This window comes from Manis javanica, chromosome 3, assembly GCF_040802235.1.
Source record: "Manis javanica isolate MJ-LG chromosome 3, MJ_LKY, whole genome shotgun sequence".
NCBI lineage: Eukaryota > Metazoa > Chordata > Mammalia > Pholidota > Manidae > Manis > Manis javanica.
The window spans coordinates 150538137-150604502 of NC_133158.1; the positions used below are offsets into that span (position 1 = coordinate 150538137).

Consider the following 66366-nt stretch of genomic DNA (forward strand, 5'->3'; position numbering starts at 1 on the left):
ATACAAAAGTTGGGGGTGGGGTGGGGGGAGGAGAATGATACGATATTTCATAAGCTTTTGAGCACTCTCTAATTCTCTGGGAATATGTGTGTCATAACTAGCATAAAGTAATCAAATGGAATAAAAGGAAGTAGAATTGCAGTAGACAGAATCCCTTAAGTACTATAAAAGGAAGTATTATGTTGTGAAATTTTCAGTTACATGTATGTGTGTGTGTGTGTGTGTGAGTGAAAAGTAAAATGCATTTCTTATGTGGGCTATGGTTGTTTTAAAGCCCATATGTTATGGACAACCTATCAAACTTAGTACAGTTGGATAGAAAGAGGTTGTAGCCTGATTTCATGCTCTTTCCCAGTGGTCTATAAAACAGACTAAGTAAAAATTCACAAAAATATGCAGAGATCCAAGATTACATACAAAAGATCTGTATAGTATTTATATTACAGTTTGCATGAGATGTGTGTCCTGGCTTCCAGAATGAGCAGCTATATTTCATAGGGTTTGGGTGGCCCTTTGAACTCTGAGGTATGGGCAAAACTGGCTGGAAAATAATCCTTATAAAATGTTCTTTTGCCAGCCAGGATTGCATGGATGTAAAAGATCAAGGATGGAGCAAGTACATTCTAAACCCAATGATTAGTAGGAATAAGTCCCACCAGGGTCCAGGGGATGATAGGACCAACTCACCCAGGGACAGGGGCAGAGAAAACCTTGGAGGAAGAACTAGTAGAAGGGGTCAGTCAGAAGTGTCTTTTCTTGTTTGCGGAATGCGGAGCAGTGATACGGGGATATTTCTCATACCTCTTATTTATGCAATCACACAGAATGAAAGGATGTGAAAAGTGATTTTTGAAGAACATGTTTTATAATGTGCATCAATACACAAGTATTTCATGTCATGTTCTTGGTTTATGGTTGGACGCAGATGTAGTTAACATCTGGTTGATGCTCACCATTTGCAGGCCCTCTACTAGTAACTATAATCTCATTTCTCATCTCTACAACCTCATGTAATAAACAGCTTAATTTCCCTTTTATAAACAGGGCAAATAAGCCACAGAGCGGCTAAATAACTATCAAATTTATACATTTTGGAAGGTGGGGAGTTGAGTGCAGACCTAGATTCATCTGACTTTAAGGTTAACTCTTCTAAGAACCACCTGATTCTTAGTAAGAAACTAAGTCCAGTTGGAAGGTTTTCTGGCACTCTAGTTGCCCATGTTTGAATACTTCCTTTAGCTAAAGATGCGGCAAACTTCCCTGAAATTTTTGTGTTTCTATTATTAAAAGAAGAATATCTTAAAATTTCCCCTTATGTGAATCAATGCCATTTCTTAAGTTGTGGCTTCCAATATTCAAGTGATTATTTCTTGGGTATTACCAATGACAAGTCAAGTCAAAAAGTTCCGTGAAAGGCACCGTCCCCCAGTAGAATCACTCTCCACATTGTGTTAAAGGATTGATTTTGAGAAGAACTTAATGCAGGGTTTTAAGATTTTCAGAAGATGGATATTTTGAAAACATTTGATTTAAAACGAAAAAGACATGTCAAACTACGACATTCCATTTGGCTCCTGCCTTGGGGTTAGTATTTCTATTCAAAGTGATAATTTTTCTGGTTTCATTTAACAGAAAAATCTCCCCTACTTGCCTCAAAACGCTAGTAGAGATCCTCTTGATCCTGGGAGACCCCCCTTCCCCCACAAGGGGGATGCTGTGATCTTAGTTCAGATGTGAAGGGAAATCAAGTGAATGAAAATAACCTTTATGTCTTCTTTGGAACGTGAGAATGATATGTCCTTTAACTCAGTTTTTTCAAAGGTCTCTTTCACTAACAGCATACTCTTTTTAACTAGAAAGTTTTTCTCCACATTTTATGATTTTATCAAATCTTGGCTAATATAGCTAATATTTATTGACTATTTACTCTGTGCCAGATGCTGTTTGGAATGAAGTTTATAATTAAACTCTAACACAAAATCTTTAAGAAAGATAGTCTTATTGTTCCTTTTTTTTAGATAAGGAAACTAAAGCATGACAAGATTAAATGATTAAGAAGCTGTAAACCTGGGTTTGTACCCAGGAAGTCTTATTTTAGCACCAAAGCTTTGAAGCAAGCAACTTAGCAGTGTTTCTTGAACTGAGTACTGGGGAATGTTAGTTCTGCAGGATATTAACAGTTATTTTTCAAAATCAGATTCCAAGGTCTGAAAAGTTTTCCAACGCACTAAAATGTATTGGGTAATTTTGCAGAATTTTAATGTAGTAATAGGCATTGTGAATCTTCAAGAAAGGATATTATATATGCAGTTTTTCTCAGATATATTTTCATATTTGTGTGCACATGCAAACACATGACCTGAGTGCATATATGCATTATCTTATTTATATTATTATTATTGTAGGTTATAATTACATATCTATATATCTCTTTTACGGTACACTTCATAAGGAAACACAAATATATATTCATCAAAGGTTCACATCAGTCAGACCTGATATTGATATTGACCTTTGCACACCCGGTCATTTGTATTCCTGTGCTCTAAATGTAACACAACTCAACAATGAATAGTAAGTTCCTAATTTTGTAGGGCATAGCATTAAAAAGAGAGCATTTTGGTACTCCCTTAAATGTTGCATAAGAGTGATAGCAAGCTCCTAAATACTTCAGAGTACAGCAGACAAAGAAAGCATTTTGATACTGCCAAATTTGCAACCCTCCCACAGGGTGTAATACTCAAGGGGTTAACAAACACTGACCAAGAATAGTTACCTATTTGAAGCATTAAAATTACAATAGCCCTTAACACATCTGGTCAGTTGTATAGAAATTTTCAAGATACACTGTTGATTTTTCAGAAATTTCCAGCAATAAAAGTATGTAGGTTCCATTTTTAAACCCTTTCCTGAATTATACTGACCTAGACACATAAAAGTGGCTCTTAGTTGTAAAAACAATTCCCTGCCTTTTCCACCCCAGTTTTGTTTGAAACCCTGCCTTTAGAATTGGGGTGGTTACCCTTAGTTCTCTCAAAAAAGTAAACTTTATAAGGGTAACATTACTAATGCTCTGTTTGAGCACAGCACTAGTAAATGCACTTTATGATAATCAGAGTAACTATTGTATCAAATTATATGATCTACACAGCAAAACCTCAATGTTTGTACACACAGGCATACACGATACATGCATGCACAACAGAGGCATGCACTTACCCTTCCAGTTTTCTTTGATATTTTCACTTTATGACTGACCTAGGAAAATGTACAATAGTCCACTAAAAGCCACAGGAGCCTCCTTTAACTTAGGGTCATGCCACCATGCACTAAGAACACTGAGGATTTAGGAGACCTAGATTATAGTTTGACTCTAAAAACTATTGGTCATTTGTCTTGTCTACCAAGTGGCTTTTGAATATCTTATAAGAATAACTGAGTGTTTAACTTTCTATATAGGGCTGCCAATCAAATATGCAAATGTAAAGATGAACAGTAAAGTAAAGATTTAAAAAAAAAAGTAAAGATGAACTGTTCCTTGTACACAGGGGGAAAAAAACCTATGATATGTAACTAAGAGTGCAAAATGCAGTCCTTAGGAAGTGATTTTCTACTGTCTTCTGTAAGACATAAGCATTTACTGAGATAAGGACAGGCTCCTACAAGTAGAGGAGCCTTGGACGAGCACAAACCAGAGGTCATCAAAAGAAATAAAGTCACTGTGACTTCCTTATCTCTTCATATCTTCTCTTTTAAAATAGTATTGGACCCCTTCCCCTAAAACAGGAACCAGCTAGAATTAAGGCTGATGTCAGCCACCAGGTGGCATCGGTGCCTCAGTAACATTCCTTGAACAGTAAGGGCCCAGTGTGCCCTGCTTTCTCCACCTGCCATCTCCAGCTTCAGAAGCATTACTTTTCCATACTTAAACTATTGCTAGTAAAATCATGAACTTCATTTATAATTTCACTAATTTCTGTCCTTCCCTCCTGAGAGGAAAACATAACCCCCATTTAATTAACTAACTTATCTTAGGCTCTGTATGCTGTCTTTACTTTCTAAGGTTTGTCTTCACAATTTCACTTTTGTTCCTCCTTTATTTCATTTTCAGCTCCTTTCTTTCCTGTGTCTTCTCTGGTATCTGAAAGCATGCTCAGAAATATTCCTAGAGTTCCACGCAGCTAGGCATTAAGATCAATCTTGGCTTTTCTTCCTTCTCTCAACCTTTCTCCTGCACCACAGGAAGACTTTTGTAAGAAGAGCAGGATGAAATATTTACTTACAGTTCTGCAAAAGCATGTCTATTGTCTCACAGGAGAAGAAAAAGAAAGCAAAATTACTGAGCATGAATCTCTAGTGACTTTGTCTTTTCCCAACAGACATTTCTTCAATTTGCCTCTAAGGATGTTACATTCTGAGAATTTGTTCATCTTATTCCTTCATTTTCTTTCTTCAGCTGGGGGTAAATGAAGGCCACACCCAAAGACACTTCTATGAGATGTTATTGCCAACATCAACTTCAAATATAAAGTGACTCAGTTAAAGCCTCTGTGCCTCTATAGATAACTGAGCATAAAAACAGAAATAAAGCTAAAAGTTAACTGGGAAATTATTTTGACCAAGCACCTGAAACCTTTTTCGAGAAGGATCCACTTATATGTTCTCCAGCCTGCAAGTTAACAGGGAAGGCTTCGGTAGGGCTTTAGTGAAATCAGTCTGACACAGAGTTGAGGAAAAGCCATAACTGGTGATTACGTTTCCTCACCAGCAGGGAACCTGCATGAGACATCCATGCTGGGTTATGGAGGAGAGCATTGTGTGTAACGGCACTAAATGCTGGGGAATATCTTAGACATTTTCAGTTTCATGAGAGGAGACTATATCTTTGGTTGGGTACTCATGACCCAAAGGCTCATTTATCTAAAAAGTTGGTCCTTGAATGGTTACATGTGTTTCCCAAGGTCACATGTCCAGTCTGGGAGGAGAACTCAGATTTCTGGGACACAGATCGCCTGTCTGTATAATGGCACTATTAAATGTTCATCTTAAGTAGCAGTGTGGTGAGTAATAAATAACACGCAATCATCCTGAGGAATATGTGACAGTGAGTAGGAAAATCAATACTATAACTCCCCTTCCCGAAGTGGTAAATAGCAAACGGTTCTAAGTGTAAGCTTCGAATAAGAAGGGTCCGTGTTAAAATTTTGCTTCCTCCACTTTGCAGCTTTATGTTTATACCTGTTTAGGTTTAATTTTCTTCTCAGTAAAATGAAAATATACCAGCACTTGACTTACAGGGAGGATCCTTTTTAGGATATATTAAATGCTCAATGAATTGAATCTGTTAGTATTATTATGGATATTTTGAAGTAAAATTGATGAAACATCTAAACAACTGAAAAGGGAGAATTAAGCTGGGCATTAGAACTGATCATTAAGCTGGGCATACAAATAACTGATTATTAAAAGCTCTCGGACACGTCATTAATACACTAATTTCTTCTCTAGAAGGAATTTCTCTCTAGAAATAAATACAATAATAATAAGAGAATAAATACAGTAATTTTCTCTTGGCAAAAGGAAAGGTAGTTAAAAGATTAGGTGATAAAGGTAACTTGACTTAATAGAATTATTTAATATCCATTCTGTACGTCTTTTTACTCTATTACTATTTTTAAATGTGCTTAATTCCAGTCAAGAACTTGATTGTTTAAAAATTCATTAATAACTAAGGACATTTATAACTAAGGACATTTTTTTCCTTAATTAGAAAAGAATTTCAAAGTAAGGGCTAAGTTTGATTTTTTTTATGCTTTAGAACTTAATGGATATATTAATAGATATATATATATACTTAAAAATGACTGAGTTTTGCAGTAATAAAGAAGGCATTCAATTAGCAAAATAGTGCCAGAGTAGGATTGCCAAATATCCATCTGTCAGGCTGTAGCTTAAATACTTTGGTTATACAGATAATTTCCCTACAGTAATGACAAATTAAGCAATAAAAGTTAATTGGAGACAGAAGTGGCCAGGTATTGCCAATACATCCAATCTTGAAAAATTCAAAGAATATAATTTTCTCATTTAGAAAAAAACCCATTAAAATGGCATTGAACTTAAAGCATAATGTATTTGTGCACATCTGCTAATGAAATTTATTTTTTCATGATTTTTTTAATGTTTAGAACTCATTTAAAATTCATTTCATTATTGTCATCCCTTCTAGAGAAATCAGAAATAAAATTTTGTCCTTAGCTGCTCATGGTGGTGAATCACTCTAGAAATAAAAACTCACTTCAATCACAGTACCTCAAAATATAATCCTGTGAATCAAATTCTTATTGAACAGCTGTATATAGTTTAAAATAGGGAAATTAATATATATGTTTATGACATTAGTTTGGTTGTAGGGGAAAAGTGTAAATTATTTGCCATTTCTTTGCTAAGCTCCTCACAAGTTCTACATTTAAAATGATGTATAAAATGTTAAAGAACAAAGAACATGTTTGAACATAAAACACGTACTACATTTTATGAGGAAGCTTATTTATTGTGCATACATACCTTGGCCTTTAAAGGTAAAAACTCTAAAAGTTTGAATCTGTTCTTGCTCTCTCTCTTTGTTTCTATAAAGGAAGTTTGAAAACTCTAAGTATAGCACAATGAAAATAGAACAGCAAGTCAGAACATAGCTATCTTATTCATAAAAACATACTAGATATGGATAAGAAGTTGCTTATAATGGTAGGCATATTTTTGGCTTCACAAAAAAATAATCAGGGAGGGAAGTGCAATATTTGGAGATGTTTAAGTGAGTAATAGTATGCTATCACCACATTCTATCTTTCACATTATTATTCTTAGCAAGCTCATCATTCCTTTCTCTGGGCAAAAATATGAGCACTATAAAGCCCCAAATATCAGATCAGATTGTTCTAGATCTATCCCATTAAGCATTTTCTATAATGAAAAGTTAAAAAGCCATTATATGGAAGATGTATTAAAAACAGTACATAAAAATAATTTCCTAAATAGGGGTTTCTAGAACTAATCAAAGTATGTTACTGGTGCTTCTGTTTCCTTTTAAGGAGATGGTATCAGTTTAATTTCATGATTTTATAGCTCAATCTTTTCAAAAGAGGGAACAGGAGACCAATAGAAGTAAATGAAAATTACGGATAAAGTTGAAAACTAACATAGTGATCACAGTGTAACTTCAGAATTCACTCTATCCCAAACCATGGGTTATGTCTCATGTCTCTTCTTTCTCAAATCTCTTTTAAGTTTCCCATTCACTGGTGTCTCTATCTTTTACCTCCATTTCCTGATGATTAAAGCAATAAAGATATTCTGCTGATCATTTTGGATGTTTGATGTGGAAAGGAAAATGTCTTGCTGACTTTACTTAACAACTCCTATGACCAGCCCTTTGAGATCTTACTATGTGCTGGGGACATAGTTCTGGGGAAAACATAATAAAAATCAACGTTCCCACACAACTGGAGCTTTAGATCCTGCTAGGGGCAGAGAGATAATAAACAAATAATATATGCAAGGTGATAATTAAAGGGTATCAAGAAAAATAAAGCAGGGAAATGTAACAAGTGATGGAAGGACAGAAGATCTTATTTTAAATTGTATATTCAAGGAAGACCTCGCTAATAAGGTGACGTGAACGAGAACAGAGGGAATTTAGGGAGAGGACTGAGTGGCTGTATCTGAGGAAAAAATTCCAGGCCCAGGATACAATATTTGCAAAGTCCTTGAGACCAGAGCATGCCTGGTCGCTTGTGAGTGGCAGGAGCTAGTGAGAGGTGGGCGATGGGTAGATGACGTCTGAGGGGTAGCCAGGGGCAGTGAGGGGGCACTTGGGTTTGCAATCCAGTAAGGTAAGGGAGGAAGGGGCTCATGTTCTGACGTATTTTAAAAGGGAGAATGATTAGTCTTTAAATTTTTTCTGTCTCAACAGGCAGCAATCAGAGCAGCTAAAGAATCAGCCTTAGTTCTGGCCTCTTCACACGAGCTCTGCCTCTTCATCTGAGCAGGTGTAGAGGGAAGCTCCACGGCACTGCGCAGGCTCTGGGAGTCCTCACCCTTACTTGGTTGTAGAGGAGGCAGGCTGTGTCGTTCCATTTGCTTTAAATCTATTTTATGACATTTTCCACTAGTTTTATGACTGGTGTGTTTCTTTGCATTCCAAGACTCAAACCTGACCAAATAAGACCATTCAATGATGCCTAATAAAGTTTTAAAGTTACAGGTCCTTTTTCATCAAAATAAACAGGATCATATGACTCCTTTTGGGATGGATTTTTGAAGAAGCAATCAGCAATAAACATAAATGAAATCTTTGTTATAACAAAAAGAACCAAAATATTATTACCAGTAATTCCTTGTTTTGTTGGTCAGTTCCTTGAAAGAATCTTCTGTTTCACTGATGGCAAAAGTCAGCAGGACACTGTTAAGTTTTAACACAAAGAGTGATTTAGGGACATGAAGAAAGAGTTTTTTAAATTGTAGAAGGTTCTCTAAAAATGGAGTGAAAAGAATTTTAAATCTATTTCTATCCCTCAAAACAGTGAAATGAGTGTTTCTATAGGTGAGTCTATAAAATGTATGTCCATTGTGCCATTATCCTAAAAACACTTGCACATGTGTTAATTGAATAGAAAGTCAGGAGGGAAATAATCTATCAGTGTTTCTGAGAGCATATTTAGGTAACTGAATTTATGAATTGCTCCTTTCTTAAACTTATTCCAATGATAAGATTTTATAAAGAATGAATTTAGAACTAAAATGTAGTCACATTTACCATGCTTTGTTAACTCATAATATAAATTCACTGGTTCCTATAACTGTAGCTATTATTTTTTAAACTAAAACATGGGATGGTAGAAGGAGACTGTGACAGAAATGTGTTGGAGAGATTTGAGAATGACTCTCTCATTTGCAGCTTAATAATCCTATGATCCTGAATAAATTTCTAATCAATTTTGAACCTCTGCTTCTTCTTCCAAAGTACATGAACAATAATATATATGTATTTCAGTGGTGTTATGAGAATTAAGTGAATTACATCCTACCATTTTATCATTAATTAATATAAGTAGTTGTAACTCTGGGGGGAAAATAACCTTTAAAGCCAAAATCAGACAGAGGGAGAAACAAAGTGGGAGAAACCTGTTGGTTGCTCACAAGCAGTCATCCATTTCTGCCCACCCTTGTCTCTTGTGACCTGGCTGAAAAAAGGGGCCCCACCAGACCTCTCCAGTCTAGATATGCCCTTGCTCCCCCAACCCTTGTTACCTATTGATATGGAAATGTTCTAAGGCCAGGCGAGAGATTCTGGAAATACTGCAATTTTAAGGGGACTGGTGAAACAGGAACAGAATGAAGGAGAGAGAAGTTGGAGATAAGATAAGAGAGACTTAATTTAATAGCAGGGAAGAAGACCCATTTATTCCATAATGAGTAAAAGTATTTTCTTTAAACTTTTACTTGCTCAGAACTCCATATGGGAAAAACATTAAACTCTCAACATGTGGCACACCATGGCTAGCCTGCCTAACCCTCCCCTAGCCTCTCTCACCATCATCATTTTCTGCCTAGCTGTTTTCTGGAATTTCTATCTCCAAGAGGTAGTGATGAAAGAGGAATAAATGAACAAATGAGATAGGATTTGGGGACTTAGGTGGAAGCAGCATTATGATTTACTCAAAGAGAATCATCCATGCAGTACAAAGCTAACTGCTCAGTTTTCAGGTAGTTCCAGTCATTGCATTTATGAATGGGGGCAAGTAGAGACAGATATTTTTTTCAAGCTACTGTCCTATGATGAGGCTGACTCTGGTAGCTGTGTAGCACATGTCACCAGGAGCATATTTCAATAGACTCACTCAACATTGTTATCAGTGAACAGTTATTTTCTATTAGAATTATCCAATCAACTGACTGTGTATGCATGCATGTGCATATACATATATTCCTTTATTCACTGACATCCTTAGTATTTTAGGTGGGCATTAGAAAAGGCAGTACCAGAATATACTAATAAGCTACCATTTAAATCCAAAAGTGAAATGAGCTTTTTAGATTTTTTTAGGTGTACTTCAAAAGCTCAGAAAATGTATACATATACTAACACGGCCTGAGACACTGAAAAAGGTAGCAGTGTAAGAAGGTTGGATATCCACATGAAAATTATATTTTATTTGGTAGACTCAAATCCTCCTCAATAGAAGAATGGGAAGAAAAACCATAATGAGTTGGAAATGACAGCAAAAGTAGTTACGTAATGAGCTCAGCTACTATAGTTAAACATGTTGGGAAAAAGAAAGAAGGGGCATATAACTTAGAATAAATAGAGAAGACAGCCACAGACATGCAAAGTGGGCCAGAGAAAGTTTAGGCTTAAGAAGAACATGGAAAATACATAACATGGATATGATTGGTTGTGTCCAGATGAACAACCAAAGCAGTTTGCTTGGAGGTAAGAAAGTATAATGCGAATGGCTTTTCATTATTTTTGTTAAATAAAGCACTCTTAGACTAGAAATCCAGGAAGAAAGAAACATTAATAAGAAGAAGCTGAAAGTCAAAACAGATTGAAAACATCTTCAGAGAACACCTATCAACTTGTAACTAGATCAAGCCTCCTGTCCTAAATTCATGACATCCCAGGGGCTGAGGGAACTTGCAGAGGAAATTGCTGAGCAGCTGCCTGTAACCGTGAAGCAAGACCAAGTTACTGAATAAACAAGTAAAATCCAAGCAATTCTCATTCTAGGTTTTAAAGAAGTAGAAAACATAAGCCACGAAATATAACCAGTGAGTCTAAGAACAAATCTAGGGAAATTTTTAGAGTGAATTATTTACTTAGCAAAGGAAATGACTACCAATGAAGTCACCATGGATTCTATAAGAACAAATTATTCCCGACTATACTCTTCTGAAAGAATTACTGGGGTAGTGTTTCAGTAAGAGGTAACTTCTTGCCAAAATTGAGGTTAGAAGGGTCATGTTCTTGTAAAAAAAGAAAACAGGAGATTAATGAAAATAATAAAAATGTCATTTATATGTGTACTTATTTAATCAAATAATGTATTTATATATATATGGACATATATATATATTTTAATGATCTCCCCTTCCAGAAAAAAATCATGTAATTGTTACAATCCTGTACTGAATTCTTGAATTCTGTCCTCTTCAATTGTCCAGGAAAAACAAATTCTGGAATTATTCTCTGCAGAGATAGATCCTCTCAGAATATTTATGACTTACGTTTTTCTCTTGCTTCATTTTTGCAGGTTATATCAAATTTAACTGAAAAACCATGAAAGGATTCAGTAAGATGGCTAAAGTACAAATAAATGCATAAATTCAATAGCATTTGTTAAGCAAAACAACTGCCATTTAGAATATTATGGATAACACACAGAGCAACAAATCATATAAAACACTTAGGAATGAATGTGACTAGAAATGTGTGAAAGTTACATGACAATGAATCTCTATCAAAGGACTATATGCAATACCTGAATATATGGACACATAGCCAAGGTCTAGAAAGAGAAGATAATATTGTGCTCATGTTAATCATCCCCAAATTTATATACTACATATCAGTTTACTTTTGATCAGGACCTTCTTTTTGGTATAAGTGGTTCTGAAGTTCACCTGGAAGAAAAAATGTAAAAATACCCAGGCAAATTTAGTTAAAACTAATAAGTTGCATTACCAGAAAATCAGTTGTATTTTTAAGATATAATAGTAAAAAAAAATGAGGTATAGGCGTTAGAGCAGATAAATGAATGGAACAAATAAAAGTTTAATAGATTTTTTCTTTGCATTGTAATAATCATCTTCATTATCATCACTTACATTCGTTGAGTATCTACTATTGGCCAGCCGCCATTCTGAGTTCTTTCATTAACTTACTTAATTCTCATGATATCCTGAATTATAGCCTTAACTTTGTTTTCATTCTCCAATGTCTGTTAAGGTTATTTAAGTATAGAAAAATGCCAGTGTGACTTTAATGAAAGAAATAAAGGAAGGTTGATACTAAAGTGTTCAATCAAAGAGAATAAAAAGACTTGGACTGGGTTGCAAGAATGGAGGATATTACTCAAGCTGGGGGTTGGGGAAACCATAGACCCCCTTCACTTCAGCCCTGCCAGAATACCAAAGGATTTCTGGTGATTCACATAGGAAAATGGGTACAATCAGGGTTCTTCCTCAAAACAGGTTCACTGCTGACCACTTGGTACCATGCCAAGGATGCTCAGAGTAAGGCAACAGAGACATCAGTGGGGAGTCTTGATATGTGGGGTAGACACATCCAGATGGTGCAGGGCACCCAGCTGTGTGAAGCATCTCAGTTTAGAAGCAAAGTCAGCAAAGTGCTAAGCAATATAAGGAAAAATAACCCTAATCAGTGTCCAGAGGTCTCTTCCAGATAGATGTCTTAAAAGTTTCTCAATTTGCAGGAATAGGATCTTTGACATTCACAGTTAGGAAGTCACAAATTCTGGAATACAAATATCTTTCTTCTGTTTTGATACTAGTGATGAAAGAATTTCCTCTATCCTGTCTTTTGGGTGATCATAACTTAGGACCACTCACTAGTCATCATATGACAGTGTCCACCCAGACTCAGCACTCTGCTGGAATGTGTGGACCCAATGGCTAGAGCAAGGTGGGACAGTCAAGGCCAGGACTCAGAGAAAGAATCATATAGTTCGTGAATAGGGAGTCTGGTTTGCCATGAATGGGTTTTTAATTTTTTCCAGTTTCCCACTACTACAGATAGTCAATGTGGTAGGAGAAACTAGAGGAGCCATTCAAAGTGGAATAATAGACAACAACCAGGAGAGGGCATGCATTCCCCAGAAATGCCAAGAAATGCAGAGCTAAAGAAGCACGTGCAGACAGTTAAGAGAACAGTTATCTCAGGAAGCCAGAAAACCTCATGATGCTGGATATATATAAGACTGTGTGTGCATGTGTATTCCTCTGGGGAAAATAGGTTTTGAAATGCATCTCATAGTGACTGAATTAGGTATTGCTGTCCTTTTTTTTCTTTTTAGTATACATATACATTTTATGGTGTAATGAATATAATAAGGAGATATCTTTAGACTAAAAAGAACTTAAGTCTATTCATATAAACTTATATTAATAATATCACTATATGTCCCATACTTCTGGAACTTATGTGAATAGAATATTCTAGCAAAGGCATTCTTGCTTGACCAGTCCCTACCTTCCTTCCACCTTGAGAGCCACCATCCTCCCTAGGAAGTGGCCACCTGTCTGTGTTCACTTAAATCAAGGCGCAGACATCTCCCCTCATCTCTGCCTCAATCCCCAGCCCAGTGTTTCTGAGAAGGACTTGGTTTTCTGGTGGGGCTGAAGCAGACATCAACAGAGAGCAGGTGCTTGGCAGAACCCATTGGGTCATCATCTCCCTGGTTCCTCAAGCATACCTTAGTTTCTACTTTCCTGCCTATGAAATAGGCACCTTTCCTAAACTCTTGATGGATGATGTTGAAACATTCCTTCTCAAAAACATAGTAGTGCCACACAAAGATGAGTACATGAATGTTCACAGTAGCATGATTCATAAAAAAGCCAAAAACTAGAAGCCATCCAAATATACATCAACTGGTAAATATACAGTTTCTTTAAGGTGGTATATCCATACAGTGGAATATTAGTAAATAATAAAAAGTAAAAGTACTGATACATACCCCAAAATGAACCTCAAAAGCATTATGCTGAGTGAAAGACAACAGATGAAGACTACATGTTTTATCACTCCATTTATATGAAATGTCCAAACAAAAAAAATCTAGAGACAGAAGGCAGATCAGTGGCCACCCAGGACCAGGTTGGGAGCAAGGACTGACTGAAAGGGCACAAGAGGACATTTCTGTAGTAATGGAAATGTTCTAAGAGTGGATTATAATGATGATTATACATAAATTTACTAGAATCATTGAATTGTATAATTACAGTGGGCAAATTGTGTTATGTAAATTATACCTCAGTGAAACTACTAAAACTACAAAAGCGTGGCAGAGATCTTCTAGATTCACCACAGAATAGGATCTCCTGCCTTACAGTTCAAGCATAATCCCCAGGCCACCCGACGACCTGAACATTAAGGCAATATAGGGAATGTCTAATGGTGGGGCGTGGGGTGTCATTTCGTGTTCAATCAGGAACTGTTAGCCATGCCTGAGAAGTCCTTGGGCATAGCAAGCACAAATTTCAGCCCACAGATTTTTTTATGCAAGAATGATCATAACTCTTTTGTTTATAACTCAAATCAACTTCTATTTTCAACCTTCATCCTGCCTGACTGGAGAAATAATTATCCTTGCTGCTTATTAGAATCTCCACTTTGTGCTCACACTCTTGAGTTGGTGAAAGTGCCCTCCTGCCCTTGGTCATCCATTTGCCTACTACCCAGACCCCTGTCTGCAGGACGGTTCAGACAGCAGCACTCTGCTGTTCCCACACCACTCTCGGGGACAGGAACGTTTGCTCTGATGTCCTGCAGTCCTGCTGAGACTACAGATTGCAAGTCGGTAGCATGAAGGCTACATCTGGCCTACAGATGTATTTTGTTTGGCCTATGCTATGTTTTAGAAACATTTAGCCAACTTTTAAAAGTCAGGAGAGTTCACCAACAAAATTGAAATTTCTGGCTTTTCTGGAAAAATCATAAAATCTAGCAATAATGGGCCACCTTTCCACGTGGCAACAATCACAGGAGCTGAGAAGGTGCTGCACTTTCAACTCTTTTGCCAACCTCACTTACTTCTCCAACCTTAAGGCAGGGTGCCAGTTGACATTTTTATAAAATTTGCAAGATTTTATTTTACTTTTTACACCAGACCCTTTGCAAGCATTATTTAACCTTCCTGTGTCATAGCAGGTGCTTGAGATCTGTGCCAGCTGCACCAGGCAGGCACCCCCTCTGCCACCCAGGCTCGCCTAGTAGACTGGACGGAGTTTCCTGCTTTGCTCTCCCCGGCTGGTGGTCATCTCTTGGTAGTCTGTGAAAGAGCCTTCTCTCTGCATTTTTTTGAAAACCATTTTACTCTGGCCAACAAACTCATTTTTAGCGTTCTGGTTTTATCCTTTTAAACACCCAAACCAGGAAATGCCTTTTTCTCAAGCAGCATGGGCTGTGACCCCTCCATAGACCTCTCTTGGGATGATGGGAGAAGATTCAAAAACTCCCACTTAAAAAGAAAAGAGAGAAGAAAACATACGGAGAGAGGGAGTGTAGGTTAATATCTCAAAATATTAGGCCACCAGAGTTACTTTGTTTTCAGGTATCTTACTGAAGGACTATAAGTAGAGTCAAATAATCCATGAAGTTATCACAAACACATTCCATCTTTAATTTAGAATCAAAATACAATCTGCTCACTGAGTTAATACTCCCTGGACTTAGAGTAGTAACATTGCCTGCTGGACTATGAATGTGAGAAGAATGTGCAATTATGTAGCTAAATGCCAAGGCCTCCCTCAAATGGGGAAAGGGTGAGTCCACTGTGCCCTTGGTCTGGAACTAGCTTCTCTACCAAAACAAGCTAAATTGCTGGGTGTCCCTTCCTATCTCCAGCAAACCCAGCACAGAGCAGAAGGCCGAGGAGGCCAGGAACCCAGGCGGGGAAAGGGCTGTGCCCCGTGAATGCTCAGGTCAGAGACGACTGCAGGAGGCCAAGGAAAGAAACTCCATTACTGGCGGGAACAATAAGAAAGCAGACGGCCAGTGGGCATTTAGCCAAGCATACTGGAGGGGAGCAAGAGACTCTGTAGACTGCACTTGGAGCGAACTTTGAGCATTTACAGATGGAAAGGCTGAGGGGAGGGCTCTGTGTAAACAGTCCTGAGAGTGCACAACATGGGAACTGAGAAGCTGTGTCCAGGACAGCATGTCATCAAGTCACGGGAAAGGAGCCCGCTGGCCTGACACAGTGTAAAACAAAGTTCCAGAATGGAATGGACTTAACCACTGACCAGGCTTATTACCAGATCCTGGGATGCCGGGCCCTGGAAGTTATTATCTAAAGCTCATTAAACAATGCTAATAGTTCTTACGCCAGAGTTCAGCTTCAGTGATTCTCCTAAAAGCCCTTTTGTAAATTTTATATGAATGGATGAAGAAAGAAAGAAAACACCTTTCTGCAGCTACTGATCATGAGACGTCTGGGCTCCCTGAGGATGATACCCCCATTCCGATTCTGAAGGGAAACGCAGTCTCCTGGTGAATCCTGCCACAGCAAGGCCCGGGTCAGTCTGGGGGCTCCACCAGTCATCCGCACACAGCTCCAGAGAGCAGAGTGCCAACCTTCACGGAGATTAGTCAAATCACTTTTCTGCATACTAGCTTCTTCCCTAGGAAAATCTGGACAATAACTAGAAGTCACTCAAATATTAACCATTCAATGATCAAACTCCAGCTGAGAGACAAATATCATTATTCTCATTTGAATGTGATTGACACAGAAGCAAACCAAGAAGACTTAAAAACAACTTCCAGTCCCTGGGAAAGAAAAGAAATTGTGTCAAAGACAAAAGTGGGAAAGTAATAGAGGGAAAAGCCATGACAGGACTTCAGGGCTGACACCTCCATGGGAATGTCAAATTAGCAAATTTATAGGTCGTTAAAATATTGGGGTATTTTTGTGCTGACTAAGAATAGTGTAAGAGCAATGGTATTGAAAAGCAGTGTGAATGAAACGATTAACAAATAGATATAGTGTGCCCATTGTGATCCCAAGGCAGTGTTTTCCTTTGGGCACTAAAGCTGAGGTTGAGGGAAGTGGCCAGACAGAAATCTCCTGTTGTTTATTTCAAAAGCTGGTGGGTGTGGGGTAGGTGGCACAGCTAAATTGAGGAAGTGCAATTCTTTCAACCCATGAAGAGATGCCTCACTGCCCAAGAGGTATCACATGCCCCTTCCAGCTCACACATTAGCCGGGAAGGCAGCCAGCAGCCAAAGACATAAACAGATGATTGGATGGGATATATTCCCACACCAATGTGTTAATGTGCCCTCAGGTCGGTTGGGGGAGCTCTGTTTGATTGGACAATATAATTCCTAGAGGACACAAAAATCTCTAGGTAAGGGGTGGTCTGCAGGTATATATGGCCCAGAGACTTTGGTTAAAATCCAGAAGCGCACACTCTCCAGCAAGTGACACCTAAGTCCGCTTCTGACCCACGTCATGATTGGTGCCTGGGCAGAGAAGCCTCGTGTGAAGCGGCCACCCCTCCCTCTGCCTGCCTGATCCGCTGCTTGCCAGGGACAAATGAGCCTCAGGGATGGCCCTGGCTGAGCTCTTGTCCTTCCTAGTCCACTTTCTTGCTTTGAATTTTTCCTTTGTTGTCTCCCTTTTATTCTTTCCCACCTGTGCCTTTTCCCATGTACTAACTGGACTCAACCTAACGGTGTCCGTGCTTTTGTGTAGAGTGAACTCTGGTCTTAGCCAGGTACTGGTTCTGATAATCTAGCCCACCTCATCCCCTGTCCTAGTTCATAGTGCCCTTCCCTATCTTGTCCTCTGGTGCAAGCACCAGCTGCTGGCATGTGAACAGCATCTGGGCGATACAGTAAGTTTCATTGTTACTGAAACATGATAAGAGGGTCACTGGGAGGCCAGGAGGACAGTGGGGAAAACAAAGCTGAGGTGAGGGCAGCAGGTGAATTTAGGTGTCTGGCAGGATCCCCAGTAATTAATGACCATAAATCCAATGAAGAAACCACTGGAGGAGTTGTAGCCAAAACATGGCTCAGACAGAAGTACCATGTTGTTAGCCAAAGGCATATCAGAGTTGGACATTATTAGAATAATCTGATCAATGACTTTGGCTGCAACTTGTATCACTTGCTATGTAGTACTAAAATATGTGTAATTTAGACTTGGGTTGTTCAATACAGCAGTCCAATGTGACTATTTAATTAAAATTAAATTTATTTATTTATTTTAAATTATTTAAATTAAAATTAATTACCATAAAAAATTCAGTCCCTCAGTTGCACTACTCACATTTTAAATGTTCAATAGCTACTGGTCACCATACTGGACAGCACAGACCTAGAACATAGAAAATCAAAAAGTTCTGTGTATTTTCATATACCATGTTACCTTTCCCTCCACACCCATTGAACAAGTATATTGTGTACTGCTTGTAGCTCTGACCATTGTGAAAGTTTTCCTTGACAACCATGGAAGTAACTGACATGGTAGTCTGGGCCATGTATTTATGCAGTCTACTTGTGATTTTTGTTTCTGATTTGCAAATGCCATATGTATTATTTCCATCATACCATAGATGGGTGATACCCTGTCCCACCTTTGAATCTCTGGGTTTGATATTATTTTATTTAGGATAAGCAACTAAAGTTTCATTGCCACTTTTACCACTGGGATCAGACTTTGAAACTCAATCAAGGTCCACTGATTTTCAAGGAGCTGTTTTTGAAGTGGAGATTAGCTCTAGAATCCTAGAGGTCTGTCTGAATTGCCACTCTCCTACCAGAGCTTGCTGAAGACTCCACATATTTTCCATCTCTAGCTCTAGCATCACCAGATCTGCAGGACTACACTGCCAAGTAGCTGGAGAAATTGTACCATAGCCTGGATTGCTGCAGAGTCATCTCTCATCTGAGCCATAATTAAATTTTAATATTTTCCTATAATCTGATAAATGAATTGGAGGCTATTCTCCCAAGTATGGCATAAACTGAAATTTTAAAGATATAAATAATAAATAATAATAATAATTTTTTAAATGCATAAAAAATAAAGTAAAGTAGGCCCAATCAAATACCATTCCTCTCTCTTAATGAAGGTCAGTGATGCAAAACCATATTCTTAGAAGAGAATTTTCTGGCATGTCCCAGATCAGTGGATATCTAAAAAATTTTTAAATGTTTCAAGACTTCTGGTATATATGTATGTATCTAGGATATCTTGGGTAATTGCTCCTTCCTGCTAGCCAAGTCCACATAGCATAATGTTAGCAAAATAGAGGACCAATATGATATTTCAAGGAAAGTAAAAACAATCAAGATTCCTCAAAACTCTAACAAAGAAGAGAGTTGGCATAAAAATCTTGATTCAAAACAGCTAATGTATACTGACCTGCTATGTGAAATGAATTCTCTTGCATGTTTCCATACTCAAGGGATGGAAAAGAAAGCATTGTCTAATAGCAGCCAGAGGCTATGTTATATTTGCTCCAGCAAAAGATACCATTTCTGGCAAAGCAGCTGCAATTAGTTCGCCATCTGATTACATTTGTCCATCTCTCCTGTAACAGATCTTTTTTCTAACAGACCAGGAAATGAATGTAAGAGTTGATACCTGACTATACACTCCAATTATACATTATGGAACTGGGGAAATAAGGACCAGTTGAGCCTACAAACCCATTGAAACTCCTGTGAATTTGACTTGTGCGTGCTCTCCACTTACTGCCAGGCATCTGGAAGTCCTCACTCTAATCAGAGGTCCATGATAACAGTGTCAGCCCGTATCTAATGCTTGTGAAACAGGGATTTTCCTCTTTCTGGAGTGTGCTCTCACCCTGCAAAGACCAAGGGAACAGCACAAACTGCTGTGAGCAGGGCACGTGCAGTTTCAGACATGTCAGCGCAAAACTCTTTGTATTCTGTGGATTTATGTATCTATTTTTCTGAAAATACCATGGTGTCTTCACTGCTGTAATTTTACTAAAATTTTGTCATCTGTTAGAGCAGTTTTCTCTTTTACAAATGTCCTGAACTTTCCTGACTTTTTGCTCTTTAGGTTTCAACATCAGCTTGAAAACTCCATGAAAATCTCTCTTGTGATTCAGAATGGATTTGCCTTTGAGAGAATCATCATTTATGTATGAGACAGCAGTTTGGGATTATTGGTAGCTACAGAATAGAGACTGTCATTGGAGTAGGAATGAAATCAAAGAGACTCGCAAGATGCTGTTCTCACAACAGGTATTTATCCCTACAAAGTTTTTGCTGTTGTATAATGTTTTAAGTTCTTGTATATACAGATCTCTTGAGAAGACAGGTGATAAAAGTTAGGAATAAGAAGGAAATATAACTTGAAAATAAAGCTTGAAGTTTGAAAGAGTATGTTTTGGTTTTCTCTGCTCTTGAGCTAGGAAAATTTGAAAGTATAGATAAAGGAAAGAAGCTACCAAAAAGGTGGAGCGTAAAGATTTAAGAAGAAAGAACAGGATTGAGGTGGCAACAGCCCAGAGAATGCAGGGTGAATAATTAATGTACTTTTCTTAAAGCATAAGCAGTAAGTTTAAAATAACTTAAAATAACTGTGTGTAGCTCTCTTTCCACCCACCTCTACCCATGTGTGTGTGTGTTGTGTGTATGTGCACATGTGTGAGCATGCAGCACCCAATACATTATGCTCAGAATTTCAAGAGTTCACACTATTAAAGAGGACAAAATTCCAACAAAAATCATCCCCAAAGAATGCCATTATGTATGATTGCTCTAATAGAATGGAAGAAAATCATTGGATTTGAAGAGATAAAAAAATGACAGAACGAAGAACTGTTGTAGGGGTTTTTTAAATAAGGAAAATGATATGTGTGACTTGACAAGTAGATTTGACTGTGAAGAGCTTCCTGGGTTAATATTCTCAGCCAGTTTTATGACCTTTTATGTAATTCCTTAAGATCTTCTTAAATTTCTCTGAATAACTATAATTTTACTCATCTTATTTAGGAGGAAAATTTCTCTACTCCATCATTCAAGTAGAAAATTTTCATAAGTTAGAGCTTGGGTTTCCTTTTAAAAAAATATTAAGAATTGAACAGAAAAAAAATTAACATTAAATCACTTTCTCTTCAAATGCACACATATTTTTTTGGAACTTTAAAAATATATTATAATGAAAGAAAACTCTACAATTAAATGATGTCAAGGAAATACAATAAGGAGAGCATACTAAAAAGGAAATGGTCCTTTTAGATTTCTTGCCAGAGGAATTTCAGTTTTACAGTAAGCATATTTGAGAAGTTTGTGATCTACACCCAGTTGTTTTAAAGTTACTGCTTATGCTTTAATCTAATATTTATGAGCTTTTTCTGAGAAAGTGTGTGTCTATGATTCTATAGCTTATAAATTTTTTTAACAATATAAACTGAAAATAAGAAGAGAATGTGTTTTCTTATACATTACTCAAAAAATTTCCTATAAAGTTGGTATGAGTATTAATTTTATTAGTGTTATACATGATTGCAGAAATATCAGTCCCTTATGCTATCTCTTCAGTCATCTTTGTCTTTAAATGGCCACATAGGGTCTTGCTTTTATGTTGTTTCATTTTGGTATTTATTTTGGGGAGTGATTTTACCCTCCCACTTACCACATATATTTTTAATTATTTTGTAGCTCTTTGAACAATTTATAAGTAAACTATAAATAACTATTAAATTAGAAGATAGTTAATTCCTCACTGTATCTCAGATAGATGGAATAATTTTTCTGAAAGCCATTAATTCTGTGCTTAGAAATTATGGTTCCAAAACTAAGGATCACAGGAGGGAGTAACAAACTGTAACACATATAGCATCTTGCTCACTCAATCAGATCTAATACAGTAGTTGACCAACTTTCACAAATGTGTGAAAAAGGAAAATGGATGCTGATTTTATTATTTAATATGTAAATGGGGAGTTTGAGATCCAGTAAGTCTGATGTCACTCAGTTTCAAACTTTCAGAGCTGAAATTAGTGTCACCAGTTCGCAACCTGATACACTCTAATGCAATAGCTGTATTTGTCTGCATGAAAATAGAATCATAAATATAACTCCATAATGGTAGCATGAGGATCCTCTTCCCAGCAGAACAACCACAAATGATAAAAATTACTTAAAAAACAATTACTTGAATTCTTTGAAAATTGTCCTGAGAAATAGAGAAGATGGCAAAATGTTTATTCAAGAAAATAGACTAAATCTTTTTTTAGAACAGCCAGAGTCTATGGAGATTGGGCCATAATCCCCTGGTCCCTCAGCTTAACATTACAGAAACTCTATTCCTGGTGGATGCTATCAAGAACACAGAGCTCCTCTACACCCTACCCCCATCTATGGCAATGGTATCTTCCCAGGAGGAGCAACACCAGCCATACTGATCGTCCCAGATCCTTGTTTTAGAATCTATTCGAGGAAAGGGCATTTGAGGGATCTGCGGCTCCCTTCCTCCATCCAGCTCCCATCTGTAAGGTATAAACAATACACCTGCCATTGCAGGCCAAGAATACTGAGCACTAATCACTCTTGCCCCTACTTGCTCATAGGGTGAGGTTTCATGCTGAAACTGATGAGGAGACTAGAATTCATTGCACAGCAGGGCTGTCACTCAGAGAGAAACTTGGCACTGTCCCCATTTCAATTTCCTAATAGTAGCACAGAGGTCTTGCACAAGAGTAGGGAGGCAGGCCAAAAGAACAGATAGCTCCATAGCTCTCCCCAAAGGAACTGACTTTATTTAGAATAGATCTGAGGAAATTTAAGCCCATGGACATTGTTGAACAACGGGGATTTTGGTGATCAGAAATTAAGAGGAGGCTACTAGCTCCTTTAGAGCAGCTAGGAATTTAACAGAACCAGGAAAAAAGAAAACTAAAGAGTCCTCCTGGGGTCAGAACAAACCTTAGTTTAATTCAATCAAATCCAATATCCAGGAGCGTGAATTTAATTAAACCAAACTATGGAACAATTTATACCCAATAGCATTGTTGAAAACAATAGAGCAATAGCTGGCAATTAGTGTTGTATCAAGTGGGGTACACAACAGAGGCCAAAAACTTAACTGAAAGACCAGGGAAATAAATAAAGAAAGACCTGATAAGACCACTGACAGCCTGAGTGATTGTGTGTATACCCCAGACTGAGCCCTGTAAGGAACTGCATCAGAGGATATACACTGTGGGGAAATAGATTGCATGAAAATTACATATTTCAACAAACATTATGAGACATGAAAAGAAACAGGAAAGTATGACCTACTTACAGCAAAAAAAAAAAAAGGCAAAATTGCCTTTGAGAGGGCTCAATAATCAAACTTAGCAGACAGACTTCAAAGAATGTTATAAATATATTCAAAGAACTGAACGAAACCATCACATGAAGAAGTAAAGACAGATATGATGACAATGCCTCATCAAATTGAGAATGTCTAAAAGGAGATGCAACTATAAAAGAAAACTAATTAAAAATTCTGGAGTTGAAGAGTAAAATAATTGAAATAAGAAATTCACAAGAGGGATTCAATGGTAGATTTAAACAGACCAAAGACAGATTCAGTGAACTTGAAGATGATTTATATAGATTATGCAATTGGAATACACAAAGGAAAAAAAGAATGAAAATATAAATAAACAGAGCCTCAAAGAACAAGCACACCAAAACATGGAATGCAGGTAAAGCAGTGGTTAGAGAGAAATTTATAGCACAAATACTTTAAAAGAAAAAAATATCTTAAACCAATTATCTGACCTTTCAACTTAAACACTAGAGAAAGAAGAGCACACTAACCTAAAAGCAAACAAAAGAAAGAGAGTAATAGAAATCTGAATGGAAATTAATGAACTAGAGAATAGGAAAACAATAGAGAAAGTCAATAGAAAAAAAATGATGAAATGATCAACAAAAATTGACAAATCTTTAGCTATCCTATTGGGGAAAATAGAGAAAAGACTCAAATGAATAAAAGAAGTAACATCACTACATCACTGCTGACCTTATAGAATAAAAATTATTTTAAAGGAATAGTTAAAGCAACCATATGTAAAGAAATTAGATAATTTAGATGAAATGAACAAATTTCTAGAAAGAAAGACACTGCCAAAACTGACAAAAGCAGAAATAGATGTGAATAGACCTATAATAAGTAAAAAGAATTGATTAGTTAATTAGACACAACCCACAAAGGAGATTCCAGGACCAAATGGATTCACTGATGAATTCTACAAAAATTTTAAAGAATAATAAACACCAATTCTTCAAAGACTCTTTTTAAAAAATGGAAGAGGAGAGAATACACTTGATGAATGTGAAGATAGGGGTACCAAAACCCCACACAGTTGAAAATCCACATATAACTTTTAACTCTCCCCAAATTTAACCACTAATAGCCTATTGTTGACTGGAAGCTTTATATCAATAGCAAACAATTGACTAACACCTATTTTGTATGTTATATGTACTGTATATTATAATCTTACAATAGAGAAAGCTAGAGAAAATAAAATGTTTTTTTTTCAAATTGTCACAAATCTCCAAACATTTTTCCAGTATATTCATTGAAAAAAATATATGTAAAAGTGGACAGCACAGTTCAAACCCATATTGTTCAAGGTCAAGTATAATTCTTAACCCATTGTATAAAACTACTGTTAACCTTATATCAAAATAAGACAAAACCATTATAAGAAAAGAATAGATTAATATCTTTTCTGAACACAGATGAAAAAATCTTCAGTAAGATAACAAACTGAATTCAGCAATATATATATCATGACCAAGTGGAATTTATTTCAGGAATGCAAGGTTGGTTTAACATATAAAAACCATTTAAGATAATATACCAAAAAATTTTTAAAGGTTGTAAACTATATGATTATCTCAGATTAAGAAAAAGCATCTTCATGATAAAAACACACAATAAATCAGGAATAGAAAGGAATCTCCTCAACCTGAAATATAACCTCAGTGAAAAAACTGATAGCTAATGTCATCCTTTACTTTCAAGTCATAGTCTTACTTTTTTTCAAGTCATAGTCTTACTTTCCTCATTGATCGTTTTACTTCAAATCTCTCCATTTGTATAATGTGAGAGGAGAAAGCAAAGAGAAGAAAGTGATAATTACTTTTCTAGTAAACTCTAACTAGGTATATTTGCCTAAATCTTGAGAAAAACTAGGAAAACTCTAGCTCAGAATGTTACCAGGCTTGAAATGAAAGCCTAAGCATATAACCTACTTATTATACAAATCAAAATTACTTACGTGATCACTGTTTAATGGTTCCATAAGATTTACTGAAAATGTATGTAGAAATATACTTATTAAAATTTCTCAGATTTTAAAAATCAACTATTATACTTATTGGTTCCCCAAAGGAGAAAATTGTACTTTATTTCTTAGAGCTGCATAAGATAAGTCTTAGATAATTAAGATATACCTTACAAAATAGTGCCTCCAAATGGTAAATGAACTCTGGCTTTGAAATTATTATTTTAAAAAACTACTCCACTTGGAGTGTGAATTGTGTAGTATTTAAGGAGAGTTCAAACTTAAACTATCCATTAAATTCTTTTACCAAGATTACTAATATTCCCTAAAGTACTATTTGTCTTCTAACTTGTTATTTTCCTTGCTTAATACACTATTGGGAATACTTTATCATGGGCCATGTCTAGACATACAGATGGTTTTGATAAATTCATTTTGAAAAGAGGGTGAGTTTGGGAAAATGGTCAATTACTTTTTTCTAAGCATATTTTCTTCTAAGAAATTCCACAAAATCATCTTGACTGAATTATTCCCTTTTCAACTGGTTATTTTGGCACAGGTATTTAGGAAACTTCAGTTCTATAATGAGAGTTTAGTATTTAGCACAGAGATACAGTATTCCCCTCTTACCTGGGTTTTCACTTTGCCAAGCATTATACATGGTCAACTATGGTCTGGAAGCAGATGATCCACCTTCCAAGATATAATCAGAAGCTCAATAGTAGCCTAATGCTACATCACAACACCTGTATCATTCATGTCACTTCATCTCATCATGTAGGCATTTTGCCATTTCCAGAAGAAGAGGGAGTAGAGTACAATAGAATATTTTGAGAGAGACATTTGCATAACTTTTATTATAGCATAATTGTTGATTTGTTATTATTGTTGCTAATCCTTTATTATTTATAACAAATATGTACCTAATTTATAAGTTAAACTTCATCATAGGTGTATATGTATAGGAAGAAACAGTGTGTATGCACATATATATATATATATGTATGTATGTGTGTGTGTGTGTGTGTGTGTGTATATATATATATATATATATATATATATATATATGGGATTTGATTATATCTGTGGGTTCAGGTATCCACTGGGGGTCTTGAAACATATCACCCTGCAGATAAAGGGGGACTTAAAGGGGGACTACTGCACTTACTTAACAGAGACATGCCCTTACATGGGAAGCAGGAAGGGCGCAAGGGTCACGGAAAGAGGCTTGCTTTTAATGATTACTAGATTAAATAAACAAATTATTAATTTATTATAATTAAAAAATTACTTGCCAAATAAATATGTCCCTCGTTTTCACAAACAAAATCATATCCAAATTCTAAACAACATTTTATTTCTAAGAGAAATAGATGTTGTTGAGGAGGCTATCAAAGACTTACTCCTTGAACTATACACTGAAACACATCTTTAAGTCAGATAAGTAATAGACACGATGACCAAAGCTGCAGCTTTCTCTTGTATCAGAAAGTAATGTTTTATTTGCTACAACCAAAAGATAAAGGTCAGAACATGACAAGACTCACTGCTCATCTCTTGGCAGATATGGAAATTATTTCCTCCTGTTTGTCAGATGTATTGCTGCTTTCTAAATTGAAGAAGGGTGTGCACTGCTCATTCATTATGATTCTAGGACTGAAGGTTGTGATTCTTCCTTTAGTCATTCATTTATTCAACAAATGTGGGCATAAATGTTTGTTGAGCATCTACCAGGTGACATTTCTAAATTAGGTGGACAATATATATATAAGCGTTATGCAATTCTCAGAGAAATTCTGTGATGGAGGAAAATGGAGCCCAAGAAAATTTGTAATTTACCCATATTATCTGCTAAGTGTAAGAGCCAGAATGGGAGCAGTTCCCTCAGATTGTAAGGATTTTGGCTTTCTACTCTGCTTATTTATTTCTTTAAAGACATTGTTTTTTTTAATTACAACATATTTTATATATTAAAAAAAGAATACAAATAGCTTGGCATCCAACAACCAGATTTAAAGAATCAATACTTGACTGAGTTTTCTTCAGATTTTTTATAAGAAATTAAGTATTACAGATCTAGTTCTAACTGTAATACCATTCTTTATCCTTCTTGATTTCCTGGAAATGTCCATTTTCCTGAAAATGCTTTATATTATTCCCATATATACTTTGATAGCTAGTGCCTATATATTTATATATAGTAATGGTGTTTTAAGTGTTTAAATTTACATTAATGCTATCATTTTATGACTCTGCAACTTCCTTTTCCTTTAATATTATACCTACCTGATATCCATTTTGATATATGAATACTTTACTTTTTCTTTTTTAACCAATAAACTATATTAATGTGCCTTTCAAAATTTCCAAATGCCTGTGTCTTTGCAATTGATTTCTAATTTTATTTCTATTTACTTCTAATTTTTTGAGAGCTTCTTTAAAAATATGTCCATTTTTAAAAGGATTTCAGGTGCTTGAAAAAGAATGTATTTGTAACTGTTTAATGCACACTCCATGTGTAGCTATTTTAACAATATACAAAGGTATTGAAAATTGGCAAAATTCGATGTTGTGAAGAAAATTGATAAATACAGGATATGGAGACATAGATATCATCTATGCTATGCATGCAGTCATATAAATATACATATATTTGTATGTGTATTATGTGTGTGTGTGCATATATATATATATATATGAGAGAGAGAGAGATGAACATATCCATCACTCTCTTGCATGTACATAGAAAAGCAAGTATCTTTCAACTTGAAATAGGAAATTTCCAGAGATAATTAATAACATTGGCATAAAGAATAAAAATCATCAGATTACCAAAATATAACTAGATGCAAATAGATCATATGAGCCTGGCAGAGAGAACATTAAGTGCAGAAACAAACCCAATTTAACTTGTGTTATGGGACTGAATGCTTGTGTCTTTCCAAAATTCATGTGTTGAAATCCTAATCCTCAATGTGACGGCATTGGGAGCTGGGGCCTTTACGATGTAGTTATACCTAGATGAGGTCCTGAAGATGGAGCCCCGTGATGCGATTAGTGTGCCCCCGTCAGGAGAGGCCAGAGAGTGGGCACATTCTCCCTCTGCCCCAGGTGGATACAGCGAGAAAATGGCAGTCTGAAAGCAGGAGGAGAGCTCTCAGCAAGAAACAAATCTGCAGATATCTTGATCTTGGATTTCCAGCCTCCCAGAACCGTGAGAAATAAATGTTGTTGCTTAAGGCATCCAGTCTAAGGTAATTTGTTAGAGCCACCTGGGCACACTAAGACAACTAAATAGGGAGCCAAATCAGAAATGAAGTGAAATATTTTGATCATAGATGACACAGAATCAAGGTTTGGATGGCAGTGTCCCTTTTCCTAAGTAATCCAGACATCCAGCCTAGACGAGCCAGTCCACCAGCCCCCATTTATATTTGCCAAAATGTTTTAAACCTGGAGAGGAAAAATTATATACTATGATCTATAAAAATAGTAAGTTTTTAAACCCAGATGTCTTTCAGACAGGGAAAGCTCACGACACTCTGAACAAATGCTCTAAATACATTTTGATCACTCACAAATCAAGTGAGAATCACTCATTTGGTTTCTCTAATCAAGGATGGGATCTCGCCTGCCCATTACTTTAGTCTAATAAAATTTTCTCTTGTCATTTCTTAAATATGTCTCCCATTCATCAGGGAACAGGCAAGAAATTTTGAAATATTTGCCAAATTCTGACCCTAAAATATTACACAAGTCAGAGTAATTAACACTAACTGCCAAAACAAGAAATTCAACATCTCAAGGATGTGTAGTAAAGATTTATTGCTCTCTTATGAAATATCGCAATAAAATTGGTCAAATGAATTTTTTAGTTTTCCAGTACATATAAAAGTTATGTTTATGCTATGCTGTCTAAGTGTGCAATAGCACTGTTTCTAAAAAAAATACATACCCTAATTAGTTGTTAAAAAATGCTGACCATGATCTGAGCTTTTGGCAAGTCACATTCTCTTTGCAGGTGGAAGGTCTTGCCTCAGTGTTGATGGCTGTTGACAGGATGGTGGTTGCTGAAGGCTGGGGTGACTGTGGCAATTTCTTAAAATAAGACAACAATGAAGTTTTCCATATTGACTGACTTTTGTTTCCATGAACAACTTCTCTGTAGCATGAAATGTCATTTGATAAATATTTTGCACACAGTAGAACTTCTTTCAAAATTGGAGGCAATGCTTTCAAATCCTGCCACTGCTTTATCAACTAAGTTTATGTATTATTCTAAATCCTTTGTTGTCATTTTAACAGTCTTCACAGCATCTTCACCAGGAGTAGTTTCCATCTCAATAGACCACTTTCTTTACTCACCCGTAAGAAGCAAGTCCTCATCCATTAATGTTTCATCATGAAACTGCAGCAGTTCAGTCTCATCTTCAGGCTCCACTTCCAATTTCAGTTCTATTGCTATTTCCACCATATCTGCATTTATTTCCTCCACTGAACCTCCATGCTGAACCTCCAACTTGTAAAAAATGGAGTATCTGCAAAGCACAATAAAAGGAAGTCCAATAAAATGAAGTATTAGATGTAATTATAAATTACATAAAATATATAATTATATGTTATATTATATTATATGGCCTTATTATACCAAAGTGCCTGTGACAGGGGAGGATAAAAATGTTGGAACTATACCAACTCTTAATTTGCTTTGTCTGGAAGAGCACATATCACTTCTTATGATTCATTCTTTAAAGAACTAGTCACATGGATCCACCCCAACTGAAAGAATGGGTGGGAGATATGAAATAATGGGTATTTGGTGAACACTGATCATCTCTCCTACATATATACTCCTGGTTTAAAAGATAAAACAAAGCATTTTAATGCTTTTCCAGTTTGTTATATATCAGAAAAGTTTCCACAGGAGTCATTGTTGACTTATATGAAGAAAATGGCTGTCTTTTGTGAGCATTCCTCTCATCAGCATTTAAACATACTCAAGTTTCTACCTTCAAAAAAATATTAAAATCTCTCTCTCCAACCACATATTCTTCAGTTATTGCCCCACGTAAGCCACTGGGGTATAATTAGCTAAGACTAATTAAAGCAACTGTCTAATTATGTTATAGTCTAAGAGTAACTCTTAGCAACTAAGGAGAAGGCTATTATGTGAGCTATCAATTGTTTATACTTTAAACAAATGTTTTTATATACATTTTATAAATAAACCAACACATATAAGATTGATCAATAGCCCAATTTGGGTTATAGAACCAACACATGGTCTTTGGACTCTGAATCCTAGTCTTTTGTCATCAACTTAACATAATAGGTAAATGAGCTATCTCCTTAGGCTCTTAACATTGCCCTCAGATTTTCCTCTTTCACTTGGGATCCCATGGGAGTTCAGTGCCAGAGAGGAAAGGGCCTCACCCTGGGTACTTCCTCCCACACTTGCCCTACCCTGAAGTGCCCCACCATCAAGATTACCTTTATTTTCTGCCTACTAATCAGGATTTTTCTGTCCCATGTTCCTCTTGCAAGGAACGCTGAGGTCAACAAGATACAACAAACACACGAACAAAAGAATAATATAGCCCGTCATCTTAAAGAGTAACTTACTTTATCTAGGGAAACAATGGCTTGACAGTCTTGCACAGTAGAATTTGGCAATATGACAGTGTAATAATTTGAGCAACCTACAAATCTTACCAATGCTGTCTCTGTAGAGGGCATGGCCTGAATATTAATGATTATCATATCCTCATTAAATCATTATGATTAATGATGATTACCTAATGTTAATATTATGGTAATTCACCTTAAATTACACAGTATGTATTAGTTTTAACTAAACACTTTATTATATTTTCCAAGAGAAAGTTAAATTCATGAAACATTTAAATACATGAACAAAAATTAATTACAAAGCTACTATCAAATATTTAGATTTTATTTAATGGAAAACTCAAAGAAATTAACGTAACATGTAGATTTTTCTGGCATAATATAAAAGCCTGGCTGAAGTCACAAAAAATAATTTTCTCATGTATTACTATGCTTCTGTTAAAATAGAAGTAGCATCATGAAAAATTTCATCAGAATTATTTTTGATGTTAGGTATCAATGAGGCATAAAGTTTTGCCAAATCTTGTAACTATATAACAATGCATCACTGATATTAATAGATGTTTCCATATTTTATCACTGCCAATCATTTTAATATTAAGTTGATACTGTTTTTATATAGTCCAATGTGCTATATAAATTGATGTTTATTAAAATAACCTGCAGTTAGCATTGCTACCATTAGGTGGCAGTGTTTGTTTCCCTGTAATTCACAGAAGGATCTAAGCTTAACATTTTTAAGTGTGTACCTCAGTTCACTTCAAAAGTTCTACTCTATCAATGGCAGCCTACAGAAAGTGAAACAAAGGTATTAAATAATTGATCCAAAATAAGACCAACCAGATTAGGGTTTTTAGAAGCCCCAAATCACTGAAAACATTGTGGTACACTTGATTTTCTTTCCTTGTATAATACAAAATGAATACAGTTAAGTAAAATGGATATGTACACAGAGTTTAAGACTTTTTCTAGATTTTATGCTCTTAAAATTCTGGATAAAGTCGTTGAAGTACATCAATCTCAATCTTTCCATCTCTTTCCTCAACTTCCCTTATTTATTTATTTATTTATTTGTTTGTTTGGGTAAATTTAGTGCCCCGGTATTCATGCTCAATTGGGCAACTGGGTAACCCTGTTCCAGCCCAAAGACACACACTACATAAAGACCATCCAAGTTTATAATGAAAGGCTTGCTAGTTTTCAATTCCTTAATGATTAATACTAATTTTTCATCAAATAGGTTATTCTTTCCCAAACCAAAGTGCATGCATGCACACACACACATATAGCTTCATACTCCTTTTTTAAATCGTAAAACTTCACATAAAAATTTTATGGTATTCCATTATAATTAGAAGAAATGTATTAAAATTCACTGTGACTGTATCCCAAACACATTTATTATTCAATATGAAACAGTATTACTAGTATTACTAATTAATATTAATAATATTAATAACATATATAAGTACTTTATTTGATGTAAAAAAATATTTATTATCTCAGACTCTGGTGGAAATTTGAGCTCTTATTCTGGAGGGTAGAGACCACGTCTATCTTGTTACCTGTTGTATCTCTTGTGGCTAGCATACTGCCTGGCCCATAGCAGGCCTCATAAATATTTGTGGAAAAGTTAAATGAGAAATTATCAAGCTCCCAGTTTTCATAGCAATGTATAATATAGAGAATAGAGTTTACAAACTCAAATGGAGCTAGATTTAAAATTCTAGCTCTGAGACCTACTAGCTGTGGGTATTGAGCAATAAATTGACATAAACTTTTACCATTTTAATATTTATTCATGATTAACATTAATTGAGGTTTGATTTTCTCATAAGAAATATTGGAAAAATAATGTGTGTAGAGCTCCTGATACAAAGATGTTTAACTGGTAACTACTATTTCTTACTCACAGTTACTATAATTTGTTATTCTCAATCCTGATAAAAGAATTTATACAGGGGGTGGAGCCAAGATGGTGGTGTGAGTAGAGCAGCAGAACTCTCCTAACAAAACCACATATATCTATGAAAATATAATAAAGAAAACTCTCCCTAGAATAGAGACCAGAGGACACAGGACAACATCCAGACCACATCCACACCTGCAAGAACCCAGCGCCTCATGAAGTGTGTAAGATACAAGCCCTGGCCTGGTGGGACCCAAGAGCACCTTCCCCCAGCTCCCTGTGGGGGGAGAGGAGTCGGAGCGGGGAGGAGGAGGGAGCCCAGGACTGCTGAACACCCAGCCCCAGCCATCCGGACCAGAGTGCAGACACAGTGCAGGCGTGGGGTCCTGGATACTAGGGAAACAGGGCAGCAAGACCGGTGAGCGGGTGCCTATGGCCGGTGCCGGAGAACAAAGAAACGCAAGCGGACATTTTTTTTTCTCTCTTTTTTTGATGAGTCGTTTTGGAAGACTTAAAGGGACAGGGACCCCAATACAAGGGAAACAGGGCAGCAAGACCGGTGAGCAGGTGCCTGAGGCCGGCACCTGAGGACAAAGAAAAGCGAGTGTTTTGTTTTTTTTTTAATTACTTATTTAATTTTTTTTGTTTGTTTCTTTTTGTTTTTATTGTTGTTTTGTTTTGGTGAGTGCTTTTTGGAAGTCTTAAAGGGGCAGGGCGGGACACTTAGTCCAGAGGTAAGGAATCTGGGGATCACTGGGCACTCTAACCCCGAGCAGCAGGGAGCTCAGAGACCCCTTACACGGATAAATAGCCTCCCGGCCGCTCCCCCTTCAATGGAGCTCCACCATTTTGGAGTAGCAGCATGAGCAAGGCCATGCCCACAGCAACAGCGGCGATAAACTCCATAGCAGCCGGGCAGGAAGCAGAAGCCCTGTCTGCACGCAGCTGCCCAGCAAAAGCCACTAGAGGTCGCTCTTCTCCCAGGAGAGGAAGGCCACAAACCAACAAGAAGGGAAGTTTTTCCAGCCGTCACTCATTCCAGCTCTGCAAACTATTTCTATCACCATGAAAGGGCAAAATTACAGGCAAACAAGATCACAGAGACAACACCAGAGAAGGAGACAGACCTAACCAGTTGTCCTGAAAAAGAATTCAAAATAAAAATCATATACATGCTGACGGATATACAGAGAAAAACGAAAGAGCAATGGGATGAAGTCCGGAGGGAGATCACAAATGTGAGGAAGGAGATTACAGAAGTGAAGCAAACCCTGGAAGGATTTATAAGCAGAATGGATAAGATGCAAGAGGCCATTGAAGGAATAGAAATCAGAGAACAGAAACACATAGAAGCTGACATAGAGAGAGATAAAAGGATCTCCAGGAATGAAACAATATTAAGAGAACTGTGTGACCAATCCAAAAGGAACAATATCCGTATTATAGGGGTACCAGAAGAAGAGAGAGGAAAAGGGATAGAAAGTCTCTTTGAAGAAATAATTGCTGAAAACTTCCCCAAACTGGGGGAGGAAATAATCGAACAGACCATGGAAATACACAGAACCCCCAACAGAAAGGAACCAAGGAGGACAATACCAAGACACATAATAATTAAAATGGCAAAGATCAAGGACAATGAAAGAGTTTTAAAGGCAGTTAGAGAGAAAAAGGTCACCTATAAAGGAAAACCCATCAGGCTAACATCAGACTTCTCAACAGAAACCCTACAGGCCTGAAGAGAATGGCATGATATATTTAATGCAAAGAAATAGAAGGGCCTTGAACCAAGGATACTGTATCCAGCACGACTATCATTTAAATATGATGGAGGATTAAACAATTCCCAGATAAGCAAAAGCTGAGGGAATATGCTTCCCAAAAACCACCTCTACAGGGCATCTTACACAGACTGCTCTAGATGGGAGCACTCCTAAAAAGAGGACAGAACAAAACACCCAACATATGAAGAATGCAGGAGGAGGAATAAGAAGGGGGAGAAGAAAAGAATCTCCAGACAGTGTATATAACAGCTCAATAAGCGAGCTAAGTTAGGCAGTAAGATACTAAAGAGACTAACCTTGAACCTTTGGTAACCACGAATTTAAAGCCTGCAATGGCAATAAGTACATATCTCTCAATAGTCCCCCTAAATGTAAATGGACTTAATGCACCAATCAAAAGACACAGAGTAATAGAATGGATAAAAAAGCAAGACCCATGTATATGCTGCTTACAAGAAACTCACCTCAAACCCAAAGACATGCAACAGACTAAAAGTCAAGGGATGGAAAAACATATTTCAGGCCAACAACAGTGAGAAGAAAGCAGGGGTTGCAGTACTAATATCAGACAAAATAGACTTCAAAACAAAGAAAGTAACAAGAGATAAAGAAGGACGTTACATAATGATAAAGGGCTCAGTCCAACAAGAGGATATAACCATTCTAAATATTTATGCACCCAACACAGGAGCACCAGCATATGTGAAACAAATACTAACAGAACTAAAGGGGGAAATAGACTGCAATGCATTCATTTTAGGAGACTTCAACACACCACTCACCCTAAAGGATAGATCCACCGGGCAGAAAATAAGTAAGGACACAGAGGCACTGAACAACACAGTAGAACAGATGGACCTAGTAGACATCTTAGAACTCTACATCCAAAAGCAACAGGATATACATTCTTCTCAAGTGCACATGGAACATTCTCCAGAATAGACCACATACTAGCCCACAAAAAGAGCCTCAGTAAATTCCAAAATACTGAAATTCTACCAACCAATTTTTCAGACCACAAAGGTATAAAACTAGAAATAAATTCTACAAAGAAAACAAAAAGGCTCACAAACACATGGAGGCTTAACAACATGCTCCGAAATAATCAATGGATCAACGAACAAATCAAAATAGAGATCAAGGAATATATAGAAACAAATGACAACAACAACACAAAGCCCCAACTTCTGTGGGACGCAGAGAAAGCAGTCTTAAGAGGAAAGTATATAGCGATCCAGGCACACTTGAAGAAGGAAGAACTATCCCAAATGAATAGTCTAACATCACAATGATCGAAACTGGAAAAAGAAGAACAAATGAGAAGAATAAAGTCAGCAGAAGGAGGGACATAATAAAGATCAGAGAAGAAATAAACAAAATTGAGAAGAATAAAACAATAGCAAAAAACAATGAAACCAAGATCTGGTTCTTTGAGAAAATAAACAAAATAGATAAGCCTCTAGCCAAACTTATTAAGAGAAAAAGAGAATCAACAGAAACCAACAGAATCAGAAATGAGAATGGAAAAATCACAACAGACTCCACAGAAATACAAAGAATTATTAAAGACTACTATGAAAACCTATATGCCAACAAGCTGGAAAACCTAGAAGAAATGGACAACTTCCTAGAAAAATGCAACCTTCCAAGACTGACCCAGAAAGAAACAGAAAATCTAAAGAAACCAATTACCAGCAATAAAATTGAAGCAGTAATCAAAAAACTACCAAAGAACAAAACCCCTGGGCCAGATGGATGCACCTCGGAGTTTTATCAGACATACAGGGAAGACATAATACCCATTCTCCTTAAAGTTTTCCAAAAAATAGAAGAGGAGGGAATACTCCAAAACTCATTCTACGAAGCCAACATCACCCTAATACCAAAACCAGGCAAAGACCCCACCAAAAAAGAAAACTACAGACCAATATCCCTGATGAACGTAGATGCAAAAATACTCAACAAAATATTAGCAAACCGAATTCAGAAGTATATCAAAAGGATCATACACCATGACCAAGTGGGATTCATCCCAGGGATGCAAGGATGGTACAACATTCGAAAATCCATCAACATCATCCACCACATCAACAAAAGAAAGACAAAAACCATATGATCATCTCCATAGATGCTGAAAAATTCAACATCCATTCATGATAAAAACTCTCAGCAAGTACCTCAACATAATAAGGGCCATTTATGATAAATCCACAGCCGACATTATACTGAACAGTGAGAAGCTGAAAGCTTTTCCTCTGAGATCGGGAACTAGACTGGGATGCCCACTCTCCCCGCTGTTATTTAACATAGTACTCGAGGCCCTAGCCATGGCAATCAGACAAAACAAAGAAATACAAGGAATCCAGATTGGTAAAGAAGTTAAACTGTCACTATTTGCAGATGACATGATATTGTACATAACAAACACTAAAGACTCCACCCCAAAACTACTAGAACTGATATCGGAATACAGCAAAGTTGCAGGATACAAAATTAACACACAGAAATCTGTGTCTTTCCTATACACTAACAATGAACCAACAGAAAGAGAAATCAGGAAAACAACTCCATTCTCAATTGCATCAAAAAGAATAAAATACCTAGGAATAAACCTAACCAAAGAAGTGAAAGACTTATACTCTAAAACTACAAGTCACTCATAAGAGAAATTAAAGGGGACACTAACAAATGGAAACTCATCCCATGCTCATGGCTAGGAAGAATTAATATCATCAAAATGGCCATCCTGCCCAAAGCAATATACAGATTTGATGCAATTCCTATCAAATTACCTGCAATATTCTTCAATGAACTGGAACAAATAATTCAAAAATTCATATGGAAACACCAAAGACCCTGAATAGCCAAAGCAATCCTGAGAAAGAAGAATAAAGTAGGGGGGATCTCACTCCCCAACTTCAAGCTCTACTACAAAGCCATAGTAATCAAGACAATTTGATACTGGCAAAAGAACAGAGCCACAGACCAGTGGAACAGATTAGAGACTCCAGACATTAACCCAAACATATAGGGTCAATTAATATTTGAAAAAGGAGCCATGGACATACAATGGCAAAATGACAGTCTCTTCAACAGATGGTGCTGGAAAAACTGGACAGCTACATATAGGAGAATGAAACTGGACCATTGTCTAACCCCATACACAAAAGTAAATTTAAAATGGATCAAAGACCTGAATGCAAGTCGTGAAACCATTAAACTCTTAGAAAAACACATAGGCAAAAACCTTTTAGACATAAACGTGGGTGACCTCTTCTTGAACATATCTCCCTGGGCAAGGAAAACAACAGCAAAAATGAACAAGTGGGACTATATTAAGCTGATAAGCTTCTGTATAGCAAAAGACACCATCAATAGAACAAAAAGGAACCCTACAGTATGGGAGAATATATTTGAAAATGACAGATCCGATAAAGGCTTGACGTCCAAAATATATAAAGAGCTCACCCACCTCAACAAACAAAAACAAACAATCCACTTAAAAAATGGGCAGAGGAACTGAACAGACAGTTCTCCAAAAAAAGAAATACAGATGGCCAACAGACACATGAAAAGATGTTCCACATCGCTAATTATCAGAGAAATGCAAATTAAAACTACAATGAGATATCACCTCACACCAGTAAGGTTGGCTACCATCCAAAAGACAAACAACAACTAATGTTGGCGAGGCTGTGGAGAAAGGGGAACCCTCCTACACTGCTGGTGGGAATGTAAGTTAGTTCAACCATTGTGGAAAGCAGTATGGAGGTTCCTCAAAATGCTCAAAATAAACTTACCATTTGACCCAGGAATTCCACTCCTAGGAATTTACCCTAAGAACGCAGCACTCAAGTTTGAAAAAGACAGATGCACCCCTATGTTTATCGCAGCACTATTTACAATAGCCAAGAATTGGAAGCAACCTAAGTGTCCATCAGTAGATGATTGGATAAAGAAGATGTGGTACATAAACACAATGGAATATTACTCAGCCATAAGAAGAAAACAAATCTTACCATTTGCAACAGCACGGATGGAGCTAGAGGGTATTATGCTCAGTGAAATAAACCAAGTGGAGAAAGAGAAATACCAAATGATTTCACTCATCTGTGGAGCATAAGAACAAAGGAAAAACTGAAGGAACAAAACAGCTGCAGAATCACAGAACCCAAGAATGGATTAACAGGTACCAAAGGGAAAGGGACTGGGGAGGATGGGTGGGTAGGAAGGGATAAGGAGGTGGTAAGATGAAGGGGGTATTAAGATTAGCATGCATAAGGGGGGGGAGAAAGGGGAGGGCTGTACAACACAGAGAAGACAAGTAGTGATTCTACAGCATTTTGCTATGCTGATGGACAGTGACTGTAAAGGGGTTTATAGGGGGGACCTGGTTTATAGGGTAGAGCCTAGCAAACATAATATTCTGCATGTAATTGTAGATTAATGATAACAAAAAAAAAAGAGAGGGGGATTACTCCCTGATAGGATAAAACTAACTGTAAATCAATGACTAATGCATGCTTTAAATATCCTTAATTTTGATCCTTTAAAGGGTGTCAGATGATCAGCTATGGAAGTACATTTTTCTGATAATATTCCCTTCTCTTAAAAAAAAAAAAGCAGTTCCTGTGTGGTGACCTCCAATAAGTTCTTCACAATGGTATAAAGGGCATATCAAATCAAAGTTTGGGCAAATGGTCTGTTTGTGTTTATACAGAGGATCAAAGCCTAATTTGGCTACCCAGAAAACGAACTAAGATAAGATATGAAGAAGAAGTTCCAATATCAACATACTCTGGAAGAGTCATTCCAGAAGATGATCATCAAAAATCTTCAACAAAGATCCTGCCGCTGTTGCAGTTGTAGCTGCATTCATCCCACTGGTTCCTGGAATTGCCATTGGAATGAAGAAGGATATATCTATGCTGGCCTGTGCATACAGTAAAACAACAAATTTGACTGGATCTATACTGTTGGAACTCAACCAAGAATTAGGAGAAATGCAAGTTGCAGCGCTCCAAAATCTTGAGACTACAGGCTATCTACTGTTAAAAGAACATATGGGATGTGAAGAGTTCCCAGGAATGTGTTGTTTTAAATTGTTTGATTTTTCTCAAACTATTCAAATTCAGTTAGACAATATCCATCATATCATAGATAAGTTTTCACAAATGCTTAGGGTGCCTAACTGGGTTTCTTGGTTTCACTGGAGATGGCTGGTAATTGTAGGTCTGCTTTGGTTATGTAACTATATTGCTGTTATGGTACTGTGTGTGCACAATTTAATTAGTAGTTTAAAACCTATACATGCTTAAGTTACTCTACAAGATATGTCAAAGAAATAACCAATCTTCCCATGTTTTCTTCCGTCTGCTACTTCTATAGCTTTTCTTCTTCCTTCCTAATTACAACCTTAAATAGAATTCATGCCTCATATTGAATTTACTGAGTATCATAATTCTTCCAAGTGGTAAAGATACCTCAAGACAAATGCTGGGCATAAAAGTCACAGGGCTAGAGGCTTATCTATTTTGTTTATTTTCTCAAAGAACCAGCTCTTGGTTTCATTGTTTCTTGCTATTTTGTTTTATTCTTCTCAATTTTGTTTATTTCTTCTCTGATCTTTATTATGTCCCTCCTTCTGCTGACTTTATTCTTCTCATTTGTTCTTCTTTTTCCAGTTTCGATCATTGTGATGTTAGACTATTCATTTGGGATAGTTCTTCCTTCTTCAAGTGTGCCTGGATCGCTATATACTTTCCTCTTAAGACTGCTTTCGCTGCATCCCACAGAAGTTGGGGCTTTGTGTTGTTGTTGTCATTTGTTTCTATATATTCCTTGATCTCTATTTTGATTTGTTCATTGATCCATTGATTATTTAGGAGCATGTTGTTAAGCCTCCATGTGTTTGTGAGCCTTTTTGTTTTCTTTGTAGAATTTATTTCTAGTTTTATACCTTTGTGGTCTGAAAAATTGGTTGGTAGGATTTCAGTATTTTGGAATTTACTGAGGCTCTTTTTGTGGGCTAGTATGTGGTCTATTCTGGAGAATGTTCCATGTGCACTTGAGAAGAATGTATATCCTGTTGCTTTTGGATGTAGAGTTCTAAGATGTCTACTAGGTCCATCTGTTCTACTGTGTTGTTCAGTGCCTCTGTGTCCTTACTTATTTTCTGCCCGGTGGATCTATCCTTTAGGGTGAGTGGTGTGTTGAAGTCTCCTAAAATGAATGCATTGCAGTCTATTTCCCCCTTTAGTTCTGTTAGTATTTGTTTCACATATGCTGGTGCTCCTGTGTTGGGTGCATAAATATTTAGAATGGTTATATCCTCTTGTTGGACTGAGCCCTTTATCATTATGTAACGTCCTTCTTTATCTCTTGTTACTTTCTTTGTTTTGAAGTCTATTTTGTCTGATATTAGTACTGCAACCCCTGCTTTCTTCTCACTGTTGTTGGCCTGAAATATGTTTTTCCATCCCTTGACTTTTAGTCTGTTGCATGTCTTTGGGTTTGAGGTGAGTTTCTTGTAAGCAGCACATACATGGGTCTTGCTTTTTTATCCATTCTATTACTCTGTGTCTTTTGATTGGTGCATTAAGTCCATTTACATTTTAGGGGGACTATTGAGAGATATGTACTTATTGCCATTGCAGGCTTTAAATTCGTGGTTACCAAAGGTTCAAGGTTAGTCTCTTTAGTATCTTACTGCCTAACTTAGCTCGCTTATTGAGCTGTTATATACACTGTCTGGAGATTCTTTTCTTCTCCCCCTTCTTATTCCTCCTCCTGCATTCTTCATATGTTGGGTGTTTTGTTCTGTGCTCAAAAAGGAGCAATTTTTAATGAGGGCTGAATGGTAGAACAACAACTAAAACCTCTAAATTACATTCAATCTATCGGTCACCAGCTCTGATGAACAGTTAAGGAAAATCATTAGTGTATTCCCTACTAAGGAGAGAATAGCCATGTGGCTAAAAAAAGCAAACTCCCTCGGTTCAGAAGATGGACTTTGTAAGCTGAACGTTTTATTAGAATTTGGCTTCAAATGTAAATCAGTGTTCCAAGAAGAAATTATGGTAATCAGTGAAGTCTGGTATTTTGGTCTATTTGATAATTAGTCATATTTCTCATTGTAAAAGAATAAGTTAGAATTCTCTGGAAGCCAAACCTTCTCTCAGCTGGTACTATCAAATGATTTTACTTACTTGTAATTATAAATGAAGTAACAATATGATTTCACAAACAAAGAGCATATTTTGTGTGTGTGTGTGTGTGTGTGTGTGTGTGTGTGTGTGTGTGTGTACAGAGGATGAACTTTTCAATATTCAGGTAAAATACTTGGCAAACTGTGAAATGTAATTTTTTTTGTGCAGGTTTTTATCAGATGGTATGTATCCTGAGGGCCAAACAGTTCCATCGGGAAATAATACTGATCTTCCTGCTCTGATATTTCACCATGTTTTTGGCATTACCTTCAAAATATGCCTGGAAAACAAATGTTTTGAAAGTAAATGTATAAAAATTATCAGGTAGTAGGGTCTTACCATAGTATATTAAAACTGTCTGTCCTCTTTAATTAGTGATTAGTTTTTAGGCTTCAAGCACATAAATATGTTTGAATATTAGAACTGAAAAATAATCAGCAAGGTTGAAATCTCCACATAAGCTAACATTTACTAAGTCTTTTCCATGTTACAGGTACCGCATAAAGCATTTTATATGGATAATCTTATTTAATCATCAAAACAACTTGATTATTTTGGCCATTAGATAGAAGGGGAAACTAAGGTACAGAGAGATTAAATAACTTGCCCAAACTCATAAAGCTAAAAAATTGTGAAGTCAGGAATTCAACCTAAGTAAACATATTCCAGCTACACTATATATTCCAGTGCACTATATATGCTAGATATTATATTACCTAAATGCATTACCTAAATGCATGATAAATAATGCATAATCAATAACTATTGGCTAATGCATCAATTTGTCTCTTTTTAAGCCAAATTTATAAAATTGAAATAGTACATGCATGTGTACTACTTAAAATACTAAGTTGTACTCCAGCTCCAGATTCCCCATATTCACTTGCTTTCCTCCCTCAATTATCATAAGTCTTTTGCATATTCATGCATGAATAATCTATGCATATATAAATATGTATCATGTATATTTTTTATATGAATGGGGCATTCACACACTGTTCTACACCTTGAGTTTTTTATTTAACGATGTGTCAGAAATTGTTCCATGTTGGCACGTTAGATCTACGTTTTTACTTGGAAACTTATGAACTTATTACCATGAAAACCAACAGAATTCTTAGAAGTACCTTCTTTTTCAAGACTGCCAAAGAAAACAAGAGAAGAGAAATGGCATTTTCTCCCTCTCTCACAGTATGGTCTAAAATTTTCATTCTACAGACAGAAAAAAATGAGCCCCAGAAAGCCATGAGACTAGGAATCTGATATTTCTTACATTAAAATTATTTCTGAGAGTTAGTATTTTAATTTGCAGTTTTCAGCCCTTATGACTTTAAAAAGAAGGCACATTCCAATTAGTCATCAGAAGAGTAAATAACAAAATTTTCTCTGTATCCCTTCTGCAACAAATCAAGAAATGGAATGTCATGCTCAGCACAAATCTTCTGCAAATCTTAAACACATTATATTATTTTCTATCTAATAATTATGTGTGAGTGTAATTCTATATCCAGAAATGTGCATAACCAAGGCCTTTGGGAGTCAAAGGATCAAATCCGATTTTTTTCTTGGTTTCAGTAACTCTTGCTCATGGTCACCTTTCTCCTTACACTTAGTAATTTTGGGCTATGAACTCATGTTCAATGAGTAGGCTTTGTAAGTAGGATTTCAGTGAGATCTGATAGCTGGACACAGATTTGCTTTTGCTTCTACCAGGTGTCTGAGTTGTTAACTGGTTTGGGACCACATACAATTAGTTGCCTAGTTTTGAGTTAGTTCCTAGTTTTGAGGGCCACACAGGCAAGTGAAAAATGGATTTCAATCCTCCAAATTACTTCTGTCTAAAGCCTACAACCGATGACATTCCTTATTGTTTCTCTTTGCTGGTAAGCAAATTTTACAAGTTTATCATTTTCTGTAAATGTAAAATTTCATGGTCCTAAGGTTTATATGGGGCCTCCATTCCAATCCCTGTTTGAGTTCCAAAAGACCTAATTTCCTGTCCTGTGTATAGTTACAAAAAGCCAAGGCTTTGGGACATAGAGATTGAATAGTACACTCAGCAGGGATGGTTTCAGATGTTACAGCCTCTGGCTTTGTTCCTCATTCCCTACATCTATTCTTCATCTTACGAACCAAGTTTAGCATTTAAGAAGTTTATCTTACACAACATATATGAGGGATTTTAGAGTGGGAGTTTTTTTTAAGTAATACAGTTACATGACATGGCTGGTAAACTGGAGATTCAGAAAGTCTTAAGCTGCAGTTTTCATGAGCCTTTAAACTCTGGGCCTCAGATGAACCTCTGACCCTGTCTTATCGTCCCCCTTGAAAGGCAGACTCATCATTAATAAACACTGTACACCAGGCCACAGCGGAGGAACAGAGAAAATGATGGCGTTGAGGGGACTAAAGAAGAATCCTATGTGTGGTATGGGGAAAGGATTAGGATTTGAAGTCAGTAGGTTATCCAAGTTTACATCCTGGCTTAGCCACGCCCTCTTACCTTCGACAAGCCATTTAACTTTTGAGTGGGGATAAGAGAACTTAATCTGCTATTTTAGGAACCAAATGGAATAACTCATTAAAAATTATCTGAACATCTGAATGGGCTACTCACTTACATTGGTTGAATTAAGTAGTCATCCGTATATGAACACACTGATGAATTAGAGGATTTGAGAGCTGATGGAGGAAAAAAGCAGGACCAGGAGGTGGCAGTGTTGCATAATGAGCTATACTGGGTGGTGCTTTGACAGGTTGCATGAGAAGGGAAGTCCTTCAGAAACTAGAGGAAACCTTCATCCAGAGGGTAGAAGGCACGAAACTCCTGGAGAGAGGGGAATCAGAGACGGGGCCTGGATGATGTCGCTCAGCTACAAAGTGGGTAGTCTCTGGGTCAGAGGGTCCCAAGGCGCAGCAGGAGTTTGCAGTCTTCTATAGTCCCAGAGTTTGCCTTATCTATAGCTAGCAGATGATGCATGCAGCTTCATAAGGCTATACAAAGCAGGCAGTCTCTAAATAGCTAAACATATGCTTACTTGGAAAATATCTAAAGCAACTGGATATATAAATGTTTGAGTCTCGTGCTGGTAAGATCTGAGCTAATGATCCTAGCCTGTTGTGAAGAAGTAAACAACACAGGGGCCATCTTTATCTCATTTATATAACATATATGGGTGGACTTACACACACACTTAAGGTGCAGTGTCATCCGTACTAGATTTCTTTCATGTGTTGCTTGGATTCATTCTCCACCCTTTGCTCCTCCTCTTTGTCCCCTAGGAAGATAACCGTGGTGCAGAGGATGCCCAGGCTTCCTGGTTCCTTGGCTTCTGTTTGGCACTAGTAGTACACTGAGGGTGGAAGGACAGGAAGACTGGAATACTAATTCTTTTTGTTCCACATTGTCCCCGCAGTTTGAGCAGTGGCTGCACTGTGCAGTCAGAGCTGGTGCTCCCATGGCAGCCCCACCCCCATGACCTTCCCAACCTGACCCACCGGGGGCTCCGGCAGGCACACTGCTCTTGCTAGGTCCTCCTACCTCGCTCTCCCCCATTGATTCCCTTAAACCAGCACATCCCCACACATGGTACTTTGATTAACTCTCTTCCATTAACCCTTTAGTGAGCCATCTCACAACTAGAGCTCCTTATTAAACCAGGAGAAATAAATAATGTCTTTGCTGACAGATGGAAAGTTTATTTCTCGTTAAGCCCTACAAGTTATGTATACGGGTTGAAAATATTTTTAATTTTAATTAGAGAATATGTTCACATGGCTCAAAAAATGAACAACTATGAAAGTTAAAAAGTTAAAAAAATTGTTCTTTTCATTTCAACCTTGTCCCTCATCTATCCAGAACCTCTCTCCCTCCCACATATATATCGCTATTCTTAGAGTCTATGGATCTTTCTAGAGTTATGCATACTCATATATATAAATATGGATTTTTATTTTCTCTTATTTTACACAAAAGTTGTATAAACACACTGTTCTGACACATTTTCCCACTATATAGTTCCTAGGATTATTTTAACAGATAAATAGCACTCCATTGTAAATATTTGTCATAATTTATTTAACCACTCCCTATTGATAGACTTTGAGTTGATTCTATTTGCATTTACAATTTTGATAAATATTGCTAAATTGTTCTTCATAAAGGTCATACTAACTCACACATCCTCTCCTCAGCAAAAAAGAGAGCTTGCTTCCCTAGAGCCTCACCAGAGGAGTAGGGTGTTCAACCGCTTTCTCCTATAGATATTTCCAACAACATTGCCAGCTCTAGACGGTGGGACAGGAGGTTTACACGCAACTGTAGATAGCAAAAGAGAAAAGCATTTGAGGTGAAAAAAGAATTAGCTTTAATTTAATAGGCTCAATTTAAATACTAGATACAGAAAAGAAGTTATAAATCACCCTTTTAAATGATTCTTATATTGTTCTCATTGATTTTCTGTTTAATATTGCATCTTTATTCCCCCAAAATGTCTCATTTCCTTACCCTCCAAAGAGTGACAGTCAGTGAGGCAGAATTACTTTTTAACTACTGCTTTCTTTTCTGATGAGTGCTCCAAATTCACAGGGCCATAAATAAACGTAGTAGTCCTTGGGGAAAACATAGCAGTCCCTTTCCTCCAAGAGAATAGTCACAGAAAAGGCATTTCTCTAGCTCAGAGCGGAAATATTCAGCTGGTGTTGCTAGAGGTCCCTTGAGAACTGTTGCAAGATGTGAATAGAGACAAAGCGAGTTCCTCCCTCTTCTCGTGTGTTCACTGGTTAACCTTCTGGATGTGATTATAATGTTAGTGAAACATTGAATTTGTCCCTACCCTGATCCCTATACTGGCCAGCATTAAAATAGAAACAGTTAAAACATTTTTGTTAATGTAAGGCAGAAGCATGCTGGTAAATGCTGACAGCCTACTCCCCAGGAAAAAGGGCCCACACTTTAGTATTTGTCTGCTTCCATGGTGTAAATATTCCCTCCGTGACCAATTTTAAGTCACTGAATACAAAATTGGGGAGAGCTGTATAGCAGCATACCATTCTATGGGTTTTCATTATGTAGAATTTTCACTGTATAGAAACGACAGATGTACACAACCTCAAGGGCATAGATAATAGTAAATATAGTAAAATAATTAGGAATTTCTCTATCTTAAATATTTATTATCTTTGTTTCCAATAAAGTTTAATTCTGTTTATACTATTTAATTTTTAATAATGACTATGTTTAATAACCAACTTGTTAGAATCTTGAAAATTTATCAGTTGGCTTTTGTAAGCCAGTATAAGCTGACTCTAGCAGTTTCTGAGAGGGAAATATTATAGACACACAGAGAAGCAAACTACTGAAAAAGGACTCATTTATTCATAGACCTCCAAATAATTATAATCACCATAATAACAGTGGGGAAGACTGCTAGCTTCCTACCCAAATCCAATTTTCCCTTCTTTCTTAACAACAGAATTATGTTTGTTAAGTTTGGGGATACATCCAGTTAAAATACATTTGCCATCTTACCTGAAAGAAAAGGGAAGACATCTGACTGTGTCCAAAACAATGATATTTGAGCAAACATTATTGGTTGGGACTCTGGGTGAGTTTCTTTAAAATAGTGTGGATTCAGTTGGCCTTCACCATTTTGTACAACCAGCTTTTCTCCTTTTATCTGAGTGTGATAGTTAAGATCATGGCAGCTGTATTGTGAGCATTAGGTGGTTCTAAGGACATTAAGTGTCTGCTAAGAATAGTAAAGCAGAAAATAAAATTATTCTAAGATACTGATAATATAAAACATTCAATATGCTAGCCCTGAACAGCCTGTCTCTGGACTTTCATTGTACGTGAGAAAAAAGTTAATGTATTTTTAAGCCACTTATTTTTAGATCTTTGTACTCACAATCAAATATTGCTTTTAAATGTTAATACAGTTAGGATTTATTGAGTATCTGCCATGTGCCAGACACCATGTTAAGTAATTTATAAATGTTACTCCTAGAAAATCAACACCTCTACGTGCAGATGAGACATGCCTAGTTTGTGAGTTTGTGATTTGTAGACTTGTTTGTCCTAGGAAGGATTGATTAACTTCAAGTTTGTAAGTATTCATACCTTCTCTACAACAGAAAGTAGGTGTTCTAAGAGATTTATCCTTTCGTGCCAAGAAGGGTACTTAACTCAATTTCTGCTCCAAGTACTAACAATATACGCAATTGTATTACATTTGAATTTCACACATGAATTAAATACTCAATTCACTGTTTGCAATAGTAAACATCTACTCACAATGACAAGAAGTAAGAGTGAATATAGACTATAAAACACGGTTTTGATATTCTATAGCTTTCTTATGAAGATTTAATTGAGGTAACTCTGCTGTATTTCTCCATACAGTTCCAAAATCTTCCAAAAATGATACGAAGTTAGGCGTAATATCCAGATATGGAATCCCTGATGGAATTGCAGACACAGGGAACTAACATGTCCAGTTCCTTCCAACGAGTCCATGACAACGCCTCAAAATACAACAACTGGTTGACATCGATAATCAGCTGGAAGAATGGAGACTTTGGTATGCTTGCCAGTCACATCTACTGTGGCTGCCTGTGCAGGTGGGCGATCAGTCCTAAATAGGATCACTTACAGAGGAAACCTGCTGCTATTATAATAAGGCTTTCCCCTAAATTTAGCTTTTGAAAAACATCAGATTCTTCTTTCCTGAGATTCGAAGGGCCTCTCTTGGATTGTTCAGGCTATAGCCCATTCTCTTTTTGTCTAACCCAAAAATTAAAATTGAGGTGTTTTTGCTTTGGCTTTGTTTTTTTAAGACCTCAGCATGCAGCCATTATTAGTTATTGACAACTAACAACCTTCGCCACGTCGCTCTTGGTATCCTCAGCTCCAGGCGGCAGCATCTCTATTTTGCAGCAGCCACAAAAGTATCCGGAAAAAAGTCAGAATTTCTGCAAAAGATGGGGAGACATATTCCAAGATGTATACTCCTTGTGTTTTTTGAACCACCATGAAAGGTTTCTTAAAGATAACCTTTCCTAAAGTACCTCCACTTATTCTTTCAGTGTATTATGATTAAGAGGGAAAAACTCCCCTGAATTTGTCACATTTCTCCTCTGTATTTCTCCCTCATTGAATGGTGAAAATCCTAAGGAGATAACTAAATGCCCATGTATACACAAGGATGTAGGTAAAGGGTTTTATTGCTGCTGATAATTATTTGTTTGAAAATTCCAAGTATGTGTGAGTTAGCTACTTTTTAAATGAGCTGTTACTTTTCTGGTGCCTGCTCACAAGCAGGAGAAGACTGGCGGGTGGGAGAGAGCTCTGTGGGGTCTATGGCTGTGCCTTCTTTATTTTTTTGGTGTCTTCAAAAAATGTCTTATCCAGAGCCTGAACTAGAGAATCATTGGCAGAAAAAGTACATCGAGTCTCTACTCTAGACCACGCATTATTCTGAGCAGCTGATGTGCTTGATTTCACTCTGACCTCACAATAAACCTAAGAGGTAGTTACTGTTACGGTTCTTATTTCACAGATGGGAAATAGGAACTTAGTCACAACTGCTAAATGGCAAAGCCTGAACTCAACCAGCTTTGTCTGCCTCCAAGGTCCTTGAACGTAAACGCCGGGGCTGTGCTGTGCATACATTAGCAGATATTCAGTGTATGCTTGGAGACTGCGCAGTGGAGCCAAGAGCAGGCAACAAACACATCCCTTTCAAAATACTCTGCTTCAAAACTATCCCACGGTGAAGTTCCTCAAACCTCACGTGCCCTCGTTGAGACCTTTACCCTTAGAGTGAGTTACTTTAATCTTCTGGTTTCCTACCTGCTAAAGACAAACACTTGTTTTGATTTTAGGGAAAAGAAGAAAGTGAGCAGAGAATGGAATAATTTTAGATAATGTCAGCGTTCTGCAACGGTGGCCTGTGTATGGCCATGAGAGAGCCCAGAAGCAGTGAGGGATCCAGAAAAGGAAGTGAGAAGGCATCAAAAGTGTATTTATTGTGCTTTACATGAAGGCCTTTTTCTGCTGAAATAGAGCCACATGCCACTATCAGATCTGACACCTCAACAATAGATTTCTAATATTTGTTCTGGGCCTTGATGGATTCAACATTTTAAAATAATTAAAATGTAATAATATTACTGTATATACTAAATCATAACAATGCTGATGATCATGTTTATAAGTTGATTCCAAAACTCTTGGATCTTGCTATGGCCCAGAGTCACTATTTTGAAATCCATAAAAATATCATCATGATACATGTCTTTTAGTTGTTTGGAGATACTCACATCTGCACCACAGAAGGACAGTGAAGCAACGACGGTGTGTATTGTGCTGGAGAGGGTACCCTGGACGCTGAGGCTGGGCACGTCGGCAGGCTTTCCCACAGCCTCTTTGCAGAAGGAAAGTCCAGGGACTCCATGGATGGATGCTCTACAAGTTTCCTATTGCTTCTGTAACAAATTACTACAAATGCAGCGGTTTAAAACAACGAATTTATAATCCTTCAGCTCTGTAAGTTAGAAGTCTGACACGGCCTCACTGAGTTAACATCAAGATGTTGGCAAGGCCGCTTTCTTTGCTGGAAGCTCTGGAGGAGAATCCATTTCCTCACCTTTCCAGCTCCTAGAGGTGCCCCCATTCCTTAGCTTGTGGCTTCCTTTCACGGTCTTCAAAGATTACAGCATTGCCTCTCTCCAACTCCTGACCTGTCTTCTCTGACAATGGCTGAGAAATGTTCTCAGCTTTTAAGGACACATGTGATCAGATTGGGCCCACCTGGAAAATCTCCCCCTTCTCAGGGCAGTTAATATCCTATCTGCAAAAATTTTTTTGCTGAGTAATTATATTGATAGTTTCCCAGATTAGGATATTAGCATCCTGGGGGCCATTATTCTGCCTGCCACCGTTGGTTTAACTTGGAAAGATTTTGATTAGCACTGCCACAGTCGCTGCACGCAGAGCCCCAGGAAGGGGACTGCACTAGAGCCCGGCGGGGCCTCCTCCTCAGAGCGGCTCAGAGGTTACCTCTCCCGCGGCAACCTCAGTGACAGCTAGCTCAGAAACAATTAAAACTCACCTGTGGTCTCCAGATGTGAGCAAATTGTGTAGCACAGGGAGGAATGCAAATGAACAAATGCTTTGATGCTTTAACATGAAAATTTTCCAAAACAAATTTAAAACATTTCTGATTTGGAGTGGGGCATTGTCAAACAAGCCATCAATTTAACTAGACAAATCCCAGAACTGGAATGAGACATCACCTTTACTATCCAATGCCATAATCCCCCCTGCAATATTTCTGACCAATAAATGATATGTAAGCAGAGCATTTGAATTTTGTACAGTTATAATTGTTTGAAGGTTCTCCCCACCACTGTGCTGATATTGGCCCGTCTGTTGTGTTCACATGTGGCTTTCAGTTCTCCGTTTTGGAACCATACAAGTAAAAAATCTAATTCACCTCCTCACTGCTGACTGGTTTTTGAGGGACCATATAGAGCCATTCGAGGCCACTGTATAGATTAAAGGAACTGATAAAGTTTCCTATTTTACAATTTTAGTCAAGAAAACAAAACAAAATTTAGCTTATGCATCAAGAAATCACTTATAAGAACAGTTAAGAGACATATAATGTAATAGATGTATTAAATTGTTTTTAAGCTATGCTATAATACCCTTTTTCAGATTTGTTACAAGAGAAAAAAAGTACCACCGTGGACTTCCAGCCAGATAGTTTAAACTGGATACTTGCCTCCAAAATATTAAAAATCACCTCAGTCCTTAATACTAGGATTAGGAAAACAATCTTTCATTTTCTTTATGAAATATATAGTTTGAAATTACACTTTCATGCTATTTTTTTAAATTCACTTTTAAAGTCATCTAAATAACATTGCCCATGCTGTCTCTTAAGAGAGTTGTAACAACAAAAAAGAAAAAATTTGAAGGTTGAAATTCTAAAGGAAGGAAGAGATAAGGGTTAGCTATTTGCAGGCAGCTGATAAACAGATGTTTCCGTATTCGGGGGTATTGTTCTTGAAAAGCAATTCTATAATGAGTTTTTTAGTTTATCTCTCATCTTTTGTTCATGATTTTTCTTCCTCTATTTCAAAAAAATTAATCAATATTAGTAAATATAGAATAAAAGCTATAGAAATTCACTCAGCAAGTTTAAATGTGAAAGTGGCTTTGCTGTTTGAAACTAAAAAGAAGAAACATTCTGATTCTTAAAGTTTGCTGGTTTATTAACAGTCAAGTAAACAAGCTGAATCCATCAAAACAACCATTTCTTAGTGTTTTCAAAAAATAATACTGAAAAACACAGGAAGTCAGGGGGAGAGATTTTTTAAAACAAGATGATCTTAATCGTAGAAATGTCAACTTCCTGAACTGATGAAAAGCAACCTGTTCAGAAGGGGAGCACTTGATTGACAGATGAGAATCTGCAAAAAAGATCTGAGAGTTTGATCCACTGTCTTTTGTGAAGTTCTTGCATTATAAAAATATGGACATACCGTGTTCTTCTGAGATACTTTATCAAGTGAAGTGTTATTTGGTTCAATTTTTTTCAATGTTTGTTAAATATAATTGTATTAAAGTGTCCTTTAGGTGTGATGGTCTAATGTTTAACTTTAAAATGGAATACAAGACAAATAAAATCCATATTTGCCATTAGACTCTGATTCTGCCTGGATGAATTTATATTAGCTGAAAAAATTCTAAATAGGATATAGTTTAATTGAATGCTTTTTTTAACCAGATTTTTAGATAGTTATAATAAATGATGTAAATAATACCAAATTCAATTTTACCATAGTACATCTTTTACTTTTTTTTTAACGGAAAACACTTTATGAATATATATTTTGTGACACAGAAAAACCAGAATCTGAGATGGAGATTTGAGTGTCAGAGGTTTAGTAGAGGATGCTCTCTGGAATATTTCTAAGGAAAAGGGAACAGAATTAAACAGAATGAGCTTAATGATGCCTTTTTACTATCTTTTTATATTGAGGTACATATAATAAAATGCACAAGTCTTAGTGTGTGGCTTGATGATTTTGACAAATGTTTGTACACTCATGTAACTAGAACTGTGACACATGTGTGCAAAAGTGTTTTCAAATTGAGGAGATTGCTGGCCTACATGGGCCAGGCATTGGATGTGAGCTGCACACAGGGAGAGGCCTGTGTGCAAGGAGGCCCTCTTCAAAAGGAGAGTAGTTTCCCTCAAACAATAAAGCCATGAGCTCTAATCACCCAACACTCCCAGCAGCGGGGAAATGAGTGCCTTCATCCTGAAGGCAGTGGGTGCACAACAGTATGGCCACAATTTGCAAACTAAAAAAAAAAGAACAGATCCTCCAAGGTACCATTGGCATTTTGACCATGATATCATTATTATTCAAATTTAGACCTGAAAGGAACATTTGTCATCACCAAGCCAAACCCTCTCGAAGCACTGAAAAAAACAATACAGATGATATTCTACAAATCAAACAACTTTAAAAGACATTTTGCACTAATGCTGTTCAGCTGAATTCCAACTCAGAGATCCACCTGCTTGCTCAGTATCCTCATTTGGATGCCTAAATTGAATTTTAAAACACAAATCAATCATTTGGTTTTCCTCTGTATTAATGTGCTCCTCTCCCAAGACTTCTCACTTCCAGTAAGTCAGTGAGTGGAACAGTCATTCTTCCCGGTGCTCAAGTTAAAATCATCTGATTCATTGTACCGTGTTCCCTTTTGCACATCCAGTCCCGTAGTACATCGTGCAGGCTCTTCCTACAGCACATAACTAGAATCAGACCACTTACGCACTATTAGTACAATGGCATAAGCCACTATCTCCACTGGACTATTGCAGCCAACTCCTAAGTGGTCTCTCGGCTTCCCTCTTCCTTATAATCTATTTTCCACACATCAGACAGTGATTCTTTCACAACTAAGAAAAACCATGTCATTCCTTTGCTCAGAATCTTCAAAAGACTCATATGCCCCTCACAGTCCCATTCACTGTCTCTGTCTAACCAGCTCCCAGCTTCCCCTCACCGACTCTGTCCCGGCTTATGCCAGCCTTGCTAGTCCCTGAACACATGCACCAGACTCACGTGGTGCCCCAAAGGCCTTTTCACTTTCCCTTTGCTCTGCCTTGCATTCTGGGCAGAGTAAGATATCTGCATGGAGAGCTCTCTCACTTCCCTCAGATCTCTGCTCAAATTGTACCTACTGAAGTAGGCTTCCCTGCCCTCTCTGATCCATCATTCTTTATCTCTTTCCCAGACTCATGTAGTTTTCTGGTGAGCTTTTCAGCACTTCTGCTATTCTGTTCCGAAGTTAAACATTGTTCTAGTATGGTTGTCGATACTGATGGCCGCTTACTCTAAGGTAAGTGCCCAGCACATAAAGATCTAGAGAGACAAAAGGGGGTAGAAAAAGTTAAAGATGAGGAGGAGGGAAGTAAATTTTGTGGCTTTGTTCAATAATGTTCTAACAAGTACTGACATCTAGAGGGGACTGACCAAAGAGATGGTAAGTTTCTGACTTCCAGGGGCATTCCCAGGATACTAGAGAATCACCTGCTGCTGATGACATTCATGGAATTGGAGAAGGGGTTGGCCACATGAATCTCAGGGTCTCTTACATATCTGAATTCATACGATTTTATCAGAATTTTAAAGACTGTTGTATTTTACTGTTTTATGTGTCCTGAAATATTAATTCACGTTCAGATTTAACCAAACAATATATCTCAACATGCTCATGGTTTGCCATTAAGATGACTCTTCTCATAAACAAGGCAAAAAACAGATTTGTCTTGAAGCATTCATTATGCATACGAGCACTTGATTAGAAATGTGGCAATGGAAAACAAATAATCTCTTGGAAGTTCATTACTGAATGATGCTATCATGTTCTAAATAAACACAGTGTGAGTTTCAGACTGGGTTCATTAATCATTAAAAGACAACTCTAATCAGTGGAATGTGACTCTAGCTTTACTTTAAGTCAATTGTACTTGATTGAAAATAGCAGCCAATTAAGAAAAAAGTACAAATGATTGGCAAGAAGAGAATAGAGAACTTTAAAATCTTAGAGATAACGACTCCATTGATTGCTAAAAATTGAGTTGTTTAAAACTCAGATTGTTATAGCTGCCCTGAATTAAACCGGCACTGTGCAGCTTGGAGAAGTAATTTCTTAGTAGAGAAGGTATTCATTCTCTCCTTCCTTAGTTTAGAACCTCAACTATATTTGGAGTTACAATGCACTCATGTAATGGGCTACATTTCCAACCAGCCACTTTTATAATTAGGTGACAATTCTGGATAATGGGATGTCATTTAAATAGTTTGGGGGAACCTTCTAGGGAGGCTGTTTTACAGGGGGCTGACTCAGCTGTGAGGTGCCTTCCTCCTTCCTACTGCCTGAAAGTCAGATTTAATGGGTGAAGTTCCAGAAGCCATCTAGAAGTGACTCTAAGGAGGGTGGCCAGCTAATTGAAACAGTCCTGGACAACTATCTCTCTCTTCTATGTGAGAAGGAAATAAACTTCAGTCTTACTTAAGCCACTGTTTTGAGTTTTCAGATACATATAGCCAAACTGAATATGATAATACTCTGATGTATGATGTTATATTAAGTCCAGGGGACTTACTCTCTGAAGCCAACAAAGAACAAAATGCAGTGAGTATGAGGGACCTATTATCTGTCCTCTTCTGTAATTTTCTTCCCTTACTCCTTACAAGTATCCCTGAGAGCCTTCCCTAACACACCTGTTACACTTAGAGCAACTGATTACAGTATGTATTTAACTTATTTATTTTATATACATCCATATACATATAACTGTGTTTGTTATATTACAGTATATATTTAATGAGATTGGTGTAATGAGCCCAGGTAGCTTTTCTCTGTTTTATGATTCCAGAATGTACCCTTAGTCAGAGCTGGTCATATCACAGATGATGCCACAGACCACAGCAGTATGTAGAGTGCGTAAATTCATCCCCACTCTGGGAATAAAAAATCAAAGATCACATAACGCAGACGCTAACTTGTTAGATTTTTAAAGCATTTACTACAACCTCAGTGTAGCACCCTAGGGATTTATCAACCTGTACCAGATCTCACTGTAGCAGAGACTGGGCTAGAATATAAGCAGCCTGACTCTAGTTTCTGTGCTCTTTCCCCTCAACATAACTGTTGTGAGATAAGAGCTCTAGCTCTGGAGTCAGAGACCTAGGTTAGAGTCGACATTTTCTATTTTGCTAGCTGTATGACTCAACATAATGTATATAACCACTCTAAGACTCAGTTTTATCACTGCTCCTCCCTAAAATGGGAATGATTGAAAGAATTAATATATACATTGAGCTTAGACTATTACCTTGCACATGGAACTGATATAATGTTATAAATATTAGTTATAATTATTAGAACTAACAAAATTATATAATAATAAGGAAATATCTTATATATATTCTTATTTTCTATAAATCAATGCATAAATTAGCATCAAAACTAGTAAAGAAAAATAAATACAAAAACCTAACAGGGTAGAGAGTGTTCACTTACCTCTTTTAACTATGAAATATCAATTGGATGAAAAATATGTGAATTTGTTTATCTTTCTTAAATTCTTAGACCATCAAACCTTTAATTTCAGAACACCCAGAAAATATCATTCATTGCTATAGTACACTGTTTAAAGGTACACTCAGAGGAAATTTCATAGTCTTAAATATGCATATAAATCAAGAAGAAAGAACCAAAGTAAACAAACTTATAGAAATTCAAGAAAGTAGAAAAATGCCAAATTTCCACATAAGGAAAATATAAGGGACTAATAACTATAAAGACATAAATTAATGAATTAGAAAAATGTAAGACACTTGACGTGGTAACTAAATTTAAAAGCTTTAATTGAAAAAGTCATAACTTTTGCCTAATCAAAAGAAGAGGAAGAAAAAGAAGAAAAATAAAAATAAGAACTAAAGCTGGGGAGATGATCACAGATACAGAGAAAATTAAAAGAATCAAAATTTACTACTTGATCAAACTCCATGAAAATGTATTTTAAAATGTGGGTGACATGATTAATCTTCTAGGAAGCTATAGCTATGAATTACTCAGATGACCTCAATAGTGGGAAAAAAATATTTTAATCCAATAATCACAGAAGAAATTTGTCACAGAGGTATCTATTTTTAAAATTTTGGTAAGTGGTGTGGGTTTTGTGAATAATAAAACCACTCTTCTACATGGCTCTTCCTGGTGTGGAAATGTTGACTAGTCACTTCACATGCAGCAATGCAGGGCGCATGTGGGGTCCAGGAAGCTGAATGGTGCAGCACTGGTCTTTCTGACAAGCCTTACCACATGACACAGTTAGGCCGGGATAGAGGTTAGCTCTCCTCTGAAGCTTTGCTTAATTTCTTTAGAGATACACACCCTGTGTATGTTATGGGGGTAAAGCTCATCAGCACCTTAGGATCCTATTTGTCCAGTTTGGTTTCTCTCTCTGGTTTTCCATCCTCTTTCTGTTTTGCAGAAATAGAGTGAAATTTCTCATTCATGATAACTTCTCCCCTATCCTAACCTCCATGGTTTCTCTGTCTATTATGTATGGGTTTATTCCTATTCACACTCCTTACTTTTTGCTTTCTTTTTCTTTTTTCCTTTCTATATATTTATGTTTGTTTGTTTGTTTATTTAGCAGAGTCTTAACAGGCATATGGGGCAAATGCACATGTCTGGTCTGCCACCTTTTGTAGGAAGAGTTTTTACTCTTGTTCAGAAGATGTTGGGCCATAACTATAGAAGTATAAATACAGTATGTGTTTTAAAAATAAACAATTTATTTTAAGCACTTCACTGAGCTGAACAGTGGCTTCAAACTGTAACAATACAGTCATCATATCTATTTAATGTCAGTATAATCAATGCCAATATATGTTAGCCTACTATATATTATTAGTAATAGCAAAGAATTAAACATACTAAAGTTTATTTACTTGGTTGGAATTTGACATTTAGGTACAATCAATGATCTGTTTTAAAAATGTCTACATATCAATGATCTATTTTAAAAATGTCTACATTTACTAAAAAATGCACTTGTTCTCCTAATTATCCACTTTGCTACTTAGAAATTTTTATCTCCATTTTTCATCCCACAAAGAGAAAAAAGAGGGATTGGATGAGAAGATATTTTGAAAGGTAGTCTTAGATTCTGTGTATCTCCAAACTGGTAGTCAGAAACTGTCAAATAGGCAGGCCATCCTTTAAAAAAATTCTAGCATTTCGTATTTCATATTAAATCCAAGTATAATACTTACTTATAATATTCAATGATTCAAATCATTTCTACATCTTGTATGAGAGACTGTATTTTTGGTTTTATTTTTAGATCTGGCTTAAAAAATATGGTATCCCCTAAACCAAAGTATTGTAGAACAAACGCTAACAGAAAATCAACTTTAAAATATTTTTCCGGCAAACTAATCTAAGAAATTTTTCCAACAAGCTCATTTTCAAAAGCTCATTTCCTTACGAGACATAGTGGTATTTCTAAATGAGTGTTCTTAATTCTGTAATAAGCTGATTATAGATTCATATATTAATCTTCATGTCTATTACAAATAAGGTCAGGTAAGCAAGTTTTAAAAAATTTGGCATATCAGTTTTATATTAGATCAATATATTCTGGTTGTGGATTTCATAAATAAAAGGAAAATATATTACAATGTTGACTTCCTGATAACACAACATCAAAGCAATTGGTGCCTTGATTTAATGTGAAAGGTGATGTAAAACTTTATCCTAGTTTGAACTTCAACAGTGAGAAGGTATTTGTTTTTGGAATGTAATAGGATTTTAATAAATTTAATTAGAAATAATTTAGTTAATTCAGTGGGGAAAAAAACAGGAAAGCAAATTATTTGACATTCCCTGATCCTTCCTTTCCAATTTCATCCCTCATACTGTCACCTCCAAAAGATTTTTATCCTTTAATTACTTCTGCTCTCTTCTGCTACAACTTTACCAAGTTCCCAAATACAATGATGACTATCAATGTTAGTTATAGGTTTTCTTCATCCTATATCTTTTGGTGGCAACAATGAGTATGGGAGACTGCTTTGGACGCTGCTCTGTGGTACATGGTAGTGATTTTTTAAATATTTGATAAATAAGTATTTTAATAAACAGATAATGATGCAGTAAGTAAGCACATTAGACCTAATAAGATGAGTATTACTTTACCCACACATATGGCATTAAAATAAAGATAACAAAAACTATTTGCATCATGCCAGGAGGATTAAAGATGGTGGCATGAGAGGTGAGACAGAGGCTTTCTCCTAAAACCACATATAATATGAAAATATAATTAATACAACTAATCCTGAAAGAGCAACAGGAAAGAGGACTGCACCAAACTGCATACACCTGAAGAAAAGAGTAAACCTCACAAAACAGGGTAATTTACCAAAGCTGTGACCCAGTGGGACCCAAGATCTTCCCCACCCCAGCTCACCAGCTGGAGGAAGAGAAACTGAGAGGGGAGGGAGTGGAGGCCTGGGACTGCTGAATACCTAACTCCGGAGATCTGCTCTGGGAGCACAAACCTACATTTCATGGTGCTTGCATGGTCCTCTCGTGATTAGGGGGTTGGAAAGCTAAGACAGGCAGAATTCCTGGAGACACTGAGATTCCATCCACTTGTGGAAAGCAGGGATCCATATCCAGCTGCTCTGGGACAAAAGAAAGGCAAGAAGTTTGAAAGACTTCCTAACAGCAAGAGGGCTGCTAAAGGGGCAAGGATTGCCCAGAGCTTACTGCTCAGGAGAAAGGACAGGTAGACAAAATTGTCTGGGGGCACTCTTCCCAGCAGGTTGGGAGCTTTTACGATCTTCAGGCACTCCAGCCACACAGCTCCAAGGACCCCCTCTATGATATGCAGCCTACTGCACCTTTCTCCCTGCCAGCCCCACCTGGCTCGCAAACTGGCAAACCCTACCCTGGCATTAGGCCAGCCAGAGGGAAGATCTGTCTACAGCAACTACAAATGCAAAGCATAAAGGTTTATACCTGTGTGCTTGGCCAACTGGTTCAGGTAGTGGAGACAGGCATAGCAGCCAGAAGGCAGGAAACAGCTCTTTGCTCCCCCTTCAGGCATCAATACCACTCCCCTGAGACCCCCAACATTGCTTCAGGGGCTGAGCAGCTCAAGAGAGTAGAGCTTCTGGACACTAGTGGGCACCATATACAAATATGAAATGCCAAAGGAACCTGGTTCAAATTAAAATTATTAATACAACTCCTGAGAAAGATTTAAATGGCATCAACCTCATGAATCTTCCAGAAAGGGATTTAAAAATAAAAATCATTAACATGCTCATGGAGGTAAAGAAAAATATTCAAGAACTCAGGAATGAATTCCAGTCGGAGATCCAATCATTGAAGAGCACAGTGGAAGGTATTAAAAGCAGATAAGATATGGTGGTGGAGATGATAAATGAAATAGAAACTAGAGAAGAGGAATACAAAGAAGGTGAGGCACCGAGAGAAAAATAGATCTCTAAGAATGAAAGAATATTTAGAGAACTGTGTGACCAATCCAAACAGAACAATATTTGCATTATAGGGGAACCAGAAGAAGAAGAGAGAGAAAAAGGGATAGAAAGTGTCTTCAAGAAGGAAACTGCTGAAAATTTTCCCAATCTGGGGAAGGACATAGTCTCTCAGGCCATGGAGGTGCACAGATCTCCCAACACAAGGGACCCAAGGAAGACAACACCAAGACATATAGTAATTAAAATGGCAAAGATCAAGGATAAGGACAGACTCCTAAAAGCAGCCAGAGAGAGAAATAAGGTCACACACAAAGGAAAGCCCATCAGGCTATCATCAGACTTCTCAGCAGAAACCTTACAGGCCAGAAGGGAGTGGTATGATATATGTAATGCAAAGAAACACAAGGGCCTTGAACCAAGGATACTCTATCCAGCAAGATTATCACTGAAATTTGAAGGAGGGATTAAACAATTTCTAGATAAGCAGAAGCTGAGAGAATTTACCTCCCACAAATCATATCTATAGTCTATTTTGGAGGGACTACTATAGATGGAAGTGTTACTAAGGTTTAATAGCTGTCACTAGAGGAAATAAAACCACAGTAAAGAAAGTAGAACAGCTAATTACTAAGCAAATGCAAAATTAAATTAACTATTCCTAAAGTCAATCAAGGGATAGACAAAGAGTACAGAATATGATACCGAATATATAAAGAATGGAGGAGGAAGAAAAAGGAGGAGAAAAAAAAGAACCTTTAGATTGTGTTTGTAATAGCATACTAAGTGAGGGAAGTTAACCTTGAACCTTTGTTAACCACAAATCCAAAGCCTGCAATGGCAATATGTACATAGCTATCAATAATCACCCAAAATGTAAATAGACTAAATGCACCAATCAAAACACATAGAGTCACTGAATAGATAAAAAAAAAAAAGACCCATCTATATACTGCCTAGAAGAGACTCACTTTAAACCCAAAGACATACACAGACTAAAGTGTAGGGATGGAAAAAGATATTTCATGCAACTAATAGGGAGAGAAAAGCAGATGTTGCAGTACTTGTATCAGACAAAATAGACTTCAAAACAGAAAGTAACAAGAGACAAAGAAGGACATTATATAATGATAAAGGGATCAATCCAACAAGAAGATGTAACCAGTGCCCAACACAGGAGCACCTACATAAGTGAAACAAATACTAACAGAATTAAAAGGGGAAATAGAATGCAATGCATTCATTCCAGGAGACTTCAACACTCCACTCACTCTAAAGGACAGATCAACCAGACAGAAAATAAGTAACAACACAGAGGCACTGAACAACACACTAGAACAGATGAACCTAACAGACATCTACAGAACTTTACACCCAAAAGCAGCAGAATACACATTCTTCTCAAGTGCAAATGGAACATTTTTAAGAATAGATCATATACTAGATCACAGAAAGAGCCTTGGTAAATTCAAAAAGATTGAAATTGTACCAACTAGTTTCTCAGACCACAAAGGTATGAAATGAAATAAATTACACAAAGAAAACAAAAAATCCCACAGACACATGGAGGCTTTACAACATGCTCCTAAATAACCAATAGATCAATGGTCAAATACAAACAGAGATCAAGCAATATTTGGAGACAAATGACAACAGTAATTCAACACCGCAAAATCTGTGGGACACAGTGAAGGCTGTGCTAAGAGGAAAGTATATTGCAATACAGGCCTACATCAGAAAAGAAGAATAATCCCATATGAGCAGTCTAAACTCACAATTAACGAAACTAGAAAAAGAAGAACAAATGATGCCCAAAGTGAGTAGAAGGAGAGACATAATAAAGTTTAGAGCAGAAATAAATAAAATTGAGAAGAATAAAACAATAGAAAGAATCAATGAAAGCAGGACCTGGTTCTTCAAGAAAATAAACAAAATACATAAACCCCTAGCCAGACTTATCAAGAAAAAAAGAGAGTTTACACACATAAACAGAATCGGAAATGAGAGAGGAAAAATCACTATGGACACACAAGAAAATACAAAGATTATTAGAGAATACTATGAAAAATTATATGCTAACCAACTGGATAACCTAGAAGAAATGGACAACTTTCTAGAAAAATACAATCTTCTGAGGCTGAGCCAGAAAGAAACAAAAAATCTGAACAGACCAATTACCAGCAATGAAATTGAACTGGTAATCAAAAACCTACCTAAAAACAAAACCCCTGAACCAGATGGCTTCACCACCGAATTTTGTCAAACACTTAGTGAAGACCTAATGCCCATCCTCTTTAAAGTTTTCCAAACAGTAAAAGAGGAAATACTTTGAAACTCATTCTATGAGGCCAGCGTCACTCTAATACCAAAACCAGGCCAAGACACCACAAAAAAAGAAAATTACAGACCAGTATCCCTGATAAACATAGATGCAAAAGTACTCAACAAAATATTAGCAAACTGAATTCAAAAACATATCAAAAAGACCATCCATCATGATCAAGTAGGATTTATTCCAGGGATGAAAGGAAAGTATAATATTAGAAATCCATCAACATTATACACCACATCAACAAAAAGGACAAAAACCACATGATCATCTCCATAGATGCTGAAAAAGCATTTGACAAAATTCAACATCCATTCATGATAAAAATTTTAACAAAAGGGGTATAGAGGGCAAGTACTTCAACATAATAAAGGCCATAAATGACAACCCCACAGCAACCCTATTTGCTCACAGAAATCAGTTTTTATGCCAGTTGCTGACATAAATCGAACATATAGTAGAGACTAGACACTTTACACTGTCTCACTTAAAATTTATTTTTATCAGTCCTATGAAGTAGTTACTATTATCACTACCAGTTTAGAGGTAACAGAAGAGAAGTTTAAAGAGGGTAAATTACCAGAGGTCATGCAGCTGGCTAGTGCTGATGTCAAAACTAGACCCTCTCCAGGGTCTTTTAACCACTGCAAGCCGTCAACTATAGGTCACAGAGTTTAAAAAAACGACCTGTCACATAGAAGATGTCAGAGAATGGCTTAATTCATACTGTCACATGTCTAAGCTTTAGCTTTAGGCAGAAAACACCCAAAGAACACTATATAGTTTGCCTTTCAAAATAACTGAAGAGCTAGAATTACAGAGATTTTCCTCATTATCCACAAAGTGGGCTGTGGTGGAATAAGACCTGGGCCTTCCATTCATCCTCAGTCTTCCATTAATCCACTAAGCACCCACAGCAGGTTGTTTAAACTGTCAGACACAACATCCTCATCTTTAAAAACACCATTTATAAAGCTTTTCTTGGATTAAATGAGATTATGTGTGTAATGGAACCTGGCAGAGTGCTTGATACATAAAAGATGCTTGATAGGTCATTGCTATTTTAATGTTTGGTTTCTAAGATGTTTCTAATGTTTTGATTTGGACATGTATTGTGTTAAATGCCTCTAAATGATTTGCTCAGGCTCTATCATTCCTGAGTTACTAAACTACTTAATTCATGCCAAGCCTTTAATTGGAAGAAAATAATCCATTTAGAACTAGTAACAAGGACTTATATATTGAAAACATTCCAGTGCAGACTAAATTACTCTTAGTGCATCTCTGGACAATTTCATGGCCTCCAAAATCTCTGTACCTTGACTATATTCATTGTGTAAATTCCTGAAATAGGCTTAAATAATTGATTGAGGAAAAAAACCAAACAACCTCACACTGTTAACAAAATTGGATTCTGACTCCCACAAGCCTATAATCACCTCCCTGCAAAGTACTCTTTCTCTCTTTGGCTCCTGTCTCATAAAACAATTAGCCACAGCCTTGATTTTCATTTCTGCTCATTTCCTATAAATTCTGTCTTCAAAGTAGATATGGATAATGGATTATTACTTTTTAACCCAACAGTGATAAAGGTACAATTATATGATGTTCATACTTCTTCTTTGGAAGTAATTTATTTTGTAGAGTCCTTTATAATCTATCTGTTGCTGATTGTATGACTTACTTTAAGGAGATGTCCAATGAAACACATTTCTATTCCATGTTATGTTTGCTCATATTCTATTGCTGTCTGCAGGTGGATTGTAAGTCTTTTGGTCTTTCTCACATAATCACAATCTTTCTCTTAGTATAACAAAAGTTCTGGCATTTCTTATCTTCAAATACAATATGATTTCCAAAATATGCCACATTTAGGAGCTAGAGTGACTTTATTTAGTTTCCTTCATTCACTGAGAAATAGCAGGAAGAATGTTTGGGGTATATAGAGGATAAATGGATTACCTAGATACATTTAAGGCTATTCTTGAATGAAAAATTTTTGAATAATTTTATTTAAACTAATACATGTATTATTTATTACTGAATTATTTATTATTTAAATTATTAAATAAGAATTTATTAGTATAGCAGTGCCTCCTATGTTATAATAACTGCCTGTTTGGGCTTTAACAATCCAATGCTTACATAATTAAAAGGACAGTGCTAATTCTTATTCAGGGTGCTTGGTATTTCTATTCCTACTATAATGGATAAATCATTTGGAGGACATAATCCTTAATAACCTTTAACAAGACCTCAAAGTGTGATCTGTCAAAATTATTTCCTGAATGCAGTTCGTCCTTCTGTTTCTGCTGAACATTTATACAGCAATGAAATGTTAATGACTCCTGAGAGAGTTAGCCAGGTTTTATTTCGCTTTAGAAGGACCCATTATTTCTCTGAGAGCCCAGATTAAATCCAAGATTTAAATTAGATAGTCTATCCAAGGACCTTAGCCTCAGAGACTTCCCTATAAGTAGAATAATCCAGAAAAGCCACTTCGCATAAGCTTAAAATTTCTTGTTTTCTAAGGAAACTACATTGGTGCTGATGACCTAACAGTGATTGGAATGTTCCTTTCCTGGCTGCCATACATTAAGCATGGAACTGCCCTGAATTTCCTCACTTACCACCTCACAAAACCCACATGCCTCTTTTCTGGGCTATGGTGAAGTTAAATGTCACCCAGGGCATCTGCTCATAGTATTTTGGCAGTAATAACCTAGCTACCTTGGAGCTGAGTGGACAGAGGTAATCCTTGGGATTTCCATGTGTGCAGGGCCAAGGTCAGTTTTCATGTACAGACTCCATCACCATCTGACCTTATCTCATCTTGGTTTCTACTCTTGATTTGATTCTGCAAGTGCCAAGCACTTGGGTTAATCTGCATCTGTGCCTGCCATGGTCACCTGAAGCCCCACTGTAATTGTGGATAAGGTTCCTGGCATGTAGAAGAAAATCTTACATGCTGCTGTTACTTTAAAGGTGAGCATCTCTTCTCAGAAGCCACTTAATGTCCAAAATGACTTTTTAGCTGCCTACTTACTATTCATAGGGTCATGGGACAGATATTTAGTTTACTCAGATCTTTCTTTTCTGCAAGTTTTGAGCTCTCTTTCTGATAGTAGGGTTACAAGAAAACATCCTCCATGTAAATTCAACCTAAATCTAAAATCTAAATATATGTGTATACTCAAATGCACATGCATATGTTTTGGTCACTCCATAGAAGGAGATGGACCTACACCCAGTATTCCCTTCACATACTGAGACTGATTTTGCCACACGCACACACCAAGAGATGGTGTGGTTTATTATTAAGGAAAGGTTTATTACATAATAAGGCTTTTGGGGATAACAGGGTATCCAAATTCTCTTTTCCTATAATCTTTTCTCCACTGAAAATATATCTCCAAAAAGAAAACCAGAACCATTTCTCCTTATTGCTAATTTATATATTCACATCTCACTTTCCCTAATGAGATGTGGGACTGAGAGGTAAATTAAGTATAGTGTCAACTTGGCATCATGAGATGTATTTACTTGTAAACACTAAGCTTCTGATTCCCACTTGCAGTGGTGTCAATGGTGAGCATTTGCCAAGAGTGACAGGTTTGGAAGCTATAAACTGCTATAACTACTCCCTCCCCTAACCTCCCAGGAAGATGCCTGCTTAATAGAACAACCTGATAAATGTACTTGCTTAAGCTTTGTTTTGGCATATAAATAATTTGAATGATTTATATACAAATTTCAAGGCTTATTTTTCTCAAATTCTAGGTCATATGATTTTAAAAACAGCTTAGTATGTCCATCTTT

At 36.8% G+C, this 66366-nt stretch overlaps 1 long non-coding RNA gene across 2 annotated transcripts; it reads left to right on the top strand.

Moving 5' to 3' along the window:
- Nucleotides 1–19612: 19612 nt before the first annotated feature.
- Nucleotides 19613–52304, top strand: LOC118970467 (uncharacterized). 2 transcript variants are annotated; one of them, XR_005058504.2, is made up of 4 exons: nucleotides 19613–19681; nucleotides 19842–20026; nucleotides 48007–48224; nucleotides 49488–52304. It is a non-coding gene; the product is annotated as an uncharacterized lncRNA (long non-coding RNA). The 2 variants fall into 2 exon arrangements; XR_012129435.1 differs by having other exon boundaries at nucleotides 48007–52304.
- The last annotated feature ends 14062 nt before the right edge of the window (nucleotides 52305–66366 follow it).